The 72,089-nt window shown below is 33.9% G+C and overlaps 2 protein-coding genes across 2 annotated transcripts; one reads left to right on the forward strand and one right to left on the reverse strand.

Annotated features, from left to right (window-relative positions):
• The first annotated feature begins 10,430 nt into the window (after window positions 1–10,430).
• Window positions 10,431–31,647, forward strand: LOC132552999 (uncharacterized). The gene is made up of 8 exons (XM_060217562.1): window positions 10,431–10,511; window positions 12,159–12,267; window positions 20,554–20,667; window positions 22,091–22,167; window positions 23,664–23,869; window positions 27,704–27,767; window positions 29,731–29,766; window positions 31,559–31,647. The coding sequence occupies exons 1-8, from the start codon at window positions 10,502–10,504 to the stop codon at window positions 31,645–31,647; spliced, it is 705 nt and encodes a 234-aa protein (XP_060073545.1). The 5' UTR covers window positions 10,431–10,501.
• A 7,432-nt stretch (window positions 31,648–39,079) lies between these two features.
• LOC132555016 (cytokine receptor-like factor 3) lies at window positions 39,080–46,184 on the reverse strand. Its single transcript, XM_060219705.1, has 8 exons — window positions 46,084–46,184; window positions 45,204–45,334; window positions 44,663–44,870; window positions 43,723–43,810; window positions 43,435–43,612; window positions 42,823–43,069; window positions 42,200–42,442; window positions 39,080–41,364 (listed from the first exon to the last, which is right to left on the reverse strand). The coding sequence occupies exons 2-8, from the start codon at window positions 45,309–45,311 to the stop codon at window positions 41,078–41,080; spliced, it is 1,359 nt and encodes a 452-aa protein (XP_060075688.1). The 5' UTR covers window positions 45,312–45,334; window positions 46,084–46,184; the 3' UTR covers window positions 39,080–41,077.
• Window positions 46,185–72,089: the final 25,905 nt, after the last annotated feature.

Here is a 72,089-nt window from a genome sequence, read left to right on the forward strand (position 1 = left end):
ATTTGACTTGCTGACATGCCAAACTGACTTCTTTTTCACAGAAATTGTTTAATGACCAAAATTGCAATCTGCCTGTTTTTCCCATAAACACCGTGATTTTCCTTACATTTCATTATTCTTTGAAATATCTAGCCTGCTGTCATAAATCATTGTTAATGATCATGTCATATTAACAGTATGGGACACTATGGTGTCATCAGCTGATATGTTTTTATTTGTTTATCCATTATTGTGTAGGCTACATAATAGGACATCATTGCACAGTTGATTACATTGTGTATCTCTGCATCTTCAATAAAATGTGTTCTGAGAATACTTTCATCAAACATTGCTGACAAAAATAGCTGACAGCTATGAGCTGTTCTCCTTTGGTACAACATATTTCATTGGCCGTTATATTATTGGTTATTTTTAATTGCCAATCAGATGTTGTGAAACACAGTGTAGCATTTGGTGAAATGAACTGCAGTTCACTTCATCATTATCCCTGAATGAATTGTTTGGGAATCATGATTACATTATCAGCAAAGAGGATAGCAGCCCCTTGAAATTTTACTGTGCTTGGTTGATAATTTCTATATTTATTTATAAATGATTCACATTATGCATCACCGTGGCGAATTTGTTAGGATTGTTGATGCTACAGAAAACAACAGACTTTACATATGAATTGAAAATGGCCATTTGTATAAAAGGACATATACGTAAAGATGTACACATACAACAAAATTCAATAAGTATACATAAACAAAACTTTCTTGTAAATATTTTTTGAGAAATGCTGATAAACCACAAATTTCCATGATGTTACATACAAAACCTTGTTGTAAATATTATTATACCACAATAGACATTACCAAATTGTGGTACAAATTATCCATTAAGTAAGCATATACCTTGTAAAAGATGGGTTGCAGAGGAGGTGGTAACATACATGTTTGGAGAATAAAAGGTATATGGTACAAACCTTGTTACTGCATTATGTCCTCAGGACACTGACCCCTGGACCGATGTACACTTTCTTATAGAGTGTACTATAAATAGCAACAAATTAATGCATCCATGACCCAATCACCTTCTATTGATAATCAACCTCTGCTCATCTATGTAATATTGACAAATAATAAATCCCATTAAAAAATCTTCCCAATTTATGAAAGAACAACCATTTTAGGTAATTCACTAATTAATATTTGAATTAAAGTAAACAGCAAAATTCAAACCAATAACTACTTCAGGAATGTTCATTAATTATATTAAACAAAGTTTAATATGGGTTTAATCCCTGTTTCATTTTGTGAAACTTTAAGTCCAAATCAGTTATTTTTGTAGCATCTTGAGCTTTGTATCAACATGCCATGTTATAGTGTCACATGGATCATTGCATCAAGAAACAAAACATACACTATTTATCGTAAATGATGGTTCATGTTTGATTATTTTCTCATCAGATCATTAAAAAGATATATTTTTGTTTTGAAATTGATCACTATATGCATACCGAAGACTCATTTTAGGGAAGTTATGGCAGCATTTTTGAAAACTCTGTGACATGTTGCCGACTTTCACATGGCCAAACTATTGTGACAAGTTCCTAGTGACAAAATGTTTAAAATTACTCTTAATGCTTGGATTGTGCTTGCCAGATTAAAAACAAATGCACCAGACTTCCTTGGATATAGCTTGACCTTACATGTCAGTAAGTCAATCTATTGTTCCGAAATGTAACATGTGAAATTAGGGCGGTGATTATGTTTACACAAAGTGTCCAGGTCCTCACTTACCTGTACATGTCAACAAACTGAAGTGAAGTTAAATGTTGCCTGCATGAAAATCACATTATCAGATGTTGGATTACCTAGAATATAGTTGGAGAAAGAAAATGTGATAATAACCAGAAATTGATATCAACCGGAAAGTAATATTAACTGATGTTACAATACAAATTAAATTGTTTACATTTTCTACGAAAATTTTCACTGTAACAGTGCTAATTAGTAGGTTTTAACTTAGCATATTTTCAAATCTTGCCATCATGAAAAAGAGATATCAGTTTAACTTCAACATTTCCATGCTTCATTCATGTAATCTTCATGGATGTCATATATTTTTACTCTATCCCTTTTCTGACCAAAAGGACTGTCTAAAATTTTTCTATTTCTCAAAATAGACCAAAAATTACCTTTTTTTTCCACAAATAAGTAGTTTAACCATTATTACAGATTAACCCATGTATACAAACATTCACTATGACTGTTTAGGTTGCATGCATGGAATAAAAATTTTGATTGCTTTTCTTCTAGTTTATTTGATTGGTGAAATTTGAAGCAAACTCTTAGCTGATGATGTCGTCATGAATGCTGACTGTGTATATTTGAATTTTTCTGGAAGGTCGAGTGAAAGAGGAAGATTTCCTTAAATGGACAGCACAAGACAAATTTAGGAGATTCTTGAATACTCCTACTGGCTATATATTGATTAAATTTGTTGTCATCAGAGTAATGGATGTTGATGGGATTGGCCCATCTCAGTTTCTCGAAGGCAATTTTGTTTACATTTGGTTCATTCATGTACTTAAATACGGAGATTTTTATTTGAGGCGAAAGTCAGCTGTCCTGTAGAAAAAATGACGAAATAAAAAACATAATTATGGTATTTAGAGCTACAAACTTCGATAGAAATGTCATCCTCTTGAATTTATTTCTTATGCCTTATACTAAGATATTTAAAAAGACATGACACTGATCTCTAAATTACTTTCAATCTGTGAATAATGTGCAATTAGAGATATGGATTATGCAAGAAATCAGATAAAGGTTACCAAATGAAAATGGATTCCACCAAGAGTTATTTTCATACAAATAATTGCGAGGGATTTCAAGGCTCTCACACCCCATTTAGGGACTGGGGCTCGGGGCCCTTAGAATTAGGAAAAATAGTGGCGTTTTCCTTAGAATTGGGAAAACTTGGGGTCTAAATTGGGAAAAAAAGATACTATTTTGCATTGGCAGATCAAGAGCCCTGGATTTCAATTAAGGGTTGGCTCTTTCTGTGTATGGCTACAAAAATAAATTGGGCATGAAATATAAGTGATTTACAAACATGTCCCCATAACATATTGTGAAATTTGACCTATAAGAAATTATTCAAATTAATTGCACAGTTTTCCTTTCAATAATTCTAAGCATAACTGAAGTCTTTAGGAAACTTTACTTACAAGTTTCCGATTTTTTTTTATTATTATTTCTTTTCCTTTTTTTTTTTTGTCAAGCATTATTTTAGACAAACTTGAAGAATTTCTTAAAAATCATGTAAGTTTTCAGGAATAATCATGGTCATGGTCTTGTTGAGTATTTGGTGGAGACAAATTAGCCAGAGAAGTAATATCATTTTCATGGTGTCACTTATGCTTAATCCAATGTTCGATCTGACAAAATTTATGTTAAGGTGTAGTTAATTAATTGTAGAATTAGTCTTTTTAAAAAGAGAACATTGTAATGGGGAAAGAAATTCTTTGTGATTATACACAGGCTAAATTGGAATTTAAGAGAAGCTTTGTTGAACAAATATTGTATATGATATTAAAATAAGTATTGTCTACATATATATCATTATATCTAAATTACAAAACACCAAGGTATTTCCACACAATAAAACTCCAATCCCACAAACCAATAAAATACATGGAAAGTCTTCAACCCTGGATGTGAATCATCTCCACAGCTCCTGTCAATACAAGATAATGCTGGCCATTAGACTGATTACAGAAATCATACTTTGTTTACCAATATGGATGTAATTACGTCTTTTTTTTTTTCAATATACAAAATACGATAAAACTCGGTGAACGTTATACAATCCACACATTGATTTGAGCCGTTAACTACGAGGACGTTATTTGCAGACCTGTTTGTCCGTTCTGTGGATATGATGACTATTTTAGTCTGGCCATCTGTATTCTTGTCGATTTGCTGATTTTAACAGATGGATGAGTTTGTTGTACCTCACCTCATACTATTTACAATGTACAAGGTTTATTATGGTATGGCTTGCAGGCCTGGAGGCCAACAAATTGATTTTCACCCATTTATTGACAATAGTTCTGTCTGGTTTTATAAGGAGCCGCTGATGTTAGTTTTACACTGATTTTCATAATTAGAAATTGACACAAACACTCTCATATATATCTATATTTAGAAAAATTGACGTATTAAAAGGGACATTTACTGAAGCTAGACCTTGAGGAGGAAATTATAGTTATTGAGATGAATATATTAGAGTAAGGTACATGTTTTTCTATTTCACCTGTTGAATGTGGAATGAAATTTAAACATTTGCTACCAATCATCAACAATATATACAGGTAAGTTGAATGATGAGTATTATGTTTTGGTGCTAGACATATGTGAACCCCTTCTGTAAGGTTTATTGAGTGCTTTTATATGTCAAAATGTGAAAAGGTCAGTGAAAGACAGCATTAAAATACTTCCATGTAATGTCATTTATATTGCCTATGAATACCAACAGAACACTTTTGTATCTCAATGTTTAAATATTACAGTACCCTGTGCAAGCTTATAGCTCTCTTGAGTGTTAACTCATCTATGAAAACCTAATTTATTCTTAAGTGATCATTACACTTTGTCTTGTAAAATTTATTGCCAGAAAAAGTCGTGCATGTATTGCTTTATGCAAACACATGGAACTGTGAGGGACATGGCTTGTGATATACAGGCAAGTTTTTAACAATCTGTACATCTCAATTTAGCAGTAATCATTGGAGAAATGTGTCACTATTACATATATACTTATTTATTACGTCAGAAACTTATTATGAATCATGTAGAGCATATATGAGCTAAGGTCTCGTTTTCATACAAGACAACGTTAGGTGCACAGAAGCGTTTTAAGTTAATGAAGAAACATAAACATCTATATGAAAATTGAATGAGAAAATAATGATAGAATGTGAACTGTGATGCTGTGAAGTTAATAAATATTGCACAAAATTGATAAAAACATTTACTTGATGAAGCAGTCAATTTTAAAGCACTATAAAACTGAAGCGAGGTTGTTATTTGTGTTGGTTTACGACCTGTTGCCAGTTTCCTGGTTTTATAATGATGTGTTTTTATTTCGGAGCTCATTGTTGATTGTGCTCTGATTTTCAAGGTCATGGTTTCCTTTTAATTTTTATAGCTTTGACCGAGAAAATACTGAATGTAACGGTGAAAAGAATTTGTTTGAAATATTCTAATTTCCTTGCATGTGATGAATCTTGAGGTGTCAGAGAATTGTTTGTTTTAAAATCACCAGTCTTTTTTGGGGCTTTAATACTTAATAATTCTCATTTTGCAAACACAACATACCAGTGAATTTAAGACTTGCTCAATATTTAGAAATTTCTAGTATATATTTGAGCACAATAGGTTTGAATTGCATATTATAGATTCAAACTCGTGTCAATGCACCAATGAATCAGACTTATGACCTGGAGAGTTGTCTTTTGTGTTTGCATGTGTTCTACTAACCTCTGGGGATGATATGGTTATGTATGGCTAGGTTACATAGCTAGACAGCCTATTCTTTGGCCATAAATCCCAGTCTTCTCCTGTTAGCTCTTTGATTTAGAATCAATACAACCTAGAATTTTGATCCAGAAATATTTCCATTTCTTTAGGATTATCAGCAGAAATCATTTTTGATGAGTCAATTTGATCATTTTGTTTTTATCAATATTTGATTGAATTCAAAGTTACATGGAGTTATTCTGGTTTCATTGATTTGTTCTGATAAAGACATCTATTTGTTGTAGTCCATCCCTCTGTTAGTTGATAGCATGTTCATTATCTCATGATTTTCCATTTCTGTAAATCTTATTTTTGTCTGAGATTGTCATGTTTAATTAAATAGTCCTGATAGAAAATCTCATCACAAGCATCACAAACTCTGATTGATCTTAACCAGATGCTTCAGAGATTGTGTTGAAGGTAACTGTTTTATCAGGTAAAAAAAACAGTTCGGGAAGACTTCTCGGCTATTCACACATCAGTACCTACAGCTTGGTCAATGAAAAATGTATGATCTAGCTTAACATACCACACACCTCGTGTTTTTGTTCAGGATACCAACATCATCTTAAAATATTTTTATAAGTATAAGGGAATTTCATTTTTTTTTCTTAATTTGCAAAACACAGTAAACACCATACTAACTCAAATACAAAATGATAGTTGTGAACATGCTTTATTTATTTCACAACTGCATGTGTGTGTTTATGATATATCTATTACACTTTCTGATTTTTTGCTCACCTGGTATGAAGGAACAGTGAGTTTTTACCTACCGCGGCATTTGTCCGTCCATCTGTCCATCAACATTTTCTGCAAATCACTTCTAGTCATTACAACTGATTTGATTTTGACCAAACTTGGTCAGAAGCATCCTTTTAGGAAGAATAAGAAATTTGTGGGTCTCAACACATTGGGGCCAGAGGAGCAGGGACTAATAGGGTTATATAGAGCAAATTCTTTATAATCCTACTCATTCTTAAGTGAAAGGGAATCATTTTTTTCTAAACGATGGGTCCAGATTCACTGGGGCTGGAGAGGCAGGACCCATTATAGGGAAAACAGTACAAATTCTTTAAAATCCTTCTTTCGTAGGAATGGGGGGATTCTATTTCAATTTAGTCTGAAGCATGAACGGTTTTGCTAACCCCTCTTAGGGACAGAGGGTCAGGACACAATAGGGAAAATAGACATGTGATGAGTTGTGTGCTTTGATATTTATAAATCTTTTTCCTTTAGTTCTGATGAAGCAATTTCAGCCAGGTGATTGAGCTATACAGACTCTCTTGTCTATGCTTTGTATAATACTTAACTTAATGTTGTGCTATGATCTCATGAACTTATCCTATATCTACACTGATAAGTTCTGATAAACAGTATAAATTTCTGATAAAGGAAAATATACAACCACATACATTTATTTGTTAAATTTCAAGAATTACAGGAATTTTTTCTGGAATATTCCTTGGAAACCAATGTTCCACAGTAACAATTTAACATGAGTTATAATCTTTCCTATTTAGTCATCACTTAATGAGGTATCCACAGTGCTTACAATCAAAACTGTCTTGTTGATGAAAATCACATTCTCGGATTTACCTGTTCATGGAAGGTGACCTACATTTATTCAATAGTGTTGTTGTATGGCAGATATAGATTTGTTAACTGTAAACATCCGTCTATAATTGCCTTTGTATTCTGTTACACCTTTTTACATGGAACCAAAGACATATCTAACGTATCTGTTTACAGTATACACTTGTGCACTGAGGACACCTAAATACAGTGGATACCTATATACAGTGGACACCTATATACAGTGGACACCAGTGGACACCTATATACAATGGAACACCTAGAACAAATAAGACATGAGTATACAATGGACAAGATATACAATACTAGTATACTATAGATACCTTAATACGGTTTGTACCTGTGTACAGTTGACACCTGTATATTATGGACACCTATAAAGACTCATGCACTGGACTACTGTATAAAATTGAAACCTGTGTATAGTGGACACCAGTGTATATACTACAGGTCTGCAACTTCATAATTACAGAATTATTGCCCTTTGTTAAAATTTTGTGTCCAATAAAGTGGTTTTTAGGGAGCATGCATCAGTTTTACTGATACTCCTTTCTGCTGTAGGTGTCTTCAGTATATTGGACACCTGTATATAATGACTACCTCTAAATAATGCCATGTAGACACCTGGCAATAATTACGCAATGTTCACTATCTATACTTAGATGCTGTGATTATAGTGAAGAATATAAAACTACAATAAGTATTGATTACTTTGTACAGTATGCATTCTTGAATGAAAGTGGAATACTGAATAATTCATAACGACTAACATCCTATCACCAAAGCACTGGTATGTCGTAACAGTTTTATACACTGATTAGTGTTGTATCCATGACGTCTTCCACAAAACTGAAACTTTACTATTTTTTTAGATTTAATCACCTACAAATGTATATTTCCAATTACATTTGAGCTCGATCTAATCATGTATACATTTCGAGAGAAAATACTGTATTTGCATGGTCACACACACTTTATATAAATCCATATATCAGCTGTCACCAGATGCAGTTACTACATGGAGAAAGGTCTCCTAAATAGCTGTTGTTGTTCATGGAACCATGAACACACCAAATAAACACTTTGCTCACTGTGTACACCACCATTTAAATAATATAATCTATGTCCGTAATCTTGCATTAACCTTCAGTTTTATTTCATTAGACAATTAATAATATGAAATATTTCAATTTTCTATTTGCATGGTTTCACATTAATTGGTAATTCATGTCATAAGCCATTTTACACCAAAATATGAAAATTATTTGAGCTTCTATACTGATAATGTTTGAAATCTTTTTTCACAGAAAAAACTTCTACATTAATTGTACAGGTACGTGTATCCGATACAAAATTGATGGGGATCATGTATATGTCCCAAAGGAACAAGATTCATGTTCAGAAATCGATAATAGGCGGACAGAATGTACTTGATGAACTGTTCTTCATCTCGTACAAATTAATTAATTATTGTTTGAGAAATTCCTCTTGCATGAAGACTGGTATCTATACACACATATAATACTGTTTTGTAAAGGAAGCTTGTCTCCAAATGCAACCTTTAGGTGTCTCAATAATTTAAACCTAAATACTCCAGATCCGTGCTTGGTGTCATGCCTGGTTCAAGCCTGATGATATCAATCAGAGGTAATTGCCATTGGCTGAGAAAAATTTAGAATAGGTTGAAAAGTTATCTTTTCATTATAAAAACACTGAAATTTTCAACAACAATCAATTTTCATCAAAAATGACACTCAAACTTTCACTGAAATGAGATTTAAACTCTTAGGAATTTTTTCTTTTGATCCCAAACTTTATACATGTATGTAGATAATCCAAACACAAATTCCATTTTCATTTTATTGGTTGTATTTGACTTAATTTTGTTCACTTCATTTATAATCACACATAGATGCATTAACGTAAACTTTAATTTAACAGCTACTTGTATAGAAAGGCCACTTAGTCTACAGTACATAATTGAACCAATATAAATGACACCTGTCTATAAATAGTTTTGTTACTCCATTGAATGGTCTTCATTGACAGGTTCAATAAATTTTCATGACAGCATCAGTTTCGCAGTCATGTTCAAACAAATTTTAAGGAAACTGATGGTGTCCTCCTTGCTGATCAACTCTGGAAACAATTAGCCACTAAGTTAATTAATCTTACAAGCTTTCTAACAATTCATTACAAAGCCAACCTTGGGAATACTGAAAACTGAAATTTGCAATATCACTGTGTAAGGAATAAACAGCTAAACTTAGAGCTGTTTTATATATGGCATGTAAAAGGACAATGTTGAGCATGGATTCATGCATGTAGTGAATTGATTTTATTTTCATTTTTTTTTAAAATTAGGAATTCATCTGTTAGTGTTCATTACTAAAAGGTTTTACAGGCTTTTTTCCCTTGAAAACCAGCAAACAATTGCTTTATACATCATTAAAAAATTGCTATCTCAAGACAGCCATTGCAGGTACATGCCTACTTTGTATTCATATGCCTGGATTACATTTTAATTAGTTCCTGACCTGTATACCAAAGGGGACAAAGACACATTTAGATTTTCTGTTTTGTTGTATCATTTTGCTTGTGGCTAATATATGTGCTATGTTGTCAGCAATTGTCAGATCTCCTGTATATAATTTCATTTTAGGACTGCCATCCTTTTATCAAGTGTAATGTATTGAAATATCAAACAGACATGTGTAACTTTATACGGAGTCATGGCCCTTTATACATCCGTTGTTCAGAACATAATTATTCTATCATTTATAACTGCTAAATCTAATTACTACTTCATAAGGATTTCTAGGTGCCCAAATGTGCTGCAACATATTTAGTTTTCAGTTTATAGCCCATGATTTCTATTCAGATGGTAATTTTTCCTTTGTGGAGACTGGGGTTTAAGACTGTGATTTTACTATACTATGTGTTTGCCCTATTTCAATCAAACGACTATGTTGTTGTACATAGGTACCTCTCTGAAAATGATAGACTAGATAAGAAATACTATTAAATTGCTGTTCTGAAGAATAACTATTAAGACTTGCTAATTCATTGTCCCTATTCAGCCTCATGACTTTGAGTCAGAGGTATGACATTTAAGCTCCTGAGGCCTGTTACAGAGGGAGCGGGAAAGAATGCATCTGTTAAATATTCTGGAAAAATGTGTTCTTATTAGAAATTAATAATGGCGTTGTTTGTTGCAGGTAGTACAGGTTCGGAGATGACCAGTGATCAGGTTTAGACCTTCAGACCCCTAAAACAAGCCGTGCCCCGCTGGTGTTGGAATTATGGTCTATGTACTGGAAGTCCTATAGTGGAATATGACAACAGGTAACATGGATACTTTTTTTTTTTTTTTTTCGCAGTAAGTTAAATATCCTGGTTAAATAAGCCCACTCTATCTATAATTGCTATTCTGTGGAATTGACAACAAATAATTTGATCTATGAATAAGCCTGCTGTATGGCTTTGAAACAGATATACTGTTGCCCCCATATAAATCTGACTATATTTATGGGTTTATTTCATTTTTTGTATGTGCTATTAAGTGTTAAATACACTGGAGTAAACCACATATTACACTTTGATGTATATACAGAAAATATATTTACATTTTATATTGATATTAAAGGTTAAACAGCTAAAATTTTATTCTAAAACTGGCGTTTTAATTGTCGGAATACACCTGCCACATATATTATTGATGTATTTGACAATGATGGAAAACAGCTGTATTCTAGCATATGCATCAATTTGATTGAATTACCTTATGAATTTACTTAAATATTACATCACATTTAAACATATAAGAATAACTGTTTAAATAGTTGATTCATCATGTTTTGATGAACAAGTTTGATAAAGAAGTTATCAAAAATTGCTATAACATCTGTCGAAGTTTGGAACTATGTTTTCCTGCTCAGCAATTTCTTTGGTGTCCATTATCAGGCAAAATAAGGCGAAATGTCATTGTCAAGTAAACAATGATTTAACTCAAAACTGTTGCAGTTTCCATTGTAATATTTTCAACAGTTCCAAGATAGATAGAATAAGTGATCAGTGTCTTAAACTGTAAGCTGCATGTTTGCTCAGGTAAGAGAGATTATAGAGACTTGTCTTTCTTCACCCTCGGCAAAATACGGCTTATCACTATATTATAAGATACTGACCATGTATTATCATATAGGTATCAACAGATTTGAAGTGCCATTCAGTATACAGTGAAATCTCACCTACCCCACCTATTTTATTTATATAATTTACTTGCATTTCATAAATTTCAACATTTTACATACAGTTTAACAAGCTTTAAGTTAATATTGTTTGCATTACTTAACAACATATAGTCTTCATTTTAAACAGTGTTACAATTTTAATTACAATTACATTGATGATGCAATGAAAAAAAAATAGTTTCAAGAGCAAATGATAGAATTGATGTTTTCATTTATAATGTTCAAACTGATATTTATATATATATCATGAAATAATACATACAGATGTTTTACATATCTCACTGCATTTAAAAGCAGGTTTTTGAAAAATTTAGGGATTTGAACAAACATGTTCAAGTGAGATGAAAAGCTATGTAAACTCTGCAAGCTTAAGCATCGTGTGGAAATACTGATGTATACACACAGTGCAGTTGATTGGTGGCATCTAGAGAGTATGCAACGCAAGTGTCAATACTGCAGATTTAGGAAAATACTACCTGCATCACACCAATGTTTCAAATATGTGATTAAAAAGACACATTTAATAGCAGGATGTCTCACAAATGGTCATTAACATATGATTCAACAATTTCTAATCATTGATTTTTCAAAAGATTTTTACAAGGAAATTTAAGACTTTGAGTGGTTTTATGACATGAATATAAAAATAAATGATGGAAATGTTTAGCAGAAATTTAATGTTTATAATCAAACTCTGGTGTAAAAATGAAATGTTTGACATCACAAATTAATTTCCTTTCAGAATACGAAGGTATTGGCTATCACTTAAAACAGCTGGTGGAGCGTTTGCTTCAGCAGAACATTCCAAACCAAGAAGGGGCCTATGGAAACTTCAACTATAGCCTCACAGGGTAAGATAGCTTCTTCTGCATACTGAAAACTGTATTTCAGAATCATAATTCAGTTATTTATAGCATCAAATAAAGTTGTTGGTTTGATTCTTTTGGTGATCGAACGGCGTTGTGATATATACTAACTGTGCTTATAAAAACCTGCTCTGAAAACAGAGTGATCATTCAACAATACTTAGATATGTAAGATAGAGATTTTGTACCCACCATAATTATAAATGTCATGGTCCTCTAGGGGCTGGTGGTGCTCCTCCTCTGGGTTGTGGGTTCGAGCCTATGTGGAGCGGTCACTAGGTTATGGCCACATTTGAAAGTTATTCTCAGGCAATTTCACCTTTACTCCACCATCCAAAACTGGCACATCCTTAAATGTCCCTGGCTGTTATTTAATTATTAGGAAATTATCAAAAAATCAATAGACAAAACAGTGACAGATCCAGGATTTTTTTTAAAAGGAGGGACCTAAATCATTTTCCCACCAACTCACTGAAATACATTTAATGAGACAGAACAGTTTCTTAAAAAAGGGATATTCTAGGCCTCCTGCCTCCACATGATAGCTATGGTTATCCTGCTGTTGTTTTCTCAAATGTTAATGAATCTCAAAAGCCATCTTATATTGTTCCTAAGAGCAGTTAAAGTACAATGGAAATGCCAAAAGAATATTTCATTTTACCTGAGTAGGAGGAACATTGTATTTTACTCTTTTTCAATTACTCAATCCTGCTGGAGCAAACAATAAACTTTCTTAATGTTAAAGTTCACAGGTGCTTGTTACTTTGATGTGTTGTTGAACTCATTACTATTTGATAGCAGAAGTGAGAGGATGTAATGCTATATCAGGACTTTCACAACAACAAATAGTTCAATTAGGTTATCAGAGAGAATAAAGTGCATCGTTGGAGGTTTGTTGTAATGCTTCATCAGCTACATTCGTCTGGAGGTGTAGTACCTAACCTGCAAAATTTATTCACCAATATGTCTTGCATCGTGACAAGCCCAAGTTTGACTAAGATGCCTGGAGTATTTTCTGTATGTTCTGCCCTGCCCTCCAACATTTGGGATGTTACAATGTATGGCTGTATGTGTTTCTATTCTTGAGAGGGCATGATGTCTCTTGCAAATCACTTTTCAACATTTTCAATTGACCCTGGGCTTTAGATCCATCTTGATCATCTCTGACTGATTTTACTATTTCTACCTGTTTTGCTGTTTTGTTCTAGCATCTAGCAATAACCTCTTTCATTTTTTAACCTGCCGTCATCTTAATTATCAGAGAAGAGAGAAGGGAAAAGACAGGAAAAGATAGAACTTTTTAAAAAAGCAAATAAAGATCAAATGATGATGGGCATCTGATAAGGAGCTCTCACAGACCTCTTATTTTGTTCTTTCTGAATCCTTGCATACTCAAAATTTCAGCGGTTATGATCACTGACAATCTCTGCAGAGTGTGAAGTGATCGTAACCTCAGGATCTTGTTGCACAAACCTTATCTATTTGAATCTAAACTAAATTGTTCTGGTTAATGAAAAAACTCTAACTATCCTTTTAATGCAGTTCTCTTACTTTCTATCATCTCTTTTTAGTCTTGTTATGACGGTAGATTTACAAACTGCTCTACCTGTCCAATCTGTTATTCCTCCATAGCAATTCTTGATGTTGCCTTTGTAGCTGCAGTCAACATTAATCTGCCTATATCCCCAAAAGTTGCAGTGTAAGTCTTTGAATGACCTACAGTGCCTTAGGATCCTATTCACATGCCGACTGGTATCACTCTGGCCTTTCAGTGTGCGATGTATATGACCTTTAATTTGTCTTGCCGTTCTATGTCTTCACCCTGACTGTCCTAATGTCTGCCCCATATAGGGAAATGGATGTAAGGATGCATACTCTTATCAAGCAATGTGGTATGATTAATGCGTTTCAGGGAAGGCTAAATACTAGGGAAGGTGCCAGGTTCTTAATCCATCAAACATATGACACAGTCAGATTTAGCACTGTATACATGGAACTCAATCATGAGGCTACAATATAGAATATCAGAGGTCAGTCATTCAGAATCAATATGTACATGCAAAGAATTCTGATTTTATCGTCTTGCTTGCACTGAAAGATTAATCTTCAACTTTGATAACTTCATAAACCTTGCTGCCATGACATCCAATATCCGCCTTCCTTTTCCTTTATCGTCTGTTATAAGGTCATCTGGTACTTTCTCACTTTGAGGCTCCCCTTTAGGTTTTAACACTTAAGGTTTTATGATGCAGTTTAATAGTAAGAAGACATATATGCTTTTTTTTATACTTTAGACTTATATTTGATATTGCTATTCGTGTGTTTAGTTTTTTTTTTGTATAAACATTTGATATCAATTTAACAGTTTTGACCTTCAAAATCTTGAGTCCTCTGTAATTCCAGTCACATTAGCCTTCACTTGCAAATAACAATCTTCATGTCTGTGACCTGGAACATTCTTTAGAAGTCATGACCTTCACAGTTGAAGGTCATCTAGAACTCCTGTAACTTTGACCTTCACTGGAATGTTCTAGATGACCTTCATGACATAAAAAATTGTCAAACTTTGTCTCCTCTTTCAAGTCATTACCTTTTTCATTGCTGTGATCATCTAGACTGTCTCCTCTCACCTGATTCTAAATCTGTGAAAAAAAAATCCTCTGAACACATCAGAATACATGTATGGACAATTTGTAGGTTTACATTAGGAACATTCTCTGCTAATGGTACAAATGGATAAGTCTGACTCCAAATGTATCGATTAATTCATGACAGATTGTATAATTCATGAAAAACATATCCCCTCTGTCAGCAGAAATTATTTTGGATGAGGTTTCATGGCAGGAGAACTCTGATACAAATACAGAAAAAACACTAATCTCTTACAGAGCTAATTATCTGAGCGTAATCTGCTAGATTTAATAAATGGGGTAGCACTACTCCGGTAATGGTGAGAGGAAACGATGCTGAAACTCCTGCGGAGTACTGACCTTTCTAAGAGAGAGAGAAATCATGTGTTTCCGTGCAAAGGCTGCCCCTTACGGCGCTTGATGGTTTCCATTCCTTCGCTCTGTGTTTAAAAAAGAAGTATTGAGGTTCAATGCAGATCAATGACTGAAGGTTTGCATTTATTTCAATTGACACTTGACTTACTCCACCAAGATGGTGGGCGTGTGATGTATATAACAATGAAAGGCAGTAACACTTCTTGTGATAATTTTTTTTGTTAAACTTGACGAAAATTGAAAACCGGTATCAGTTCCTTGTAATACAAAATCTATCTCTGAAGAATGACCATGACTTAATACATAAAGTTTTTATTGAAAAATCGTAAATTTTGTTGCTGATGCAAAAAGATCTAAGATCTGTATTAAATTAACAATATAAGCAATATCTGTTGGCTTAAATGTGGTAAAAAAAAGGTGTATTGTTCCTGTCGTAGAAGGATTCATATGTATCCATCAAATCAAATGTCCACGTAGTAAGGTTTTCTTTAAAACTCAGAGAAATTGAGCCCAAAGAAAATGTATGATGTTTTTTTTATTTTGCTTTGTAAGCAAACAAATGGACTTTGCTATCAACAACAGAAAAGAAACATCCTCTTGTTATAACAAAGCTAAATGTAAGCTGGCTTTGAGACGGTTTTAATTACTGGCATAACTTGTTTTTATTTGCCGTTCCTTATAAACCGTGATAGAAATTTGTATAGACCGTTAGTTTAACATCTTCGTCCTGTTATCCTGTCCCAAGGTCTTTGTCGTAACAAGATAATATGTTTTTCATGAGAATCTCTTTCTGGTTTTTACCACATTATAGAGGTACTACAATTCTATCCCGCCACTTTTGAAAATTTAATTGGCGACAAAAGGATAGAATTCATTTCAATTCTGTTGTTTTATTTCCCAAAAGCATTTTAATGGATTCTTGTTCCATAAAATTAGATAAAATGTTTGTATGAGCCCTTGCGGCATTGGCGACATGTTTATGAGCCCAGACACTAAAATACTCTTAACAGTCAAGCGTTGTTTATATTTAAAATTCTATTTAAAACTAAAAAGACAGAATTTCCATGTAGCATATTGAAAAACTATTCAGTAGAAGTTTGTCAGAATGTTTTTTATATAAGACTCTAAGCCAATTTGGAATAAGACATATTTTTAAAAGCAAGTTTAATATTGTTACATTCTAAATGGCTGTGGGAGATATAGTTTTATTATGACCTTGAGCCAAAATTTGTGATGTCGTATGATGTAAATGAGATACGAAAACAAATTTATATGACTTTTTATCACAAATGTTGTAGGGAAATATTTTCAGATGGGACTGGGGAAAGGATATTTAGGGGATGACGGGGGGGTTGGGGGTTGGGGGTTGGGGAGGGGGGGGGGGGGGATGGAGGACTGGGGATCTGGTATAATGCATTAATTGAACTTCATATATCAGTTTTTAAGTATAAGAATATATCTTAGATGAGTTTGTGTTTAAAGTATTGGAATAAATTTTATGATGAAAAAACTCTAAAGTTGTTGGTTCTGATATTGCTTAAATAAGGCAGTCAGTGCACAAGATGATAATATGGTATTATACGTATCATTGGGAAGTACAAACTGATGTCTCTAAGTGAAACGTCTTTGTCAAAAATACTTCATGTAAGTGTTGTTACTCATTTGTGCAGCTGCATCATGGGGGAAGTAGGACCATTTATCAGAGAACCTTGCATCCTTGAAATAGTGTATCATGCGTTTTTATCACCTTTTTCATACTGCTGTCTGTGTTCAAAAAGTCAACATTTTAACATGCTTCATTGACTTAGGAATCAAAGGTTAATGTTACATTTTGTAGGAATTCAACCTAATCTACATGTGCTCACATAATTAGCAATTAAGTTTCTTAACACCTTTTGACTAGATATTACTATTTGAATAACTATCTGGAATAACAATACTTGGAATTCTATTATGATCTAAAGGTCAATGAATGCTCCAACGTTGTTTTTATCTTATCAAATGAATTTGTCATTATGACATAACACGTTTAAAATACTTGGAACCAGTGCACTGATGTCTTAAAGACATTCTTTATATTTGATTCAAATGAATCCTTTCTTTTCATACCCAGTCAAAATTTCGTTGAAAAGTTAAAGGAAATAAGTTTTCACTCAAGAATTAAGGATATAATCACCTGACCTGATAAACAACACTCTCAGGATTCCTATATCAATCTTTGGTCTAGAAATAACATTAACAGAGAGGTCGAAGTCCATCATTAATCATTGTTTATTAGGTTAGTAGTGGTAGCTGATACATGAGGATGGAGGTCCTTTGATAGGTTTTATCTCTATAAGGTTGACAAGTTGATCCACTGATCTCAAGCTATCATTACATTAGAGACCTATTTATGGTAGTGGACCAGACCAGTGTATTAAAGTGTTGATATCATTCTCCTCCAGGCATCTATCTTGATTTTTTTTTCTTTTAAGCAGTATAAGCTTGATAAAACATCTTACATCTTTTTTTTCAATCTAATCTGATTATATATGTAATTTGTTGAATATATCAATACTAAGAGGCTTGATAGAGTAAACAATAAATAAATAAAAAGGTGAATAAATAAATAGATAAAATGAAAAAAAATTAACTTGTACTTTTAAAATTCATATTTTTTCAGTGTATCATCATAATTTTGATGTTATTATCTTTCATCACCAAAAAAATTGAATTATAACTTTGATAAAGTTAACTATGCGTCTGGATGAACCTATGTAAAGGTAAAGAGCCTACCCCACCTAGTGGGAACAACATATATTATAGACATGCCATAGAGGCATCAGTCATCCCTTAGGTCCCTCTGGTCAGTTGATCACAGAGAAAATCATGTACGTTGGCGTGGGTGCGGTATATATGGGAATAATTTTAAGATTTCATGAAGCATCATGACTTTAATTGAGACTTAATTCTTGGTCTTTGATCATATTTCACCAGCCGGTTATTGTATAGATTTTATTACTGATATGATTCTGTCTAGAAAGCTGTCTGATACGGGACATGCTATAAACATATCATTAATTACGTTCTGCACTTTTAGAGTCTGCAGTTATGTCAGTGAAATTGTCTACCTCCAGTGTAAAGGTTTGATCTTACACTGAGTTGATTACGATTTGTGAGGTTGCAATAAGACACAAAAATGATTGAGTTTAATAAATACCATGGTTTTCGTGCAAGAGGTCATCAACTGACAAACTCATACCACTGGGTTTCAAAAGATGCAGGTTGATGAACATTATTGAATAATTTTAAAGTCATCATAATATTCTATTTCCTACTTTTTGTGATATGAAGCTGGACATGTTTGATGCTTGTTGGTTTGCCTGTTGGTTCTGTTGTTGCATACATTGTTCTATTCTGAGAATGTGACATCACTTACTTGGAATGACCAAAGTTTTACATGGTGGATGCTGTCAATGAAGCAGAAGACGCTAATTACTTTTTTTGTATTTTTTAGAAGTCTCTGTGTAAATCTTTCTTTGGTTCATGTTTTCCCCTTATTTATTGAATTTAAAGTTTGGATTATGTCGACGTGTTCTTGTTGATTTTAATTGAGAAGATTTGAGGTTTTTTGGTTAATTACAAAGAGAAATCATATTTTGAGTAATTAAATCTTTTTTATCCAAATGTTCAAAAGAAGGATATTTCAATCCATTTTCTTCTCTAAATGGAAAAAACTATTGTTTATTCATTTTGACATATATACTTCAAGGAACCAGATTTGTGATACAAAACATCAATAGGTTAATTTTCAGTTACAGTTTGGGCTCAGAATCGCTGAAATGCTTTTTATGTGCCTGTCAAAAATTTAGATGTGACGCATTACGGTATGGCGTTGTCCATCCATTTGTCCTTGGTTGGTTGGTCGATTGGTTACAGGTTTTTTATCTTCTGGACTTGTCCTATTTCTAGTAGATGTCTCGCTGACAAATGTCAGTGTTCCGACAACCTTCATTCATCTGTCTGGCTGTCGTAAACATTTCTTTGTGCGTAGATCTCCCAGCTCCCAAAGTTTTCAACAGGTCTTTTTTAAGCTTGACAGACTTAATCACTATGACTTGAAGTTTTCTAAATCAAACCAGTAATTTGATTTGACTTTATTTGGGAGAATTACTGCCTCTTGTTGTTTCCATAATGTTAATCTTGTCCAGAGCTCTATAGTCCTTTTTCAGTTTTCTACCAATCTTTGACAAACTTTGTAGGCTTAATCACTATGACATGAAGTTTTTCTCCTTAACAGCAGTGTGATTGAATTGTATTTGGAAAAGTTATAGCTCTTTGTTGTTTTCATAATGTTTTTTATTATGCAGTGATCACTCATCATTTTTAAACTTGGTGGGCTGAATCAACATAACATGGAGTTGTGTTTTCCTCATTTTGAGGAGCATTTTGGTTTTACCATATTTGGAATAGTTACTACTCATTGTTGTGTTCACAATATTGAGTCCAGAGATTTCCTCATGCAGTCTCAGTTTTCAACTGATTTCTTTCAAACTTGGTGGGATCTGTTGCAACAATGACATGAAATTCTTTTCCTAACCGGAAGTTAAATTCAACAATTTTTGGTTTGATTTTTTAACATTTTAATTTTGTGCAAAGATCTCTGTCAGATTTTACACAAATGTTTCTGAAACTTTGTAGATTTTATTAAAACCATTTACTATACATTGCATTGATATTCTAACAATATTGGGAAGTGCAATAGCCATTTCTTTTGTTTTGTTTTATCTTGTACAGATATCTCTTTTCTCAGGTTTTAACCAATTTCTTTGATACTTGTTTTCTTGCTTAATGCTTTGACTTATTATTACCATTTACATATCTTTATTCTTTTTTATGCAATAAATAATGAATATTTCTTCAGCATAAGACAATAACATCTGGTTTCCTCCCTGCAGTACTCAAGCCTATTTGAAATACAGATACATGTACCATATATAATTGAACAATGTAAACCCATGTCTAGAAAAAACTGACTCATTTATATTGCAAGCCAGTAAACAGACAACCTGCTGTATGTTTGTGTTTAGAGTATGTCACCCCAGCGGTCCTTATATCAAGATAAATACTGGAAATTGATTAACAGTTTCCCTGTCAGGAGAAAACATTTTAAGACAATGTGGAGCTGATTTCTTTATTGCTTTATTTTTATTTTAGCACTTAGCGCTGTCCAAGTAAAAGGCCATTAAATTCAGTGATCCTAATTGGATTTCTGTTTCCTTTATAGGATGCGTCTGACCAGTGCCAAGCTGCCACGAGCATCCCTCTACCCAGAGGCATTGTTCACGCAGAGAGGGGCGCTGACTATTATAGGAAAATATGTCTTCCAGTATAATTCCTTGTAAGTGTATTGGATTATCAGCTATACAGGATTAACACATCATTTTGACAGCTAAACTTTGAGCTCCAGGATGCCATCAGTGGACGTCACATAGTATATTGGCAATAATATTTGATATAAAGCAAGCATTGTAACCACAAGGGTCATTATCGGATTTATAGAGATGATGGCTGTGTTTCCTAGCGCTGAAAGCATTTTCTTGTAGTAATATAAATGTATTAATGTATGTACTTTACGCCAATAGAGAAACTGATGTATTAAGTGGGATTGTCAATGCTTGTATTTGGAAACAAATCAATGCTAATAGATCAACTTGATATCTGATTGGTTCCTTCATTGTACATATATCAAATGCACACTGGCTTGGAAATCTTTATGCATTTTATATACCTGGTATATTAACCCATAGCAATACTATCATTTGTCATTTAAGAAGGATGGAAACATGCTACATTTATACATTGTACTTGATAACTTAAATTACCTTATGTTTCAAAGTGCCCACTTTACTACATATATGTATATATATACCAAATACAGTATTGGGAATTTTTGAATTTACCATAAATGTGTGTCTGTAATTTGTAGGCTCAAGATAAATAATTTGTTTCTTATTTTATTAAGTTGTCAACTTACTTGTGGTAAATCTATGTATTTTAATCAATTCATTGAATTACATATTTTACTGCAGATATTGGCTACATGTAGAGAGAAAGTAACATGGCTTGTTTAGATTCAGGAAAACAATCATAGGCATTGTAATAAATCCAGAAGTAATTTGAAATCCAAATCTTAGCTGGTGCAGCTGTTAAATATGATAAACCATCATTGTTTTGTCTCCCTATCTTATCATACTAGAAATGTGTTACTGTATAAACTCTATGATTTGTTAAAAGGATATACTAACAAACTTAAAGTGCCTGCACATGATAAAAGTTAACATTTATCTAAATAAATTACATTTTTTAAGATTCGATAAAAGTTGCTTTTTTCTATAGGGTTCTTTTTTCACCATCTTCAGAGATAGAATAAAACTGCCAAGCATAGATGCGTTGATTATATGAATAACTGGTAAAGAAAAAAAAAGTATTGTCAATTTCATAATTTCTACGAAAAATGAAAATTTGAACCATTCAGCATTGAGGAAAACCACATTTACATAAGTGCTTCATTCATAAAGTATTGAAATCGAATTTACTGTTAAAGTACATCTTTTAACAGTAATCTTATTTTAGTCATTTCTGAGCTGAAAATATTGAGCGAAAATAAGATTGTGCTAATTGGAATATGTACATGTTAAAAATCTAGCAATCATATTGAATGTGCTAATTTATCAAGGCACGAATTTCCCAGAAAGTGAAATTTGATGGTGTTTACACAAGAAAAGTCCTATTATTGATAATATTTTCATGTTTTATTCCAGCATGACACATTTTGCTGAAGGAGACTTTGAAGTACATATGACAGAGCTGTCAATTATTTTTAGACAAATTCCATCCCGTAAGTATTAATCCCAAGAAAGTTCATAAACTACAATGTTTTATGAGAAATACTTGTCAGGGCTGTAAATGTCATGCCCTTTTGTGATATTTTACCAATGCCTTTACTGTTTATCCATCAATACACCCAGGAGTTCCAATTAGCCAAACATAAACTCACTGTCTTTCTAGGTATATGATAACTCATGGTGAGTGATGGATACTGTTTTGCCCACATCATCACACAAAGGACCACATCCATCTGTCATATGTCCTTAAACAATTCTTGTGATGAGTATTTCTTAAGAAGTACTGGATGGACTTTCTTGGTCCTAAGTTGTCGCAATTTTTTTTTTTTTTTTGAGACTGATTCGAGAATGTAATGACTAACAAACGTTCATCTTAATGGATTTTGGAGTTTGTTTTCATTTTATATAATTTTGGTTCCAATTTGTCCATAATGTATGCAATTGATCTTGAGACTGGGCTGAAAAATGAAATGGTCGACTGATGGCAATTTTGATTTTGAAAGTGAATGATTGTGAATATAGAGAAATTGTAATAACTGTGTAATCGTTCTCAAATTGGGGCAGATTGAAACGAAGTCAGGTAGCCATCTTGGATCTGACAGTTACATGATTATTGCTATTTCTTAAGAGAATTGTCATAAAATTTCATATAATTATGAGAAAGTAATAGGAAAGAGAAAGAAAAGAAGAAAAAATACCTAACTTTTAATTAAAAGATCAAATAAGGTCATACTAATTTGTATGGTTGATGCTATAATCCATTCAGGTCTTGTTTGTAGGTTATAATGAATTGGTATTTGTTGGTTATTTCTACTTGGTTACATATATAGATACATAGATAGTTGGCTTTACCACAAAATGTGCACACAGATGTGCGATGGTTGATCTTGTCAAGTTTTCCTATGTTGTGCACATCGTGCATACATGGTGTGCACAACTGTAAATTTTGAACATTCTGCAGCACAAAACAACACTAATCTCTATAAATGTATAATTTGAAATATTAAAGAAAAATGCAAATCTTGAAAATTTAAGACAAGGAACATTTGTAAAAGTTGTATAGTTACCTATAAGGTCCTATGCCTAGTAATAATCTTACGCTACCTATGTCTATATCAAATGTCCAGTAGAAATTAAAACCTTCTATTTCATTGCCCTGCAGTAACCCAACAGTCTTCTTAATTAAGTCCAACTTGATGTGCTGCATGACCTATGGGCTTATTACAAATTTAAACTTAAGTCATAAATAACTAAATTCTCTTTTCTCAGTTGTAAATGCTCTAGATTTATTTTTTCAGGATATTTGCTGTCAGAAACACCTAGGTGGGAATCTGTTGATGATAGAACATAATGAAGAAATGACATTTTTCCAAAGAAATAATCAATATTGACATTTCCAATTTTCTGAAGTTTTCTTGTGTAATCCAAATGTTATACCTTTGACTTTTACAGAGCAGCATTTAAACTTGATTATCATTTTATTTGTCAGGAAATTACAATTCAGTGTCGCAGCAGCAAGCCGCCATAAATCCAGGAGATGTGGATCAAGATGTGATTGTGGCCTTTATACGACAAGGGCGTATAGAGTGTAAAATAGGCAAAATTAAAGCAAAGTTTCATGGCGGATCTGCTGGACTTTGTCATTTTGTATCCAAATTTTTACTGCGTGCCATGAGAACACAGATAGAAAACCAGGTAGATTTCAGCTTCATCTTAATCTTTATTTTCTAACATGTCTTATGTTTTCTAGTTTCTGTTAAGGAAATGTTGTTTTATGTCTCCGTTCACTGTATACCATGAGGACAATGACAGAATACTATATTTTGACTTTTAGTGTTACATGTATGTTCTAGTACTTCTTCCATCTTCTCTGTTATCTGTTGTAAGTGTTATTGTTGTGCTGAACCTCAAAAATCTCTTCCTTCATGATATTTCCCTGTCTATGTTATACAAGGGTGTTACTCCTATAAACATTTGCCTAGCTGTAGATGAGCGATTTTAGGCCATAATTGTTGCTGAAGGTGTACCAGATTTGTTCTGATGAGTAACCTTGACCCACTATAAAGAGGTAAAATGTGTCAAAATCTTCAAATGACCACTTCTCTTTTTTCAAATGAGTTTTGTTATTTCATCTGCCTTTATTTTGTAAATTTGTTTGAGGGGAAAAGGATATGGCTATAGTAATAATGTTGTGGACACCATCATCACTGGAATTGATCTTGCCTCTCAGAAGTATAATTTCCTCAGCCTAAAATAATCAATGTTTTCTACTCCATATAACCGTTTCCTTTACACCAATTAATATATTGATAATGTGAAGCCAAAAGGACAGGAAATAACCTTATTGACACCTGTTCTTTTATACCAGTACGTTTCCTTTAATCTGTATAATATTTCATACTGATACAAATATTAAATATAGCAAGTAAAATGCAAACTTTACTAAGATAAGGTGACAATACTGTAAAAACTGGGAAAGAAAAAAAGATTTTTTTCTGTCACATTATTTCATTCACCCTCAGTAGGATGACCCCATTCCTGTAGATATCCCATTCCTTCTTGTCACTTGCTGTACGATCAATCCTCTTTTTACTACCAGTATCGCAGTGTGCCATGGCAGTTAGTGTTCCAGGCCTAGCTAATTAAGCTCAATACATGTTGTGCGTGATTTACTGTGCTGGAGTTCCAACATTGATGACTCACATTGGCATTGTAGCATTGGCTTTATATGAAGTGTCAGGTTCAAGTGTTTTTGTATGAAGTTTCAGAATCAAGCGATCTATTGTATGAAATATTAAATAATGTTAAAGAGTCTTAAACAAAGCTGTCATCTAAAAGGTCCTATACAAACAGTGGGTGTCAGGTGACGTTGTAATTAAGATGTCAAGTGGTGTTAAGTGGAGTGTTATTATATAAATTCAAGTGGCTTTGTATGGAGTGTTGCTATCAAATGCATGGTAGGAAGTGTTGCTGTTAAATACATTGTATGTGGTCTTGCTTTCATGTTTATGGTATGAAGTGTTGCTTTCAAATTCCTGGTTTGAGGTATTGCTTGGTTTGAAGTGTTGCATTCTAGTCCCATGGTATGAAGTGTTGATTTTAAGTCTATGGTATGAAGTGTTGCTTTTAAGTCTATGGTATGAAGTGTTGCTTTCAAACTCTTGGTTTGAAGTGTTGCTTGGTTTGAAGTGTTGCATTCTAGTCCCATGGTATGAAGTGTTGATTTTAAGTCTATGGTATGAAGTGTTGCTTTTAAGTCTATGGTATGAAGTGTTGCTTTCAAATTCCTGGTTTGAAGTGTTGCTTGGTTTGAAGTGTTGCATTCTAGTCCCATGGTATGAAGTGTTGATTTTAAGTCTATGGTATGAAGTGTTGCTTTTAAGTCTATGGTATGAAGTGTTGCTTTCAAATTTCTGGTTTGAAGTGTTGCTTGGTTTGAAGTGTTGCATTCTAGTCCCATGGTATGAAGTGTTGATTTTAAGTCTATGGTATGAAGTGTTGCTTTTAAGTCTATGGTATGAAGTGTTGCTTTTAAGTCTATGGTATGAAGTGTTGCTTTCAAGTGTTTCTGTAATGGAAGGAAATATGCCTAATAGAACTATGCTGTGTAGTGTATACTCTGTCAAAATATTCTTTGATTTGCAGTGGTTGAGAGATTACATATCTTTGAAGAAAAAAATACTCTTTTTCCTACAAAAAAGGAAACAAGATTTTCAGAGTCTTTCTATGTTCAAGTGTTGAACAATTCATGAGGTCGGGATTGTGTTTGTTTCTTCTGGTATGTGCTGTCAATGTGCATACACTTTCCATTCAAATGAATTCTTCTCAATAACCGAAAAGCTCAGGTTCTTATATTTGGCATGTAGCAAACTGGGATAAACGGTTATCAATCTGAATGACCTTGACATACTGTCAATGTCACAGTGGTCAAATATGTTAAAATCTTTAAACAACTCTTGTCAATAACCAAAAAGTCCTATGGTGCTGATATTGGGCCTATAGCAAACTGGGATAAAGGGCTATTAAGTTTGTTCCTATTATTGATCTGGACCCACTTTCAAGGTCACAGGTGTCAAATATATCAAGATCTTTAAACAGCTTCTCCTCAATAACTTAAAGTCTCAGTGTGCTGATTTTGGACCTGTAACATGCTAGAATGAACACCTATCAAAATTGTTAAAATAAATGATGTAAGGTCACACAGGTCTAATATGTTAAAACCTTTTAACAACTTCTTCTCAAAAAATTAAAGGCCCAGGGTTCATATATTTGGCACCTTGCATACTGGGATGAAGGGCTACCAATTTTGTTGAAAGAAATTACCTTGACCCACTTTAAAGGTCACATGGGTCAAATATGTAATAAAAAAACTTGGGTTACTTTTTCTCACTAACCAAAAGGTCTAGGGTGTTGATATTATGCCTGAAGCATGCTGGGATGAAGAGCTACCAATTGTGTTGAAATAAATGACCTTGACCCACTTTCTAGGTCACAAGGTCGTATATGTTCAAATGTTTTAACAACTTAATTTCAATAACCAAAAGATCCAGAATGCCTGATATTAGGCCTGTACATGCTAGGATAAAAGGGCTGTTTAGTTAAAGTGACTGACCTTTAGCAACTTTCAAGATCATGCGATCAGATATGTTGAAATTTTAAAACAACTTCTTTTCTATTACCAAAAGGGCTTCTTTTTAAGCTGTAGAGTAGTTGGCAATTTAGGCCTATTTAGCCACTTTCATATATAGGTCTTTATAGCCAGATGAATGTTAAGGCCCAAGTGTCATATATAGGTCTTTATAGCCAAATGACCGGTAAGGCCCATAGGCCACTTGATGAGATTTACATTGTGTAATACCTACTCATTTGAAGTACAGTTTTGGCAAACATATGGGTTGGTCTGATAACTATATTTATCAAATATTGCCTTTTTTATAATGATACTGCAAGCCAGGTTGCTGATCTACATTCTTAACCATTCCAATCACACCTGTAAAATACAAATTTCTATCTATAGGAGTTTGCCACAAATCACTGTTCTCAGTAAAAACTCTGTGACAAATCTTGCTTGTGAGAAGCTGATCTTTTCTTAGTCCATACCATAATTCATTGCAACACTATGAAATACTATGCCCCTGGTTGCAACAAAATTCTGAAATGGGTCATTAAAACTGCATGCACAATTTTTTGAATGGAGGTACTACTAGAAAGGTCTTGTCAAAAGAAACACACATGCCAAATATGAAAGCCCTACCTCTTATGGTGAAAAATTTATGGGCAAGGTTAAAGTTGACAACAGACAAACAAACAGACAACATAAAAACAATATTCCCCTGTACTGTTCTTCCAATCCAAAGGCATAAAAACAATGACCCCAATTCTCCTTTAAAGGAAAAACTTGAACATATTTAAAGTTTAAACTTTTCTTTATTTAGAATAAAGAAATAATACAAATCTCATCTATAGTTTAATTTATATGACTTAAGTTTTGTTGACATATTTAATGTTTTATTTTCATTTTTATTTCAGGTTGCAGGTTTTATCAAAAATCTGATAAAAGATGATGAAGACAAAGCAATCATAGCTATATTAGGTGAGACAATCATTGGCAGTTTTTCCATTATTGATAACTTGTAGTAAATAGCTAATCACATCTCTTACTCTTCCCATGGGGCATTTTATAGCACGGCTGATGATTCAATCAGCATGCTTGCTCATTCATCCATTAACATCGCAATAAACAATGATGGGGAAAAAATTGTAGTATGATTAGGGCAATCAGAATGTAAGATTATTTATCATATAAAGGAAATTAAGCTAGTTTGTTATAAACATCATATTTGTGGTGGAAATAACAGGACATATGTATGTATAGGAGATTCCAAATTTTAGAGTGATGGGATCCTCAAAACTATATAAGCACTTGCTTGTTGATTGCTTAACACTGATTTATTTAACACTATAATGGGTCTCATAATCTCTGGCCATTATTCATAAAGACTTAGATTGTATATTTAAGAGGACAGATGATTATCGTGTCTGGGGATTTAGTATTAGCACAAATATATGATGACCTCATAAATTTAGCACCAAAATGATTGAATTACCTCAAGTTATGAATGTTTCAGCAAATGATATTATCCTGTAACAGGCATTGCTTTTGCAAACAACTTTATTGAAGTCTGTTAGGATATTTTACACTAGTTTATGTAATATATAAAGCATTGTGTATAACAGGACCACAAGACCATTTGTTTAAACATAATGTTTATGTTTTAACATCATAATTGTGCTTTCAATTATTGAGATTTTTCATTATGCCGAGTCATTTTATAAAAAGGGCATGTAGAAACCTGTTCCATCATATCTCATTTCAAATTTATGCGATATCTTGAGAACCAGAGACTCAACATGTACTCACATGCGTTGGAGTGTGGGGCATCATGTCTAGTAAACAAGACATTTAGTTCTTCAAAGATCTATTTGTGACACATTCAAATCGGCATATAAATCAGTGTATTACAATGAGATTCAGATGAAATACACTGTAATAAAGGTCACTTGACCTAGTGTTACATATATATGAATTTTTCCATGACATATTTACATTCTTTTTACATAAATATAAAATCGTAATGCATCGAGGCAGAGCAAATGCATACATAATTCATATTCAAGGTTACTTCTCCTGAAAGCATGTAAGGAGTTTGAACCAGATTGATCATGAAGCATTCTGGTGCAAGGAAATTTTTCATGATAATATTATGTAAATATACAGCCTACTTTTTGGCATATATATTTTATTGTAATTTTATGATGGTGCAATAATTATTTACTTGAGTTCATATTTCAGAATCAAATGTTTAGATCATATTTGGTCCCCAGTCGTGAAAGTTTAATTTAGAGATTGATTAGAAAAAAAGTCAACTGCCTCGCACTCAGGTAGCCATTGTGGATTTAGACAGTAATTTATTGTCACTCATTCTCAAATTTCAATTTCAAATTTCCCTTGGTAGATTGGTTTGCATATTTTTGTTTTGAAATTGTTTACACAAACAACATGACTTATAAGACATGTAAAATGTATTTTTTTAAAAATAATACAACTTGATAATTCTTATTTTTGATAATACTGTTAATAAATCAGATAAACTGACATGAAATGATCCTAAAATCCAGTGACCATCATCAGAGAGCGGTAACAAAGGGGTCGCTTATATGAGGTTGATGGGTAAAAGTCCTGGATTACCGTATACATCCATCGATAAGACCAGGATATTAATATACAAGTCATCTGACTGAAAATATGAAGCTGGGCTTTTTACAGGACAAGGAAATAAACTTGTGTCCTTTAACTGGATGAACAAACACCAGTTTATGTGAATTTGCTTATTAACCAGGCATGGACTTACTGTCTGACTGATTTGGTATGTTGGAACTTGCAGTCCCAGACTGGAATTTATAGAACTTTTTTGCAATCATATTGGTATATTGGTTGATTCCATAGTTTACAGGTGTTTCAATGTATTCATATTACATTTTTTCCCTATTAACAGGTCTGTTCGCACTCAACAGTGAATCTCCTGAGGCAGGTAAGAAAATGAGTCCTTTCTTTCTTGACTAAACTTGTGTGGGGTGAGGTGTCTCTTTGATACTACTGTACTGTTAACTTATGTTGGGTGAGGTGTCTCCTTGATACTACTATACAATAAACTTGTGTGGGGAACTTACTAAGGAGGAGGGGTTGGGGTAAAATCAGATATTGAACCTGTTGAAGGTTCCGGTATACCATTATCAATATGAGTAGAGTGAGGTGTCTCCTTGATACTACTTTATAATAATTTTTTGTGGGGTGAGGTATCTCCTTGATATTACTGTACAATGAACTTGTGTTGGGTGAGGTGTCTCCTTGATACTACTGTACAATAAACTTGTGTGGGGTGAGGTGTCTCCTTGATACTACTATACAATGAACTTGTGTGGGGTGAGGTGTCTCCTTGATACTACTGTACAATAAACTTGTGTGGGGTGAGGTGTCTCCTTGATACTACTATACAATGAACTTGTGTGGGGTGAGGTGTCTCCTTGATACTACTGTACAATGAACTTGTGTGGGGTGAGGTGTCTCCTTGATACTACTGTACAATGAACTTGTGTGGGGTGAGGTGTCTCCTTGATACTACTGTACTATGAACTTGTGTGGGGTGAGGTGTCTCCTTGATACTACTGTACAATAAACTTGTGTGGGGTGAGGTGTCTCCTTGATACTACTATACAATGAACTTGTGTGGGGAGAGATGTCTCTTTAGTACCACTGTTCTAATTTTGGTGAGGTGTCTCCAATTTGTGTACACTAGTTTGAGGTTAGGTGTTGCCACTTCATGTTAGACTAGTTTGGGGTGAGCATCGCCTCAGCACCTTACTGTATATAAGACTAGCGTCAGATGTGCCTGCTTTCAAATCTCTGGTGTCCAGGATCATTGATCTGTGTAGTGCCAGAGTGTGCACAAGGTTATCAGCACAGCACCAAACAAAACTACACATAGCTGTTAGGTCTACTGCTCTGGCACCCCCAATCTGTTAATCTGGTAATTGTGGCTGGGCCTACAGTAAATGGTCCCGATACTGTTTCTGAATGGCTAGGCTTGACGGCTAGATGTGGTTGTAGTTACATCATTGATTTGTAAATTACCACATTTATCCACAGATAAGTTCATGTCTGGTAATAAGCCCACCCATATTTCTCACATTTTTATCAGATGTGCTCAATACAATATTAATTGCTTTCAACCCCAAACTTACTCATGTATTAAATGTAAGTCTCAGCTCTAAAGTTTTAACACAAAGATAATAATATTATATGGGTATGTATCCCAGTTGACAAAATGCATAATGCACTTTAGAATTAACACACAATAAAAGTTGTTTACAGATATGACTTAAAATAGCCAGTACCATTTTCGAAAAAGCAATTATCTTTTTGCTTGATTTTCTGAAATGAATACCCAACAGATTTTAACTCTATGATATCCTTCAACCTTTCCCTGTCTCAGCAAGTGGTCAAATATCATATGCATTATATAGTAGTAAATTATAGTTTGTTGTGGCCATATCCTGTGAGAATTTTTCACCAGCTGATATTGATCTTACATAGCTTTATCATTTGTTACATAGCAATACAGTCGAGCTATCAGAGATCATTGATATATACTTATGTAATCTTGTAAGAGCCAGGCCCACCAGTATAATCAGAGGGAGCTATATTGCTCCATCAATCAATCCATCCATCACCCACGGAGATGCTTTAACAAATTATATAGAAAAAAACATACTAACCTATGTGTTGAGAAAAACATCTGTCTGTATCCTATCTTGTTTTTTCAGCACAGCCTGACGAAGGTCGTGGCTTCAGGTCTTCCATACGAAGGCTCTTTGGGAGGATGCGAGGCAGTCAGCCTCAGGCGGTACACTAACACCGATAGAACCCGTGACAAGTTATTGTCACGAGTTGCTCTTCCATGACCACAACAAGATGCAAGAGAATATATATATACTTTGACCTCAAAAGATCAATTAGCAGTTGCACATGACACAGAATGGACATAAAGAAGCAAATTTTGCTCTGACAAGGTCATGAAGCAGTCAACTTTCACCTTGCAATGTCGTAATAAGGGCAGTGATCATTGTCCCCAAACAGCACACACTGGCCATTCATACAGAACAGCCATTCCACAGGGTTTGACCTGAAAAACAATGTACCTGACTTGACACTTCATCGACACTGGTTAATAAGTGTCTTTTCTTTTACTTTGAAAACTTGATAGGAAGAAAGTTCGTATTATAGTTCAAGTAATATAACATTACATCTTGTACATGGAAAATCTGAGAATCTAAAACCATGCTTCAATAATGTTTAATAAGAGTTTATACAAGTTTGAGTTTGAAATGTATAATTTTTCACTTTCAACATATTCTCTGATAAAATATTGTTTTGTTGTTCAAGAAACAAAAGATATGTGACAATATGTCTTTGATAAAACAGTGGCTCTGATTATTAAATGTAATATGTTACAAACTGGATTGTACCATTTACTACAAAGTTGGGTTAAGGTTGTTCATAACAACAGTCAAAGCCTTGAAAAACCCTGCTGTCTTCAAGTAGTCAGTGTGATATGTGTTACATATTCACTTAGTGATATATGTATGTCAGGTCAAAGTTGGTATGTTTTCTCATGGTTAAGACAGATATGGAGACTAATACTGAAATTTACTTCTGATGGCTGGATGTAAACTCAGGATTGCAATTCATTTACTTAAATTACAAGCTCCATCAATATTTATGTGTTAACACATGGACAGGCGACCTGTGTATAGATAAAATTTCTACTACACAATTATGGTATTCAAAATATTTTGGATGAATCTGAAGGCCATATATGCACATCTAGAGCTGAAAGCTCCTCAGATTTTGTCATGTCAGCCTGACACTATAATCGCATGATAACCTACTCAAGTTGTGAGAAATATTAGATTCACACCATATTTTTGTTACAGTTGATCAGAATTCAAAATTTCAAAAGCAATTTTAAGAAGATGAAACATTGAAAATAAAGTTAAAATGTAAGCATTTAATGACCACAATGAAATTAATTATACAAGTTCATATAAATTGATTTTTTAATTGATAATTCGTTAAAATACTCCTTCACCTCTGATGTGGAAGGATTGACAGTTGGCAACTGATTGTATTTGACAAATACATACAGCTAATAATGGTTAACATATAAAGTCTCGTGACTGCCAAAAAATTAACGAGGCTAATGTATGCATGTGCTTTATACAAGAGAAAAATTATTAATAAATTAATGTGTTGTACATATATATAGATGTATGCATACAATATATTTGCATATGTTGCATATAGAACATATGGCAAAGTCTGTTTGTGTATAACAAGTCTTTGTCTCAGAGCTTTAAGTGTCAGGAGTGCTTTTATATTCTTATGTTAAAATCTGTGTAAAAATGACGTCAAAGTATAAAGATCTTGACTATGAATGCATCTTGTTTTTTTTCAAAGTTTAGAAATTTTGACAGAAAACAGTCCTTCTTTTGAATAATTGAAATCTTGAACTATCAAAATTTTGAAAACTTTTGTGAAAGAATTCACTGGTACAGAAGCTGTTTGAGAATTTCTCATTGAAAAGTTTGTTTTTACTAACATAGGCTTAGGTCATGAAAGTTCCATTTTTATCATTATAGATCATCATTATGTGGTTTGTTTTTTTTAATGAAAATGTTCTGAAATATGAAATTGTTCAAGTGGATGAAATACAAAGTAGAATTTTATTTTGCAAAAACGTAAAAAAAAAATTCAGATTGTTGCTTACAATTTTTAAATTCTTTGATGTTGCTGCACAAGATAGGCCTGTTGGTCTTGCATCAAAATTTTTTCAGTTCCAAATCAGAGCAATGTCATGACTCTAAAACATTTTCAATTGTATTATCACTCCAGTAAAATGAAAAAATTTCCTGAATGACAACAAAATTTCATTTTATAATAACAATAGCTAAACATGTACTCTTATTGTGTGTGTGATTATTTTTCCTGTATCAAATAACTTTAAAACATCCCAAAGAGTCAAGATTTTTTATAAATACCAAGTAAAAATTCTAATCTTTAACTAGATATATTCACCAACCATTTAATCATTTGATTCATTAAAAATGAATGAAGGTATCATCACTGCACACATCGCCATATATGTTACAGGAAAGTACGTAATTGTTTTAATCATCATGCAGGTTAATTTATGGGGCCATATAAACATGTTGCATCGTTCATTATGGTAGGGTTCTGTAGAGCACCAGAAATAGTCCAAGATCACTTAGATACCATATATTATTTTTTCATTTAGCTTTTATTGTGAAAGTAGTGAGAGTTCCATCTGATCATGTAAGAATTCTGATACTGAGGAGACTTCAATTTTTATGAAAATTGTGATTATAGTGATATATATACTGAACTCTACATTCCTTGATTTGTTTATAGAGATTTGGGCCTTATTTCGCTTATATTTTTTTTTCATCTCAGGTTTGTTAAAAGAGGGTAGGGAAGAGAACAATTTCTTGGAAAAAAAGCGCAGCAGGGTTCCTCCTTGGATCTGCCATTATCAATTTAAATTTAGAAAGCAGTAAAGCTGAAGTGGTCATTAAATATTGTATGAGCCAGTAGAATTTTCGTTAACTCACATCCACAGTTCAGAATGTGTTGATTGTTTTCAAAATGATTTCTTCCAACATACTACCATATCCAGGTATGACTGCTTTAAACTATAATCAATTTTGGTTATAATTTGCCTTTGAGAAAAGCTATCGGGTCAGTACATGCTATTGATTGACTCTACTCAAGGTTACATTGGGTCAATGACTTATTTACTCAAGGTTGCACTAGTGGAAGCTTCAATTGATAACGTATGTTGAGGATAACAGGAATGTTTTGGCTGTGGAATGCAAAATTGAAACCATTAAGGTCTATCTACTTAGGGCAAGTTTATTGACTTTCGACTCGCATTTCTGCAAACTTCTGTTTAAGTTTTCTGTTGAGCAGAAATATACTTCTTCATATCTCAAAACAATTTCAGTATTTTGGTGAAGAAGAAATATATGTAGTTATAGTGTAGAAAATAAATTTACATTTGAAGTAGAATTTAAATTATTATGATATTTAAAATTCAATATATATTCTGAACAATGAAAATATTCCTTTCTATGTAGGATTTATTTGTGAGAGATTTTTTTTTCATTTGGAATTTGGAGTTGAAACTGTATGAGGTACAAGATGTAGCAACACAAAATCATGTTAATCCCACAATTCCAGGGGCGAATATATTTTCTTTGTCTTGAAAGTCAAGCAGATAGTGGGCTTATTACAGGACAGGGAAATAGCATTGCTTATTCTACTGATCAATGAAGTAATATAAAGGGCTGGGTTGTACCAGAAGAAGGGCTTAAAATCCTGAACAAGTAGTAAATCGATGTAGTACATTCAAGATTTACAACCAAAATCAAGATTGATAGGCAATCATTATCATGAACATTTTAGTTATGAAATGTATTCATTATTTCATTGAATGCATGCATCGCCATCCTGAAACCTGTGCTATTTATAGAGATTATGACATCAGGTCCTCATCACTAGCGAGTCTTCACAACATGTAATCATAGCAATTATTGATTTCACTCCATTGCAACACATTGTCAGAAAACATACTCTTAAAGCTCTCACTCCAGAAATGATAGACCAGCCCAACTTCAGTCATTTGGATTTTAAATGCATCTTAATCAATTCAAGTTTATGTGATTTAGTCTGTTGCCTTTAATGGGATAACGAATACAAGATACATGTATGGGTGTCACCTATCATATACTGAATTCATTCAGTGGCAGTTTTGTGAGAAATGTCAAGACATAGCTTTCATTATTTTCCTGTGATAAGCCTATTTCAGTACTTTGTTTTAGAGTATATTTAATGGTATTATAGTTCTTACTAAGAAATTTATCCACTGTTTGTACTTAATTGATTACAGCACAAGTTAAAAAGCTGTCAAGATTAGGAAAAGATACTGAACAAAGTTAGTTTTCATGGGGAAAATAGTAATGCAATAATCCAGATTTGAAAATGTTTGTGTGTTGGTTGTTAAAATCATAGGTAAAATATATCTTTTCACAGAGTATCTACAATGTAATTGATTAACATGTCTTCAAAAGTAGATATCCCAGAAATTTCATGAAGTACAACTACAAGATAATTTTTTTTTTATGTCATTTATTTACTGTGATATAATCGTGAAGGGCATTTTATTTTGTAAAAAATGAACATTCATGAATCATCTTAAAATTCATGATACATTGATGGAGAAGGGCAAGATGTATACTATAGATTTCAGTTTTCATTAGTACCATGTAGGAACTGTCATTACTGCAATTTCAGTGTCTACGGTTTCAGTTATATATTAAAGGATCCTATGACATGTAGTACCTACCTACATCTATGTATTGACAGGTTTAGTCTTCTTTTCATTGTGTTGCAATTTAAGGTTCTTGCAGTAAAATTTAATTTTGATAAGATTAAAATTGAAGTTGTAAAATGAAACCTACATAGGGAATAAATGTATCTTAAATTTCATCTTTCCATCTTTTTACACATTTAGCTTTTATCAATAGAAAATTAGATAGAGATTTATAAATTTGTAAATTTTGTGACTTATTTTGGTACTTGCAGGCATGCTTTCATACCATCCAACAAATGTTCTAGTATTTTTATGCACTTTGAACATTTTTAGGGTGGAAAAGATTTGTACGATTTATTTCAGTGGGATACAATTCAGATTCAAGAACTAAAATAATCTTTTTAAAAAAACATGACACATTGCTGTACACTCAACTTTATTCTGTTAGTATATATCTACTTGGCGTTTACATTTTGTACTCAAAACTTAGATGACCAGCAGAGTTATGTCCCTTCAACACAATATATTACCTACACCTAGTGGACACAAATACAGAATATGACATTATCAACTGCCTCAGTGTATCAACCATCACCAGTTAGTGTATGTTTTAGAATATTTGTGTGCTATTTTGACTATTTTTAGCATATTTTTGTATACAGGATTTTGTTGAATTGGAAATATGTTATTACCAGATGGAAGTAAATGTTGGTATAAAAATAGCCTTGTTTTGTCTTTTCAATTCCATCCAAGTCTTGTACTCTCAAATTACGTATGATTTTCTCAGTTAAAATCTGACACACCCTTTGATATACAAAATGTGTGTTTCAATATTTAAAAAAAAAAAAAAAAAACACCGAACACATAAACAGCAGAACATTCCATATATTTTATTTCATTTTCTAGAACATTGGTTCCAACAGTGAGATAAAACGGCACTTTGATGTGATGTTATATAATGTGTTATGACTAAAGTATCTGTTATCAAGGATTTTCAAGATATGATTCAAACTTTGTTCCTACCATTCATACTACACATTTACCAACTGCAGTTAATATCAACTTATACATTCATCATATAAAAAGGAAAAAATCCAATTATTAGAAGATGAAAACAATGTTGAGTATGAAATGACGGCCATACCTTCCATTGATTCTTTACCTTTAAAATGATTCAGTACCTCAGATCTAGTGTTAAATCTCAAAACCACATGCAAACCAAACACTTTAATAATGAAAAGATATATACACACACACAATTCGCATAAATATTTGGAAGAAATCGTCAACAATTTTAAAGTTAATTAAAAGTTTACAATCCACAAATATTTGAAAATAATCAACAAATTTAATGTTAATGTAATGCACCGCATAGCTAAACAATTCTTCTTGATGTATGCCATGATGAAATGATAATGCTAGCAAGTTGGACACACCCAAACTTCTAATCCTCCCTGTGCTAGTAAATTTGCAATGCCTATGAGTAGCAATGCAGATGTTCTACAACAGACTCGTTTCACATAATATTTCACAGTCGACACATTTTATACACATGCCTAAAGCTGTAATACAACAGATAAACCCACTGCTTCACACATACTCATGTCTGAAGGGAAGGGTTTTAGTCTCCAAAAGTAGTTTATAGGAAATGTAATATGATTTTGGTCCATATAATTCAAACAAGATTTCGTGATATAATTTGTATACAGGTAATAATACTTAAACAAAGTTCGGTTGCTAATCTAAAGGAGTGCTATGAATATCTTACAAATGTAAACAATACACAAATAAAATGGTTAAACGTGACTGTTATGATCATATTAAAGAGAGACACAAAAATACAGTAATCACATTAGGCAAGCATGATGTTTGGGGGGGGGGGGGGTGAAGTAAAGTCAAACCTCCCTATTTTGAACTTGGCAGGACAACAGAAAAACTTCAGACAACCAAGAATTAAATTTTTAAAGAATTTGAATGCTTTGTGTGAAGTTAGGCGGGGACCAACAAAATGCTTCAAGTTAGACCAAAGTATTTGAGTTTAATGAGTTTGAGATAAAGAGGTTTGACTGTATATACAGTAGCTTCTCCACTCTTTAAGTTGTCCATAAAAATCACTATACAGTCAGACAATACTGAATATATGTCAACGACCAGGAAATTTCTTTCTTGAAACTTTACTTCTAAAACATCTGGGCTCAGCATATGTGGACTAGTGAGATTTCATTAATATATAAATATTAAAATCAAAGTTTGAATATGCATCACACAATGAACGAGAACAACAGTCTCCTGTTCCTGTGAGTCTATTTTAATATGTCAAAATCTTGGTATGTTGTACCATACACAATGGATTTGCAATTTAATACATCAATGTAAATACTGTTGGTTTAGCTGTACCAGTAACAGACTATACAAGTTAAAGTTCATGTATTTGTTACAAAAACAAATTACCATTAAGACATTCGTATAATATTAACTTAATTATACAAATTAAATGCACATATCATAATGTTTGAAAAATATCACTTTTAATTGTGGAAGACAAATGCAGAGTGAGCAATATAATACAAGCTTACAGCAGAAGACAAAGACAGAGTCACTATATTAGCCCTGGCTTAACAACAAGTCCACCATTGTGCAGCATTTTTTTTTCCATTTGTGGAAATCAAAATTAAGAAACTCATATCCTATATTTTTTTACAAATTCATATTTGTTTAGTTAATATCGCCTGGACTATGAAATCATCGTATAAAATAAGCATGCATTTCATTTAAATATAGTAAAATATTTCATGATCAATTCATTGCACATTGGAAAATATCAGTAATGCCATTGAATAAAATCAATTTTATTATATACCAAGGTACATTCTGATATTTAAGATGAAAACTGTTCTGGAATATAACTGAATTCATATAAATTAAAAAAAAATACAACAAAAATTAGAATTGGTTGTCTGAATATTCCATTTTCCAATCTCAAAAATTAAAAAACTTTAAAATTATTGAGAAAATATTTTCTTAAATATTGGAACTGGCTACTTATGGTCAAAAAAAATTTTTTTTTTGACTGATCTCAAAAATAATTTCTGAAACAAACCCAAACATTCATAGTACTAGTAGCTCTCCTACAGATAAATACATATCTAACTTGTCAACAATTCATTTATTTTATCAAGATATACTGGACGACAAATCTATGTTTAATCATTATGGCAGGAAAAGATCACCCTTTCAGGTTTCGTATAAAATTACAATTAGACTTTGTTTAACAATGCATAAAATCCCTTATGAACTATCTTATTTTTTGTGAAATAACACGCTTTCTTCTGTATATATATTTTCTTATATGCCAACAAAGAACATTTCAATATACAACAGACTGGCTGGATTCTGACTCGATACAATATAAACAAATTCGCTATCAATATTTAATATACTGTCATTTGTTATAAACTAGTGTTTTTAAAGGAATAACCTTAATAACATGTTATATATACTTCAAATATCAAACATGAATTTTTAAAAAAAATGGTGATATGAGACTATTTATTAACTTGTTAAAGCACATTAGGAAACATCATCATCACATTTAGTACATTGTAATAATACAAGCATGATGCAAGTCAGCAGCGATAAACATGATGATATGAAAATGTAAGCCCTGCCGTGATGGGAGGTGCTAGAATTTACCAATGATATCAACACATTCTAGGCCAGTACTGCTTAGCAAGACCAAAAGGGTACGAACTTTTAGATTATTTCATGAACAACACACGTAGAAGCCTGTGCCTAATTTCAAACTACAAGCCCAAGCCTTGTCTCATATGTCTTTCCTACATGCCTGTTAAATTTTTTTCTGTATAAATAAATTGACGTGCCAAATATTATGACTCAATTTCATTTAATTTTCAATCAATCATGAGCTAATTCTCATCAACTTATATCATTCAATTTTTTTGGCCTGGGTTGAAACACAAAGTCAGGTGAATGACCAAATTTCTTTTTCATATTTGACTAAGGAACCAAACCTGTACCATAGGTGTTAAGGTTAAAGTTGATATGTACAAAATGTAGAATTATTTCATTCATTTTCAATAACTTCACCCCAATAAATCGTAAATTTTTTCAACAACGATGAAATTTTTTTTATCAATTCATATTAATAATTGTTCTTTAACAAGATGGAACCACACTGTATTAGGTATAGGTCCTAATGAGGCATGGACTTATTGCAATAATAAAAATGACTTTATTAGGATACATTGTAATGAACATCTCCTACAGCAATCTACGAAGCAAAGGCCACAGCAGGAATGTCTTAGTTAAGAAGTCTAGGATCTTCTGTCTCTATATTAATACATTGGCTACATTTTTCTTCCATGGTAAATTAACAATATATTTTTAAAAACATTTTAAATCATTCACTGAATGAATGCCACTTCTGATGTTAATATGATCTAACAAATACAAAGTTAGCAGTATTTTTATAGCCCATTCATTCCTCAATACTGCTTTCTGTTCCTGTTATCAAATTACTCTCCATAATCAATGATGTACAAGACTCCAACAGGAAAATTTTCAACACAGTATGTTATACATCAATAAAATTCACATCCTGTGTGTTTGTTTCTCATAATGATTTAATCTATAAACTTCTGACATAGTCATTTGATTTTACAATCCAAAATGTTTTAAAGGAAAATATTGTAATTACTCAAAACCTTGCAACGAATGTATTAAATATCACGCGTATGAGGCAATATTGGTAGAGGTTAAAATTCTTAATATCAGCCAATATGTATGAAATGTTTTCTGAAAAAAAGGCTTCACTCTTTCCAACTTTAAATGTGAGATTTTTACAAAATTGACGTCAGAAAGATCAAGTTTGATTCTATTCAACTAAAATTTTCCAATCTTCATGACTAAATTTCATTCCAAAGTAAAACTTGCGTTTACTCTCTCCTAGTAGGCCTCCTCCGAGTCCGCAGCCACCAGGAAGTCCAACGAGTCCTGGTGGTTGTGGCACTTTCCAATCAAACGTAACAACTTTTTCCTCCAGTTCCACACTGACTCGCACCTTACCATTGGACAGTTCTTCAAGGTCAAAGGTTAACAAAGATCCTTTTTTCATTTCCGGTAGCTTGATCTTCATTTCTTGGCCATCAACGAAGACACATCCTGTTTAGATATTCAAGTTCAGAATAAACATTATTGGTCAAAGGCTGCAAACTTGATGCAAAACCTGTTCAGTAATTTTCTTCTTTTTTTTTTTCTTTGAGCACTATGCTTTTAAGATCTTGATGAATTCATTTGATATACTTTAGAATCATGTGATACTTTTGTTAGTGTCTTGAATCAATCAGCATTACCTCTCCCTACTAATATAACATAACCATTTAACAGCTAGGCCATGAGAAAACTACATCAGATGTTAATAACCACAGTCAATATTACATTAAGGACAAATCACTATGTAATGTCCATTTAAATCAATTGCAGTGAAATAAGCCCAGAGGATTAACAGATACCTTATTTTTTCTAAAATTAGCCTAGAGGGCCAAAACATCACTTCTCAAACAAAGTCAGATATGGGGCCTATTACAGGACAGTGAAATAGTATTATAGTTGATAATCTTACTAAAACAGAAATACATTGTCTATATAGGTGGGCTTATTACCAGGCATGGGCTTATGACCTGGCAATGGATTATTATTGCTGCATCCATATAAGAATCTCTATCTAACTTCACATTTTCACAGAGCTGTAATAGGTATGGGTGGACTTATTACCAAGCATGGGCTTATCACATTCTAAGTATTTTAAAACTATAAACTTGATTTATTTTACAACAATTGTGAAATAAGATATTTCAACTTATACTAATCACTCTTGTTGGCCCGGATGTAAGCATGGCAGGGGTCTTATTGTGGGAGGAAACCGGAGTACACGGGGAAAACCCACATGTTTGAAGTATTCTAATACCATATTTCACACTATACGCAATCTAGTTACCTGTTTTTGTGACAAATATGGCATCATCCCGTTGTAACGTGTCAGTGTTGCTGTTGTCCAGACTGAGGCCAACACTGTCAAATGGTGATGTCTCTCCGACGGAAATTACCTTGAAGGTAATTGGGTGTCCAGGTACACAGGAGCTAGCGTTGGAGTAGAGAACCATGGTGTCACCAGAATCATTCCTAGTGGCGATCTTGTTTTCATAAGTCACTGTGTAGCTGGGACATTCAGAGGACCACTCTAGAACAAAGACAAGAGGAAAACAGTGATTGAAATAGTCCTAGAAAAGAAGAAATAAGAAAATAACTTTATCTCTTATGTACGTTCTTTAAATGTATAATCCTGTTCATTAAAATCAATATTTCTGCATCGATTCCTTTTGCATTTTTCAGGAAATCCAGTTACCAAGAGAAAGTGACGATCCTAAACTTTCTGAAGAGACTTACAAGACAATTTGATTCCAGGGCTCAAATATCTATATCCTAAACATCAGGTGGCCTTATTAAGTAGACTTGGCATTTGTTACTATAAATGCAGGTGGTTTTGACATGTTTGTGATAATATATTTTGTAAGTGCATTCATTATGTGTATCAGGAAGATCATTTTCATTCCAGCTTACCATAGTGTGGTATTGTTGTTTGTGCTATACATGGCACACTTGATACACTCCATGGCCAACTGCTGTTGTTATTGCTGCTACGACAACTGACACAGAATGAGTATGGGGTGTTGGTCCCAAGGTTTTTAACGGTGTAAGAAGTATTTGGGCCAGTATATGCTGTGTGGAATGTTGGACTAGAGGCAGTTTTGGCATTACCATAACAATACTGTAGACAAAACTCTGACACTTCCAATTCCTCATCAACCTGCAATAGATGGGATAGCCAAACGTTCAACTAGTTTTTGCCTTTGTAAAGATCATAGAACAGCAACTCAAAATTTTAGCTCGTACAATGCCATTTTTTCACAGTGTAGTACAGAAAAGAATATTTTCTTTTTTTTTTCTTTTTATTCTGCTTTGACAATTAAAATCTTGAGTTAGCATTCCTCTTCAAATTAAGACATAAAATTGTATCAATAGACAGTTAGTACTCAAACATTACATTCCACATGTATATACACGTTGCATATCAAAATACTTAAGTTATAAGTTTGCTCTAAAAGGAAATTTTTCCTTAACAAATGTTAGGCTAAAATTCCATGTCATCAATGATAGTTCTTTATTTCTGACCTCTATCCACTTGACCAGAATGCCCCCAGGACGTTCTATAGTGTCAGTGATCTGTATGGGACTACGCTCTAGGACCTTTCCCTCCAGAGCGATAAGTTGGGACAGTCTGTCCTGGAAATCTCGATCTAACTCCACACTGATGCAAGGCACGTCACTCAAGTGAGGCACAGCTGGAACACTGCAAAGATATCCCATTTCCAGTATTTCTCAAAATGCTTTGTGCTATGCAAATCTTGTATCTGTCACAAAACCACAAACAAACATTAATACATTCAATGCAAATAATACCTGTTCAGTGCTCTTGTGTCAGGATTATCTTTCAACCGGACCATTTGCTCAACCTTCTGTGCTGGGTTATCAGACAAAATGGAACCACCTAAAATATGAATTAAAATAAAACTAAACTAAAACAAAAAAAAGCAAATAAAATTCAATGTACAGCTACTAAAACTTATCATATAATTCAACGCTTTGAAATAATTAGAATATGTATACTTGAATTACATTTTTCTTGATGATTTGATCACAAGCTGAAGTCAAGTGTTCAGCAAGTGCTCAGTAGTTATGTCCCTTTATACAGGTCAAGCTTTCGTGCAAGGAGCTCTTAAAACCCCTTGTAAAGTCATTACATGTGATTCTTATTCATTTTAATTCAGAGTAATTTTCCATCCTGCACTCTGATTGAATCCTGATTTATTTATGATTTTCTCAAAATCCTGTATGAAATATCTTTTTCTTCTCTTGCAGCATTCAGTAGAGTTATCCAGTAGTCACATTCCATGTCATGTCGCTAATAAGCACAAAATCATTTCATCAACTGTCAGCCTTGGAATTCCGATATCTCTTCTACATCTTTCAAGGTGTCATTATCAGTTGATAGTTTTGTTAAGAACAAAAAGACCCCGCCAAACTAAATATGGATAGTTTTAATATATTTATCTAGCTCACATTTAATAACTTTCAAATAAATCAAACCATATTTAACCTTATGTTACCCAGTGATTTTTGGGACTCAGATATTTGAGTCTGTGACTGATGCTTTTCATGTGGGATTCATCAAAATTTTGGAATCCCACTAAATCTCTTAGTAATGGGCAACTTGAAACAATATTTCTTGTGTAAATAGTGCTTGTGACATGTACAATAACTTTGATCATAAGTGAAACAATAAACATGATATACAAACACATCAAGGACTTTGTAAAAATTTTCTATTTCTGTAACTGACCTTCGTCCATCACTCTGGTGGCAGCGTCCATTCCTTGGTTGATCATATCTTTACACTGACTGAGGGGAACCGAGGCAGACTTCTCTATCTTGTCCACTTCCTTTATGAGAGTGGTCAGCCGGTCATCCAGCGCTAGGTCAATGGCTTTCTTCAGTGTCTGGAAATGTGCTTTCAACTCAGATCTGGACTTGTCAGCACTCTGATTGACCTGAAAACAAAAAGTATCCCTTCAGTAAACTTTCTTGATGGATTGAAATTTATTTAAAATTGTAGTGTAATGATCACATTACTGCCCTGTAGGTCACAGCATAAGAACAACACCTGCTCTCTCCACTTAGCATAACCATAAAAATAGTCCGGTAAACATTTCATTTTTCCTTTATCTCCCTCTACAGATGTTTTTTTTCTATCTAATGCCTATCTTTATACTACTGTGCTTTTGGCCTCAGTGTTGGCCATCTAACCAAGAAAGTTATCAGTTAACTTTGAGCTGGAAATAATAAAGTTGAGTTCACTAAATGATAAACTTGAAAAGCTGTACCTGATCCTGTGCCTCATCCAAGGAGTGGAGCAGTTCTGACAACTGCATTTTCTGTGTGTGGGCACTCTCCATAATATCCACAACATTTTTTATCAGTTCTTCAGCCATATTGTCTTCAGATCATGAAGTAACTGAAAAATAAGCATTATAAAGAAACTATTATAATCTATATGTAAATCTATGGCTTCTTTCTTAAGTTGGAAATGGAAAATATTTAGTCTTCAGGCACATCCCTCTAATATACAGCATCTGATTTACTCACCAGAGAATTGTGTATTTTAAACACAACTTGTATTTATTACTTTGTTTCATTTTTTATGCAAGGTAATAGTGATTTATGGTGTGAATTACATACAAAATCTACAGAGCTTTTATCTGAAATATTTGTTATTTTCAATACAGAAAACAAAACCGTGTTTATTCAAAAGTAGTGTTTCTGAAATAGTTTGAGGCAGTTAATCAAGTCCTATTTGCGGGATGTTGCAAACTCATGCAGCATTTGAGTCCGACAAATACGCACGAACGCATTCGCCCTCACGCCCATCCTCCATCACCTACCCATGAAATCGCCCTTAAACAATTCAAATGTTGGTATTATTTTTTTACTTCACACAGCTGTCAAATGTATGTCATGTCTCTAAATAACTGATACAAAATCGTGTCTTTAATGTGTCCTTTATCTTGTTGAGCACACTATCAAAAATCACTTTAAAACAGGAACAACGAAAAATCACAGAATCCCGGTGCTCCTAGGCTTGAAGTCAGTGATGCGTGCAAAATCGCATCAGCAGTCGACAAAGACCTTCGCCAGCTATAAAGGACGATGCCATCAAACAGTCAGGGTTAGTAATTCGAAATAAGCATTCAATTCAGAACTTACCTTTAGTCTCAATACCAAAATACGTCCTCATTAAAAGTCAACCAGTTCATATCCTGTTATCCGCATCCTTTGCTGCAGTTGTGTGTGGCAAGATTTTCCCGCAGGAAGCTGCCATTTGATCTCGCGAAATCCCGTTTCAAGTGGGGTATGCCTAATGTCAGGAACGCAACAGTCAGTGGCGCGATTTAGTGCGGATGTTTAAGTGAAATATTAACGTATATTAAATAAATAAAGCATACAGCTATTGTCCATAAGTATTTGGCGTGTAATGAATTTTGTTTTGTAATTAAACCTCTTTCTCTCAGAATATATATTCCGTAATCTCTGTGGTAGAGTGTTTGTACTGATTTTGTATGCGACAGAGCAGCAAGCTGGTCCATGTTTTGATACACGGAACACTGGAACCAAACTATCAGTTTTACAAAATTGTATAGGTAACCAAACGTGTGTTTTAGTTTATTTTTATTATTACTTTATTTTTGTCAATGATAACTCCATTTATCGGTGAATAGTCGCCATGCCATAGAGACAACCATCGAGACGAAGTTATCCTTGCCCGTCTTCGGATGGGCCATACATACCTTACGCATTCATATATGTTGAAAGGCGAAGATAACCCTCGATGCAAAGGATGTGATGAGCTATTCACCGTTAAACATTTTTATTGGACTGCATTGACCTCTACCCGAGATTTTTTTATCCTTACAATACAATTCTAAATCCCTTTTTGAAACTGTGGAGATTAATAAAATTATACATTATCTGAAAAACGTGGTCTGTATTATAGACTATGACTAAAAATTTTCATCATTTGCGATTATACAACCTTTGAATTTTTACAGCATTTACCTTTTATCTTTTAGTTTGTTTGATGTTATTTCCTTTTTGGATCTCTGTGTGTTTACCGGTGGATGGCTCTAATGACCTTTTATGTGTTGACGGGCCGTTAAGAATGTAACTGCAAATAACTATTTGTACATAAATATGTATATACATTCCAACATGTGATATATACAAGACAATAAATATAAGTCATATCAAACTGGAAAAGGATTCGGAGACAAGTCATTGACTTATATAAATCCGTTTCCTGGAGTCCGTAGTTAATTAAATGAAGTCATGACGGTAAGCATTCGTAAATATTATAGAATGCACACGGGACATATCACTACGGTATGAAATAATAGGAGAACAGGGAGATAGTGGGAGGGAGGAGGGTGATGTTGCCCCGTTCCAACTTAAATGAAGACGATATATATATCTGACAGTTCACGCACTCAAACTTGAAGAAAAAAGAGAAAAAAGTTTTGTACTTTGCTAAGTTAGTCAAACATTTTAAAACTGATGATGAAATTTTGTACACAAGATTTTTTAAACATGTTCATTAACAGCAAACTCTTCGTTCCCGAGCAAATGTATGTCATCTGTGAGTGGATGATCAATTCCACTGAATATTTGTATAAGCAGTTGAGAAAAGAGTCGACAATGTAATAATAGGTAATGTTAATTGGTTTCATTTGCTTCCATACACATGAGTAGAGAGGACTATCAATGAGATGACTTCTGAGCAAATAAAATTTTTGGAAACTACACTCCATACATAGTCTAGCGTGATGTATATGTCCAATTCTGGTACCACTGTACAAGGGTTTTTTCTGGGTAGTCATCCGCACATGTTTTTAAGTTTATGAATAGAAGGGTCGTTCTTGACAAGATTTGGTATAGAATTCCATCTAGAAATGACAGATTGTAAGAAGGACTCGGTAAAAAAATGTGTATGAATAATCAGAGGACGAAAATGATTTCCAATACGAATATTGTGATTATGATAATTTCGGGGCTAGACCGTGCATCATTTTGTGAAAAAGTATAAGCTTATGATGTTGTGATGCGTAGGTGATGTATATATATCATATCAGTTGATGACGTCAATTGGAAAGGAACGCGTCAAATTTCTACTTGCGTGACTGTATGCATTGGTGGGTGTGTAATACAACAGTAAACCTGGGTTATTGCCCCGAACAAACAGTATTACAAGGGTAGAAATGAGAGAAGTATTGTGTTACATGTCGGAATGTAAAAAGACACGTTATTATGCAAAATTATCCTTCACCAAAAGTAATTTCCCCTTAAACTGCGGAAATTGCAGATACCTCGCTGAACAACAAACGAGAAGCCCGCCGCGCGTTATCACGTGGAATACAGTCCCAGACAGAAGAGGATGGTCTGTAATCTCGACTTGATACCTTCAGGACAGACAAAAAATACCCATAGCAGGGACAAAACCATACACATCGGATCTTTTAATTAAAACTACAATGCCGGAAGCTCTACTATCAGTTTTCAATATTGTTTTTTTCCTTATATTCACATTTTCCATAACATTTGGGAAACGTTGGCTCTGAGATACTGTGTTGGTGAATTAACTTTCTCTCATTTGTCGATATACTAAGCAAATACTTTTGTTTGAGAGAGTCGGACCTTCATTTCCAGACATCCTCCACTTTCTTTAAAAACAGTGGCGTTTTCCTAGTATTTCACGGTGAGTACGGCCGCGTCTTCTCCCGACATTTTTGTTCCCCTTTATCACAGATTAATACACTTGCATGGTGTCCCAGGGGCTCGTGGGTAGCTCTAATAGCTCCCCAATATTGCAGAAATATTGTATTTACCTCAAGCCTTTGTAGGCTTAGGAATTGAGACGTACAGTGTACTTAAAGAATCTACAAGTATTATCCTTCTTCTGCGGAATACCTCGGTTTTGGAGTTAGTGATAAGTGTACATGTTCACCCAAGTGAGAGGATCGCCGGATCTATTACCTCAATAATGTCAGTTTTGCAGGATGAAGTGTCACACTAACGTGTCCAAGCTATGGTATTTAATCACGGTTACGTGTTTTACTAAGTTTATCATTTACGCTTATAACTAATGTTCTAAAGACGTAAATATGCTACTGTTTTTTTTTTTTTTTTTTTTTACGAAAGAGTTAAGATTTCTCTTTAATTGTCGTATAGATGTGAATAATAGAATCATTAATCTTCCATCATTTCAATATTGTCTTGGTTTCTTTTTTTCAATTTTGCTTCGGAATATTTGGGATATAGGCCTATCCCTGGATGGGCACCTTGACTTGTGGTTGGGAATTCCGGTATGATGTCTCAGTGTCGTAATACTATCTGCTGTTAGAGTTATATTTAGTGATAAAATGTACACGGTGTGGTGTCATGTAAACGAAAAACGCCTCACCCAACCATACAAACCAACCAACCCAACCCAATCCAACCCAAACAATTGTCTAGACATTTTTCAACACTGTCTGAACTATGACAGCCAAATTCGAATTACACATAAACTATCTATGCTTCATTCTTTCGTTATCGGTTCCTGGAATTAAATTGTAATTATTTCGTCTGATCTGAATAAATTGATTTTTTTTTAGCACTCATGACTGACGTTATTTAAACGAAATATCAGCAGAATTCAAGTTTATATTTCGTTTAAATAACGTCAGTCATGAGTGCTAAAACAAAAATTAATGTTTAAAAATTAATATCCTGGCCTCGAGTGCCTGTGTCGCCAATATGTAAATTCTACTTTGTGTGAAATCGGTAGATCGATTTGGGCCCCAATTAAACAATCGATAAACTAGACTTAATTTTTAGCCTGTAACCTTAACACTTCATGTACGTTTATCCCATGGAAGTGAAAGGGTTCATTTCAAAGGAATTTAACATGAATTCGATTCTACGAACCCTACGGCCTTTTCGTACATGGTGACATTACAATAAAGAACAAGAGCCCGTACCTGCTGACATTCATCGTCACCCGGATATTTTACCTCAAGACATTTCTTTTCACAAATTTATCGTTCATAAACGAAGTAAAGTAAAAAAAATGCTTTGGACAAAGTTTGAACGAAATTCTGTCATTCCTACAGACAAATAAGGACTTTCAAGAATTTGTTTAATCTCTACATTGGAGTCCCGCCCTACTTTATACAAAGTTGGTTCAACTTCACTCAAGGATGCTTCAAAATACCCTCAGCCCAACAGAAGGAGGATTTGATATCCGCCCCTCTATTTCGGTATTGGACTTTTTCTCTCTGCTTCCATGGGAATCTGATTCACCGTATATACTTAACTATGTGCTTTGCATCCAGAAATGCCCCAGGCCAAAATTGGACAAAATGCAATTAGTCCTACAGAAGAAGAAGAATTTTAAAGAATTTGCTATATACATCGTTTCAGGAGCCCCATCATTTATAAACTTAAATCTCTTTCTCTCAAGATGATTCCTACCAAAACTGAATCCACAGACTCTGATCTGTCGTTTACGACTAGTAGCAGTCTAAAGGAAATAAATAAACAGACGACGTGCGCCGGTTAATCGCAGTAAGCTCATCGATTATTCGGACCAGGAAAGCTAAAAACGTGATTCAAAACTATCATTGTTGTGAGAAATCAAATATACTGTTTCTAAATAATCTATGAAAATCTTGTAAAGGAAGTTATGTATTGAAAGAGCAGTGATTTGATGGTATCAAATTCAAACTCTTTGGTGTATGTTTTGATGTCAGTATAACCTACCATTACTGAAATAGAGAGATAGGGGAAACCTATAATTATGCGAAGGCTTCTGTAAGAAAAGAAAATAAGAGACTGGAAAATTCGTCACAAAATTGAGGAAATCGTAATTTTCTTTTAAATCCCTATATTTGCAAGCATTGAAACCTGGTCGGACAAGTGACAACAATACCTGTTAACGGCCCGATCGGTGAATCGAACCCCGGCCGTCTTTGTGAGAGACGGACACGTTGAAATACTTTGTATAGTTTTAGTTAGTGAAATGAGGGTTGGGTCAAACATTTCCTGTATATAAAAAGTATATAGGTACAAGGACGGTTACAGTGCAGTTTTTAAAAGTTATGTTTGAGCACTTATGAGATCGAAAAAAATATTATGCATGGTTGAATTTGGGGCGTGAATTTCTTTTTATAAAAAGTAGATTGAGTTGTTTTTCATGAAATGTATCGCGATAGTTTTTTTTATATATAGATTACAATGCTTTCTCGTTACGCTCAGTTGACCATAATGAAAGTTTATAGCACAATTGAGTTGTACAAAATACCACTATATATATATATATAGAAGCTGTCGTTATGTTCAAACATGATAGTGATGTATGTAAGCAATAATGAAAATATTTAAATTGTTATTAAAAGAAATATAATGTCATTTGATATTAAAAAAAAGGAATATTTTTAAATATGATATATTTTGAATACATTTCTTTCTTTCTCTCTTTCTTAATTAATTTATTCATATTGATTTATTGCAACTGGCGCTGCCATTGTCGAAATACACCTGATTTACTTAAATATTACACGTTCAAAGATGTTAAAAATTGTTTAGATAAACAACTTTTATCAACGAATATTCCTAAAACTTCTATCATATCCGCACGAAGCAAACATTCAGGCGGCAAACGTCATTCAGCCTAACCGGCGTAACGTCAACGTAGGGTAAATAGTTGCTGTTTTAATGGTCTGATTTTTTTTCAGTCAGATAGAGGCTCGCTACCTTTGTATCATGTTTGTCCTTGTCAGTATACATCTGATCCAGAGAAATTAATTGGTTTACATATGGATGTTTAAGTCTGGTCGTTATAATGTTCTGGAAAGGTAAAGGCATATCCCCCGGGCACAGAAACGATCGGTTGTTGAGGCAAAGTTGTCGAACGAGACATGTTCTAGATATTTACATAACATAATACAATATCGCTATTGTTATATAGGATAGTGACTTCAATAATTAACTATTGGAGTGAATTTCTGAGCTGTAAAGCTCTCTTGGTGATAACATTCCTATTATGCAACTGTTGTAAAAGAAATAGTTTACCTTTGATGTTTATCTGGAATGTACAAATTGTTGACAGATAAACATTGTTGTTTTCGTCTTTGATGTTATCACAGACATAGCAGTCACAAAGAAATGTCACCATTTTCCGAAATCGACGGAATGAACAAACAGACTGGTCTCACCCTGTAAAGAGAGGCAACCGGCTCTCAACTGAGTGAAAATGATTAAAGTTTGAAATTTCGGAAAGTTTTACATTTATTTTGATGGCCAAAGATATGCAACCACTTAGTATGTCAACATTCTTTCATTCAATATTTTCTTTATGACACATTCGATGTTGTAATCAGTGTTTCTAGAACACATATTTGCATTAATCACAGATATACCATCAGTACTTACGTGTATGTATGGGTGATGATCTAGTATTTCGATAAATAAATAAATAAGATTATTTTATGCATAAATAAATACGATTATTTCATTTACATATAAAATTATTTTTCAAAAATAAAAATTAAATGGTATTACGATATTTTAAAACATTCTTATATCTCAGTTTAATCACGGACTCAGAAAAGAATCTATTCTCAGTCCGTGGCATTCAATATGCGATATTCATTTGGGAACAGAGTTGAAAGTATTAAGGAATTGTGTTCTCTAGGAAAGTTTATTTATGAGACAACTAATTTAAGTTAAGAAATAATACATAATTAAATATTAAGTAATAATAACAGAAAATATTAAGTATGAAATACAGGGATATTATATGTCATTCTCTATATATGTATGTTACGCCATGCTGTAACACGTCATTTGTTTATATTGTTGTGTAACTGGTAGGCAGGAAGGCCTAAGGTTAATAAAAGAATTGAAACAACACATTGCTCAGGTATGTGTACACCTTTATTAATTAGATATTTAACGTGACATTTATCACTTAGTAGAACTGGAGACAGTGACGTAACAATTTAAGTCCTTTGAACTATACAGATCACGGTGTGATATACCCGGAAACACCTGTTTACCTTGTCGCGTGACAAAGCTGCTAATAGTAATTGACAGTGTTATGGCAAAAGTTAAGTAGACAACCATTACTCCAACCAACTACTTACCGGGAACAGGTTCTATAGAAAATTAGATTCAATTTAATTCTTGGGCGTATCTATGTGTGCCAACAATGGTCACCCTCCCCCCTTTACGGGGCCGTTTGTTTTTATAGTGATTTGGTTTTCCCCTTTAAAGTGGTATTAGTATATTACCTGTAAAACTTCACTTGTTGGCACTTAGCAACTGGTATTACTTGCATTCTTAAAAAAGTTTTCTTTTTTCATTATAAATATTTAAGGATGTGTTTAAACAATACTCACATTTTAATAAATTTCATTCTCTATATTAAGGTTGAAGAAACCTATTTCATATATCCTGTGAAATGTTTAAATGTCTTAATTTTTATTTTATTTGAATGTAATATTTATAATTTAGTAAAAATTAAATAACAAATATTTGATTTTGTTACATTTTCAGATTATTGTCTATATTCAAATTTTTTCAAGATTTTTTTTTATTACTCTCTGACACACATACGCATGTAACAAGAGGTCATACAATATTTAAATCAGACATAACAGGGAGAGTAGATAGTACACATTAAAGTTCAACATAATCTCATATATTCAGTATCATTTCATGGGCAAATTTAGTAGTATTTTATGGACAGATTAAGTATTATTTCATGGACAAATTCAGCAATAAAATTTAAACAGATTCAGTATTATCAAGGACAGATTGAGCAATATTTCATAGAAAGATTCAATAGTATTTCATGGACAGATTCTGTGTTATCATGGACACAATCAGAATTATCATGGACACAGTCATTATTTACATGAGTAAATTTAACATTAACTATAATGAAATCAAAAAGTTACAAACACCAATTATATAACAGATTATAATTTACACATCATCGTCATCATGAACATCAATCATCATCATCATCATCATCATCATCATCATCATCATCATCATCACATATGACATCATCATCATCAACAACACCAACAACATCATCATCATCACATACATTGTACTTCGTGTTTGGGTACACCTGTTGTACTGACTGCCCCTTAGGACAAAACTTGATAAAACTATATGAAACTGAAATTGCTCTTAATCACTTCCCATCGATAAATTAGTAGATTTGATACGAATGTCCACGAATTAAAATCGATCGGGAGGAGAAACAGCTAAATGAGGCGGTGATTATCCAAGCACATGTTCAGTAATATAAGATAATGTTATGTCACATCATTCATATTTTTTCTGTCTTTACCGATTGCATTTTAATTATACAAAAAAAAAAAAACCACTAATTTTTTCTTTTCTTCTCGATCAGGGCTAATGCTCAGATTAACCTCAAGTTTGCTGAAAACAGACCGGGTGGTCAGAAAGTAGTACATGAGGACAACATATGAGGGCCACCAATCCCCCGCCCGGCTCCGAAAGCTGTTGTGAGCCTTGTATTAAATAAGATATGCTATTTAAGGCTGTGTACACCAAGTCTGGTGTGATTTGGTCGGTTGATGTCTAAGATGTAGCACTCTAAAATAAACCAGGCAACTAAGTGACTTTTGCAAAATGGACAAAATTGCTGAAAGAGCATTGATTCAATATTTGGATAAGAAAGGTCTAGCACTTAAGGATTTCCATACTGATATGGTAGCAACACTAGGGAATGATGTTCCTTCGTATGCAGCAGTGAAAATGGGAGGGGGGGGGGGGGCAGAATTTAAGTGTGGCAGGCAGAGCCTTGGGGATGACGCCCATCCTAAAATGGCTGTCACAGTTGCAACCCCTTCAAATGGTCAATAAAGTTCATGATATTGTTGTGGCTGACAGGCGAGATATATAGCCAGTAAAGTTAGGACTCGCTCCATTAGACCAGTGACGTAGTTATCTACATCCATGATCAGACCTTCTTCTATTTCAAAAATTGAAAAAGGCCATTTCCAGTATCGCTTTCTGTCATATGATGGCGTCATACATGCATTGGCGGAATTTCTGAACGGTTAAGAAAATGACTTCTTTAAAAGTGGCATTGAGGCACGTAAAAATCGCTGACAAAAGTGTACAGATACTGAAGGGGATCGTGTTGAAAAATTTTGCAATATGAGGCTCACAACTTATCGATCGGCCCTCGTCTATCAGATCCCTGTGTCAGGAACGGAGGAGCTCAAATTCCCTAAGTCGTTAAATATTTTTTAGAAAGTTTGGCAGTGTAAAGATATAATTTCCTGAATTTTGCCGTTTGAAATATCAGTGGGTTATAATGACGTACTAATCCCAAATATGGTCAAATGACAATGAACTGGACAATCCTGTTTAATAATCATTAAAGTAAATATTTTAAAATGGCTTTATAAGTATTTCATTCAACAAATCATACGATTATCAAATAACATAACAACCTATAAATTTCTTATAGTAGGTTATGACAATATCCGCTACAAAACCAAATCCTAGTGATGCATGTGTTTAGGAGGCGTGTTCAAGAGGTATAAATACGTACAACATCACGATTGGCTGTATGCCAGCTTCCTGGTGCAATGTTGGGAAATAGACGAGACGGAAGAAACAGGCAAAAGGAAGCGATAAAAACGGATAAAGAAGAGAAACAAATACATACATACGCATGTATAGGAATGCACATAACAAATACTTGCTTGTACACAAGGAGAGTCAGTCATGTGTGACCAATGAACAACACACCAGGAGACTCTTGCATTTTGATTATAAGGCCACCGGCTATAAGCGAAGTAACTACCTCGGATGGGACAAGTCCGGCTTATGGTGTGGACAATCCTTCTGTAATATCACGCCCTAGTCAGCACTGGATGTAACTAGTAAATTATTCATATGCTATTCCAAAATGTCGGATTTACTTGTTGTGTGAGCAGACCACATCACGAACGAACAATAACGGGTACAGAAGGTAGGTAAGATTAGTATTACTAGAGCTCATCTGTGTAACCTATATGTATATTTACCTGTCGCCGTGTGCTGTCACCGAGACGCTCAATTTGTCCTCATTTTTGCCTCAAAGGTGTAATGTGAAAACATGTGCAATTGAATTTATCGTCGTCTGGAGCCGTGTGGGTCACCAAGCTGGTTAAAAAACATATTTTTCCTATTGTACTAAGGAAAAAATTGAAATTCGTATATCCATGGGCTGGTATTAGATATTGAATTTCGTGGTTTATCTATAAAATTGTTTTTAATATATATTTTTCTGAATGAAAACAAATAACTGATAGTTTCATTACACGATAAATGATATAAAAATCCGCTTTTTTAACATTCTCTTTACGGATCAAACTTTCTACTCATTCCAATATTGGACGGAGACACCAATATCCTATGTTTTCTGAGGCATTCACTATCGATAGATGTGCTTATACTGTGCTTCCTGACAATTCCCTACCCCCTCCCCCAACCACGCAAAAAAACCCCTAACACAAACACAAAAAACAAACAACCCGAAACAGGTGGAAATATTTTATCGTGCGAACTTAGGTATTTTATAATGTTTGAAACTGATTTTTGAACATAACTATCGTGTTTTACAATCTGAATTTGAATAGTTTATAGATTAGCATTCCGAAATGTCAGCACATTTCATTCAATAACTGATAAATAGTTTTAGTCTGAGTGCCTCGGAAAAAGAAATCTTTAAGTTACATTCTGATGTCAATACCGGTTTTTGTATTATTGGAAATAAGGAGCTTTTCATACCATTATTAATAAAATCCATATTCTTTCAATATGTATCATTAATGACCTCCATGAGGTAGATCTGAAATCAACCACACAAAGAACCTGGTAAACTCCAGAAATGGAATTAATCAAATATCACTTATTTAAATTTTTGGTTAGTTTTAAATATCACTTACGCATGTTTTACCAAATTATACTATTGATCATATGTACCTCCAGCTGATACCTACATAATACAGTAGGTATACACTTGAGCCGGATCTCCCATTGGCTAGTTTAATAGTAAACACCTTTGGATCTGCTTCACCTTTTCCAGGAATGAAATTATCATGTCAGTTTCGGTAAACAGTAGCCACATGTACATATATACCTTTATTCTCTCGTTTTGACCCGAGAAATAGCGGTCTGTCCGGGACGATACATCTAGGTTTGTGGTTCTCTTATTACACACCTACCCATGGAATACAGTCACATTCCGATATGACGTCATCTCCTGATACGATGTAACGTTATACATACACGTGTACAAACAGTTATTTGCAGAGACTGTCTAGATTTAGTTTTAGCTTATTTTTTTAGGACAAACTTTGTATGACAAATCTAGGTACGCAGAATTGATATTCTATGTCAACTGGTCTGGTAACTGCATAATAAAAACAATGTGATTTTCGTGTAATACGGCGTTATTGGTAGTGCATTATCAACATCTGAAAGTGATATTTTTTTGCAATATTTTAGAATGAGCAACTAGCGAAAAAAACTTTTTTTTTCTATGTCACGGGGATTGGATCTTTACGCCTTGAGGTTACAAAATATGGTAAAAGCCATGTTGTGACCTCTCAAGTAGAATTGCGTGACACGCGAAAGAGTCTTGTAGTACGGATTTGGCTGCTCTGTCACACAGGGATCTGTCCCTATAAGAAAATAAATTGTGATAAGTACCTGTGATATGATCTATATCATCACTTTTAAAAAACTTGTTGTCCTTGATCTCATTAAAAGTATAAATTTTACAACTATTCCCCAAACCGAAATTAAATATAAACTTAATTAATCCGTGTTTCATCTGACCTCTACACCAGACGCTAAGCGTTTCGACACAAGGGCTTAAACACATAGATGTTCTTCTACAATTGTAAGATACATGAAAATTACGAAATCTACTGAATTGTGGGGCTAGAGCACCTTCTAAATTAGATTTTGACATTTATTTCAATAACTTAAGATTTTCCTCTGTCGCTATTAGGTCTCAAACTTAGCAACACCGACGAGTCCTAGCCTAAAGGCAAGACAGCTGTATGACGCAGTTTAATTCATTGTTTGGCTCTTTCGTACCTTACTTAAATTTGTATTAAATGGTGTTATTCACTTATGTGTCTTTCGTACAATCTTTTATTTTAATTCCAGTCCATATTCTTTTGAATGTTTCAAATGAGACATATCTAAACTTTTTGACGTATGTACGCTGTTTGTAATCTCGTGTCGGCGTCAGAAGAAACTCAGAACATGATGAAAGCCCAGGGGTAATTTTTTCACCCTACGTAAAGTAATTTTACAGGAATTTAGGTGTTTGTATATGTGGGCGTTGAATGGCGATCATACGACTGTGTTATCTAGACCATTGATTTTAGAGGTGGACCAATAACAGCCTGCGACCTCACAGATAAATTGTGGGAAATTCTATACATAGAACATGTAAAGAAATACTGGTACATGTATTCATTTGAGCCCGGAGGATAAATTCCACTATTCATGATAAAAAATAATGGGTTATGGTCTCAGAAAGGGAGTTATAGTCTCAAAGCCCAAATAGAATTTTGAGGATTTTAAATCTAGATAAGAAATTCGGCAGTGAACATTATCTTAGCTAAGTAAGATTGTCATAATTAAGTCAGGGCAATAAATGGTTAAATCTCCGAAAAGAGATAATTCAAGATGGCCACCATAGCGTTAAAAACTGGTTGAGACGGTAAGTTATTTCTCAAATCCTTTTTGGTATACTCTATTTTTTATACTATAGTTTTTATCACACAGCAGATATTTTTTATGAGATTTTAAGATGGTTGTTATTGTGCGCTGTCTTTGTACAGGTGTGTTGATGCGTTCATTGGAAATACGTATACGGAGTTCCCTTCAATTTTTCATTAAAGATCGAAGATTTATTTGTTAATGTTCAGATGCAATTAAAAAGTAACTAAAATTAGGCTTTCACATATTGAATTTTTTTTTCTATACCATTTGTGTGCCTAATGATAGGTGTCGAGTCAATTTCTCTCTCGTGAAAACAAGTACCCGGCACACATTAAATTTTCCAAAGATCCAGAAGTTATGTCATTTCTTAAAGCTACTTTTTAATTACTCAGAAATGCATACAAAACGTTACGTGTTATACAGATTATAAAATAAACGACAAATTAAGCACGAACCCTTTTTGGTTGTATTTACTGCATATGAATTGGATCCTTAGGCTAGAAAAAAATCCATTCATTTGAATTCAACACTAAGGTGCTTAATGTACATATATGTGCAACCGCAAACGCTGGCTACATCTTTTATCCTGGTATGATGTAATGAATATCACCCTTCAGGTGTGGTATACAATTTTCTTTTTGTGAATGTCTCATTTCTTCATAGTATTATATCCGTTTTTATGAAGTGTAAATATATTTACAATTGCATTTATGAAGATATTTTAAACTCTTCAACTAAATAAAATGCTACTTATAATAAAATTTTCACACCTTTAAGATAATATATGCCAATTTCATACAAACTTGACCACGTTACGTAAACAAAATGTTTACTGTCGTGTACACCATGAACGACATTAAAGGTTCACAAAGGTTTATAAATCTATCAACATCATCTTGGCGTTTACCGAAAAATGAACGCAATGCGACCATGACATAGTTCAAATCTGGTTCAAGTGACAAATTGAAGCCAGCCACGTCAATTGTGTATTGATAAAAAATACATTCATTTTAAAAGTCACGAAAGAATTTTGTGTATTATTCTTTAAAACTGCGTCACTTGAAAATAATCTATTATAAAGTGATGTTTATATATGGTTCATTAAATACAGATATGGACTCCGATAAAACTCAAATCTATTTTTTAATTACAAGAGAAAATTGTTTAAGCCTAAGACACATTTGACAGGTGTATATATTCTGACACAGTTTACACTAAAATATCATGTTTTTTTTATTTATAGATCGGACACTTTCTCATGTATCTATAAATCACACCGATATTGAGATCTTTAGATCTAGTACGTGATAGCTAGAGCAATTCCTTGTGATCTTATGTTGAAATGTTCATCATATATTGTTATCAAGGATGTAACTTGATTTATAGCGCCTGCTAATCAGTAAAATCTGGTACCCGTATATGCTGGGAAGAAAATGCAAAATGGACTGACGAATCCTACAGTAATTTTGAAGAGATATGAATTCTATTGTAAATAAATTCAGACAAAGCACTACCATGAAATCTCTTAAACTTATTATACCATATCATTACAGACAAGAGATTCTTTAATCCGAACCATCACTGGCGTGCTTAGTTGTTATCAGTTGTAATTGTAATTAGCAATCAACCCGCCCCCCCCCCACCCAAAAAAAAAAAAAAAAAAAAACCCAAAACAAACAAACAAACAAAACAAAAAGAAAAAAAATCTGTCAATCTGTTCAGTCTAATGAAACCCTACAACATCTTGTTCTTGATCCCACGGGAGTTGTCAACTTTTCGTATGAATTCAAAAGACAGAAAGGAACAGTTTCAGTGAACCGACGAGTGGAGAAGTTTAACCAGGTCATCGTGTTATACTCTGTTTAATATGAACCCGTAAGATTAGATTCAAATGTGTAAAGGATTTCAGTTTAAAACGGAGATACAATCACATGTACTGTCCGTTTAGATTCTATACAATTATCAGGGACTGCGATATATCAGTCGATAGGACAGAAGTGTTGTTAGATCTAATTTGTGTTTCTCAGGACTATGATTACTGTTCGACATTCCAATATATTTATTTCAACTTTTCAACTTTCAACTTTATTTGCATAATTCTCTTTACAAAGGTTATGTACAGAGAATACATATATACAGCATTCAACGAATTGTATAGGAGGACAAATCATAAGACTTTCTTAAACAAACTTTTTATAAACTTACACAGGTTTAGTAAGATTTTGTTGTTTGTAGTATTCATAAGACATCAAACCTAATGATATTTGGACGGGTATAATAATATTTTCTTAAAAAATGATTTTCTTTCATTAGTCAAGTCAACTTTCTAAAACATGCGTCGGGCTTTTCGCTTGGTGTTCAGTGAGGTAGCCACATGTACTATATGTTCAAATAGACATCGCTTCAAAATCACACACGCTGTTCACTGGGCACCTGGTTGACCCACCCAACAAACAAATAAAAAAAAATGAACAACATTGGAGGAAAATCTAAAGTCACATAAAACATTTCTTCTACGAAAAAGTGCAATAGAATTACACGACAAAGGATGGAGGTTCAATATAATTTCCTTGGTTGATTACACGCTTTCAACAGTAATGGGACAAATTATTTACAACATCATGGTTGACCGATTTCAGTTGTGGAAATATTTACGTCATGGTCAAATGGACTGCTACTATTTCGGAAACATTAATAATACAGGTTAAGGTTGAAGGCCGAAACAAAGTACATGACTTAAAGGTGTCACTTCCATCTTGGTTGTAATTTTACTTTTAAGGTGGAGAATTTTAACACTAAATCTAACATCGTTAATCGAAAACGATAATTTCCATTACTGTACAACTGTTCACGCAAATTACATTTTGTCAGTCTATTACAGAAAGCATTACAGTTTCCTATCATTATGCTTGGAAAGGCGGATAATGTTGGATTAATTCTCTTTCTTCGTCTACGTAAAGTTATTACGAACAAAACTCGATATTTTCTCCCCTTTCCAACAATTTTGACAGTTTTAGTCCATGTCTTTCTTTCCTACACAATCTACCCTCTATAATTTCAACCGTTTGGTCAGATGTAATCAGGTTGAAATTATTTTTTTTTCTTTTTTTATGCGTTGCCAAAAGCTACTGTGGCGTGATGGTCTTAGATTTGTACGTGCTATCGCGTGTTACCTTTACGTGTCATTTAGGCGACATAGGTACCGGCAGACACACGTAAAACTTATTCATTTTTTTTATTTGTTTTCTAAATTGTGTGGATATGTTGTTGAAATAAATCAGTCTCAATGCCTCTGTCTCACAGTGCCTCTGTGGCAATGCCACTGTCGCACAGTGCCTCTGTCGCATAATGCCTCTGTCGCAATGTCTCTGTCGCACAATGCCTCCGTCGCATAATGCCTCTGTCGCAGTGCCTCTGTCGCACAATTCCTGTGTCGCACAATGCCTCCTTCGCAGCGCCTTTGTCGCAATGACTCTGTCGCACAGTGCCTCTGTCGCAGTGAAATACATTTTTGGATTTGTTGTTGTTTATCCTATCAGATAATTGAATAGAGATCTTTGATATCATTGTCTTGTGACAATTTTTGTCCGAGGACGTACAAATGAAGAAGCCTTCAAGAAGGAAATATCGTTTCTTAAAATAGAAATACCAGGAATGGTTATTTTTGGTTGTCATGTCCTGGACCAGAATCAGATAGAACTTCGTTCGATATTTCCATAATTTCTTGGCAGACATTTAAAGTATCACGTGTTTCTTTACACGTGTATATGTCTATATTGACACTAGATTTCCTGGTCGATAAACTTATGCCGACTTCTCCTAGGTGTATTACTTATGTAGAAATTATGTAAGGGAAAAAGGTGACTGGTACTAGTACACACAGCCATTTAACAGTCGGTAATAAACAAATATGTAAAACAAACAAACAAATACAATTTCACTCTTTGTACTGAATCTGAAATTCAAGTTATGTTAAAAGTACATTTATATCTTTAACAAATGCAGTCATATTCCTGAAAAAATCCAGTTTCAATATGTAATGAGTTGTATCAAGATTGAGGTTGGGGGCCATTTTTAGGTTAAACGTACTCTGTACGTATATAGCCTATTGCGACGGCCTTTCAGACAAAATTTACCGATCCTGGTTAACCCTGGTATCAATCTCTCCACTCAACTCAAGTCTCGATGCATCACAGGGGAATGTTATTCTGAATACTGTCCTTTAAAAATAGTTCATAAAACGCCTTAAATGTTCTTTACAGCTTCGGGGAAATTAAAAATTCTTGGGCCCTTGGGATACAAAAATTGAACGAACTCTTATCAGTCTGTTTCCGGAATTTCATCGCCATACATGTAAATTCTTACATCTCTGATCAAAATAACAAGGACAGTCGTTAGTTGGTTTTTATGTACAGTGAGGATACTGGACACGCTTCAATGATTTCATTTTGTGTAGAAGTGGGAGTACAGTAAAATAAACTTAGGCGTGGAACATTCCATACCCAGGTGGTCTGTACCAGTTACAGGGTATTTCTGTGCGGGAAGGATTGGATACTATTCATACATTATCTCCAGTGTAAATTAAAGTAATTGATTCACTTTTAGATTCACTCAGGATTTGTATATTTTCTTCAATAATTGATGGATAAGATTAAGTTAGACACACAAACGAAAACGTATCGCTTTTGATTAATCAAATTTACCCGAAGTGAAGTGGGAACCACGCATGCAGAGAGAACATTGGTGGTGAAGGGGGCGGTGGTAGGTCGAAAACTCTGCTGACTGGCCTGGTATAATGTGATTGTATTAACCACTGCGCCATTTAACCACCCAACCGCTTCATTTAGATGTCAATGTGTCCATTGTCTTTTAATTGTAAATAACTGTCTTTTAGATGAACTAATAACTAGTTGGAATGGTTATACAGTATATGTGTGTTTTTCATTCATGAAATAAAGAACTGAAATGAAATAAAACAATACCTTGAAAAATAATATTGGCAAAACAAAAAAAAAAGAACAAATAACATTTCGTGAAGTCGCAATTTTCCTCATTTCCTTACATTACAATTCTGACGCTCAGAATAGTATATGTCAAAAATACCAGCATGCAACACGCGTCTTCCTGAAGGAGGGCGGACCCTGTATGAAGAAATGCGATTAAATCCCCCGTACTTCATTCTTTTTTTTAATTCAGTACAAGTGTACTTGTTATAACAAGATCTATAGACCAATGCTGACAGCCTACATTTAAACCTGTCTTTATACACAGAGGTTCAATATATCAGTTCGTTTTAGTGAAGAATACCAGTGCACACGAGTTCACAGGATCTATAACGAGTTTAGTGAGTATATGTATCATCGTCGTTATCTTGCATAATCCGTATGTGGAATTACAAATACAAGCCCACTGCACCACCCATCTCGGCAACTGTTGGTCTCGTGTCCATTCCAATCTGTACTGAAACTAAATACGCCCAGCTATTGATATGGTTTACTAAATTGATAACCCGGATGCGAATTTTGGCCCCGCCCGCATTCTTTTTATTTTACGTTGTCTACTTCCTTGTTAGATATTGATTCTGAGTACAGTTGGTGGATAAAATCATCATGTATCACGATTTGAAATCATTCAATGATAGAATCTAGAAATTGATTGGGTACGTTATGTAAATTTATATGCACCTCTCCATTTAATTATTGACATTTACAGCGTATCAAATCTTATCCGGTAACATTAGTAATTTTTTCCAACTTAAATTACTTGTTGGCTTGGATGGAAGCACGCGAGGGGTCTTAGTGTGGGAGGAAACCGGATTACCCGGGGAAAACCCACGTGGTCGGGCAGGTGACCCCGTACCTTTTTACATCCATTCCGGGAATCGAACCCCAGACGGCTAGGTGAAAGGCGAGAGCGATCATGAATCGGTTCGTAGAATTAGAGATAAATTTATCCGACGTTACTATACTACTTATCCTAGTATTACAACAATGCCTGGACTTTTTTCTGTATGTAATGTTAAAGTTTTTATCAAATCTCAGTAAATTTCTTGAAAAGCTTGATAATCTATTGAATGTACGTAGCTAAAATAATATTATGTATGTAATTGTTTACCGCCATGCCAAGAATGTTTTTTTTTTTTTTTTTTTGTAATCTGACCTCTTGTAACATACTTTGTATGTCTTGAGTACCAATAAAATCTGAAATCTGCACCACCCGACCACCCTAATGACCTTTTATGTGTTGACGGCCGTTAAGAATGTAATAACAATAATAATAATGGAATTAATATAAGCCGTAAGGCTCCCGGAATAGAGAAATTGGAATTGAAAACTCTTCTTGGTTTCTTCCTCAGTCGCCTCCTTAGTTTAAGAATTTTAGGTAATCGTCATTACTTTAAGGTTTCAAGGTTTCTTTATTCACTCAGACACATGTATGTGTAACAAGAGGTTATTACAATTCGATTTTACAAAATTTAAGGAGTGATGATAGACATGATATATTGTATACAGTTCATTGGGTTAATGGACAATTGTTCCAAATCGATACAAAAAACTATTGCAATCAATATTGGCTAATATACGAAGTATGCTTAATATCACTTAATTTTTACAGAACGAAATCATAGCAGGTTTGATAATTTTCGTACAAATAGGCTTACATTAATTAACAACTTTTTGTTAAATATTGTAAACATTCCATTCATTTTATAATAGTTTGGATTCGTATAGAAGTAGGACGGGATGAATTTACGTCTTAACTGTAGTACATTATCATTATTACAAATAAACGAGTCCTGAAATGACGAAACAACTGTATGATGCACTTGATAGTTGGCTCTGTATTGAAAGGTGCAATGCACATGTGTGTCTTTTGTACAATCTTTGAATGGTGATTGGCGGGTTTTTGTAAATATCGTGTTTATTTTCCGCGCCACGTGATAAGAAAAGTGCTTTCTGACTGATCTGATCTATTTCTTTCAATCTATATTTTATTCTGTAAATGTTTTCTGCTTGGAAATAATTGTCTTTATGCTCGTTGATGTAGCCGCCTACCTTTACCAGGTTGACTTTCGGCCTCACGTGATGACAGCAATGCCCTCTGGGAAATATTTTAGATCGATATGATGTGATCTGTAAATTGTGGTACAGAACTATTTCTTCTTATCAACATGCTATATCAGGTATGAAAAAAGTATATTTCGTCGTGAGTTACCTGCCCGATCTCTTTGGTTGATCCCGAGTGGGGTCGCCATAGCGCCTTGGTCTACGTAACCTCATAGCAGATCCGAAGCGCGTGGTTGGTTTAAACAATATTTTATTTTCAGATTTTCATTTACAACATACACATACACAAATTATAAAATTGAAAATGGATCTGGCAACAAGATTATAAATCTTATATTAAGCCATCTCCATGGCGCGTGGTTCGATGATTTCACCCGGTTTCGCTTTTCAGGGTGCCGAGAAACGGACCTGTCTCTGCAATCATGGTTGTGTCCTGTGGCAAAACACGTTACCCTTTTCTCTGGATTGCATGCGATGTGCCATCCGTATATTGTTCAGTCAAGTAGCCATCGGATACTACTTGTGCAAGGAGATTTATCTCAATATGACTCTGGCTATTTGTAACGCGATAAATAGACAAAACAATTGATTCACAGAAGTTGACATAACTTTCCCGGGTCGTCTCGAGGTGGTTGTGAAAAAATAAAGTTTAGATCAGATATGGTACGAAACGACGTCATATTGCATAAATACATCATGCAATCCCAGATATATACCAGATAATGTTTGTGGCATCCCGTGACAGCCCGCGATAGATAATAAAGATATCTACATTTGTGATATACATCGTACATCGTCACTTTAGAAATTCTTACGTTACAACTGAAGACTTCTGACCCCGCGGTAAATGCATACTCTGCGTAAAAGGGTATCGACTATAGTCTATGTTACAGTGACATATCCAGGGCAAGTTAAGGTATCACAATTTGATATCACTGGTTCAATGGTACAGTAGACCGACAAGGGAATAGTGGGTTTTTTTTGTTTTATTTTTTTTTGTCCACCAAAGTTTAAAATTAAAAGAACGACACATAAAATATAAAAAAAAAAAAAACATTGGAATTTTAATTCCAGAACTACCATATATAAAAAATCTTTACTCTCAGTGTTTCCTTGTTTATATATGCTTGTTGTCCAGTTTTTTATTTTCCGGACCCAATTTCTTATCGACCGTCTGAGTGACTGTTTTTCACTCATGATTTCCTGTTAAATGTTTCCTGGAGTTTTTTTTACCAGTACCCGAGTTTCACAACATGTAGGCTTTTTGTGACCAATCTATCAATTTAACGCCGATCGACACACCTTTGTCAAACACATTTTTTAGAGAGGCGAGGCATATATTGGAATGCAAGTTATAGCTCAATGTTCATACATAATCAGCGAAAATATTTCCACAATGAATTGTCGTCATGGCTACGGATATGACCCGGATGTATCATTGTATCTCGATGTATAGTGCGTGATGAAAAAAGCTTCAAATTGAGACATAAAATTCAAATAGTTTTAAATTAATGATGAAAAGGTTGACCTAAATCAGCACCATAAAAATAAATGCTGTTTTTTTTTTTATATCTAGATCCTGTCTTGTTTCGCAACAGTGGGTATAGTGTATTTGTAGGGGATTTTAGATAGAAGTCCCGCTTTTTTGTCGTACACAATTGGGGAAACGAGTTAGTGACATTCATAACTCACACAAAAGTAGACATTCTTCTTGAATCGATGTTAACTTGAATACACATCTTAATCTTGATTTTATGAAAACATATAAAAAAATTATCATACATCTACAACACGCTGGCGGCAATGTCGAGCAAGCTCGGGTTCAGTCGAGCTACTGACGAATAATTCGATGCAAAGTATCATTGAAGTTAATTGTCAGTTATTTGTATCAAAATATTGCAATTGTTAAGAAATGATAAGGATTGACTTTACATTATTAGGGCTTTTCACCCAAAGGTAAAAAGACCTATTGTTTTTGTTAAGTTTCTTTTTCTTCTTTCATTCTTCGGTATTTTGTGGAGTCTCTATCTTTAGATGAGTGAAAGAAAGGTTGATGGTTTTGTTAGTATGTTTTTAATGAAGGTCTGAAGGTGCTACATGAACATTTTCAAATAGGTCAAACATCCAATATGGCCGCCATGACGTCATAAACTAAAACATTAAAACTGCTGTAACTTAAAAAACATTCATTGTGAAGAGTTTGTGCAGTTATAATTTTTATGTTATTGATCATAAAAATATGTATTCTTGTCACAGACCGCTTCAATAACATAAAAAACTCAACTTGATAATAAGTTTTACCAAGGGAGATAATTCTACCGCTAAAAGGTAGTAAAATCATAAGGCATCATACATCCTTAAGGATACCGATCAACTTGGTATACAACGTGTATTTCCACGCGTGTAACATAATAACGTGCATGTTTTTTATAATCCTGCTTGTCATGTAGTTAACATGTATCAATGGCTATGTCTCGTCCACAATTTATAACCCTGTAATGACTGGCCACTGACGACGGAATTGTTTGACAGCTATTACTGACCAGGGGTCAAGAGATTGAATCACAAATACGTTGTACGTGCTCATGTGTGACATGATCAGTCTATATAGACATGAAGGATGGCTGGATATTTTAGTCCAACCCAATGCAACTTTGATTGATGAATGTTCCCCATTACAATAAGGCTGTTATTTTTCAAGAAAATAAACATTTTTAAATGTACTGAAACGTAATTGCTTAGATTTTGCTGGTGTAGTATGTAGTGTCTTCCTCATTGCACAACACACCGAAGGAGGCCCACTATCTGCTATTCAAAGCAATTTTAGTAAAGTGTCTCACCCAAAAACACAACAACCACTCCAAATACAGGACGGTCAAGGACACAGCCACTACAAACACAGGGCGGTCAAGGACACAGACACTACAAACACAGGACGGTCAAGGACACAGCCAGGACGGTCAAGGACACAGCCACTACAAACACAGGACGGTCAAGGACACAGCCACTTCAAACACAGGACGGTCAAGGACAGCCACTCCAAACACTGGACTGTCAAGGACACAGCCACTACAAACACAGGACGGTCAAGGACACAGCCACTACAAACACAGGACGGTCAAGGACACAGCCACTACAAACACAGGACGGTCAAGGACACAGCCACTCCAAACACAGGACGGTCAAGAACACAGCCATTCCAAATACAGGACGGTCAAGGACACAGCCACTACAAACACAGGACGGTCAAGGACACAGCCACTACAAACACAGGACGGTAAAGAATACAGCCACTCCAAACACAGGACGGTCAAGGACACATCCACTACAAACACAGGACGGTCAAGGACACAGCCACTCCAAACACAGGACGGTCAAGGACACAGCCACTCCAAATACAGGACGGTCAAGGACGTTTGATGTTTGTGTGGATCTGTATCAATGAATTATTTATTCAGACATGCTACCCTATTCTCAGGTGCTCCTGGAATCATAAGCTTAAGTTTGACATTTCGTTCCATAATACGCCATCAGCCGTGAAATCCGTAAAATGGGCTAACGGAAGGAACAGGTTGAACTCCGAAATAAGTATTATCCTGGTTGCAAATGCCATTCAAATCACCGATATCTTCATGCAAAGATCCAACTTCTGATACTAGTTCATTACGACATAACGTTATTCTATCTTTCATTAGTGAGCAGTCAACGTTCAGAGATAATCTTCTGTGTCATTGCATGTTAGTGAGGGGTTAGTGGTTAATGTTTCGGTACTGTAACCAAACATTACATTTTATATGTTTTCATCACAGACGATTCCTATAAGATTGAAAGGGCAGTATAGTACAGTGTAATAGCATTCTGTTAACCGATATATAAATATTAAGTATTATTACACATACAGGCTATATGATAGAGAACTGATAATGTATAAAAACAATCAGACAGTAGATTGAAATGTATGACGTTTACTGTCAGGATTCTAATTAAATGCAGACGCGAACTCTCCTCACTTATATGTATTGATATGAAGCTGTTTGCGTCAAATTCTTTCTCCCTAAACAGGAACAAACGTTTGTAGATCACGTTTTCACGAAATCGAATACACGTGCAAATTTAGAAGATCAAACAGACGCATTGTAGTTGAAGTGTCTCACTCCGTCTCGAAGTCTCGGACACGAGTATCTCATGTGTGAACCCAGTTTTATTAATGCTTTCGGTTACAACCCCCTCCCCCAAACGCCAACCCCAACCCCGCAACCTCTCCTTCCCTGTCGCCCAAATTTCCTTGCACACATGCAATTTGTGATCCATAACCAATATCAAAATCGGTGTGGTTGAATTTTTCTATTTCCCAACTTCTCATGGAAATGTAACATATCTGACATCTAGATAAAATGTATTTTCTGATAAGTTCCCATGCACATTTGTATATTGACATAATTCAGTGGCGCTTAAAATTTAAAAAAGATCGTATCTTTTTAAAAAAATTTAATTCATTTTTTTCTTCAAATTTAAGCTTATTCCTACGCTCAAACGTAATAATATTTTATGTGAACATTAAATGCAGTCACACGATGGAATAAATATGACATTAAGTCGTTTACCTACAAATTATGTGTTCCGAAAATAATCTTAATGGGGAGTTATTGTGATATTTACTTGCGCGTTTAGTTCTGGATGAAAAGCAAATATTGACAAAACATGTGATACACAATATTATCGGAAAGCATTTTAATCTCAGAAGCATAAAAATTGTACACTTTATCCCGATATCCAGTATCTATTGTTCATTAGAAAAAAATGTAGTTTATTGTCAATATTCCTTACTTGGTAATTTATATCTTATGAATAGAGATAACGATAAAAGACCTGTACATAGATTGACGTCACATCGGTATTAACTTTGTACAAATATCTCACCGAAGCAATTACAGTTGGTTTTTTTTCCGAGTTAACAGGTGGACGAGATGAAATTAACAAGAATGTCTTTTTTCTGAATTAGATGTGACGTCAGGAGTTTTATATTTAGACAAATAAGAACAGTGTGTGATTTACGAGGCATGGTTTAACAGCTTCGGTGAATAGATATATCTAAAAATAGTCACATATCCCGAATATAATTGTTTAGAAAATAAAAAAAATGCATTGATTTAAAAAATATGTGTCTTGTAAATATCCGTACAGTTATTTTGTGGGTCAAGAAATCATTCTTTTTCAGTTTTAAGCGATATCTTGTGTAGTACATTTGTATGTAATTTGATCTCATTTGGTCATGATAAAGGTTGTACCAAATGACATCGATCACCTCGATTGGCCCCGGTAGAAGTAAATAGTTAGATCAGGGACGTGTAGCCGTTAGAATGTCATTATCAAATTGTACCAAATTAATATAAAAAAAAAAAAAAATTGGAATCTCTCAGCGAATCCTTGGACGAATAAATTTACTTATTACAACTAATATCATCATAATTATCGATCAAAATGCTTGTACTTTATTTCTTAATCAACTCGCTACAGAGCACAATCATTATCAAGATGTGAAAACGTTATTCAGCCAATATGATATGGAACGGAAAAAACTGTGGGTCATAGATTAGAATTGCTGCAGTATAATGTCTTCTGGTGGTTAGGCGGGCTATTGGTAGCGTTTTATGACCGGGTTATATTCGTGTTACCAGTAATTTACGGTTACCTGTCAACAGGTGATATCTTTATTGGGTGACCACACCCCATTTGTAAGAGTGACGGAATCACATTATTTTTGTCTGTTCTTCCCAATTTCTTTCTATTGTCATTTCATATAAATTACAAGATCTAGCTCATGTTCCTCAAAGCTGAACGGTTAGTGTTAACTTAGAGGTTAGTGAGGAAAAATTGGCGCCCTTGGAAAAAAGAAAAAGAACTATATGTTTATGAAACACTGTCTCCCCGGTTTCAACACGATGAAATTCACATGGTCACCAGAAAAGACTTGTCACAAGGAGCAAACATGTCACATATGAAAGTTCTACCTCTTACAGTGCGTTATTTGTGACAATGTTAAAGTTGACAACAGGCGAACAAACAGACAGCACAAAAACAATATGCCCGCAATCTTCCGATCCGGGAGCATTAAAAAAGGGATAGTTGAAAAAAAAGGAAGAAAATTTCTTAATTGTTCAAAATTATATAAAATTAAGTAAGCGTTTTGAGTAACATAATCTTACACTTTTTAAAGTGAGTATTTGTTTGTGCGGAATCTACAGCCATTTTTTTTATACACGATACTCGATACCATTGCATAATGTTATATGAACTTATATCACACGTATCAATTACGTCATCATATACTTTGTA

This window comes from Ylistrum balloti, unplaced genomic scaffold, assembly GCF_031769215.1.
Source record: "Ylistrum balloti isolate Yb309-2 unplaced genomic scaffold, AGI_CSIRO_Ybal_v1 Utg369558, whole genome shotgun sequence".
Classification (NCBI taxonomy): domain Eukaryota; kingdom Metazoa; phylum Mollusca; class Bivalvia; order Pectinida; family Pectinidae; genus Ylistrum; species Ylistrum balloti.

What these genes read in the sequence shown, in the direction of transcription:
- LOC132552999 (XM_060217562.1), top strand. An exon ending in TTCAACTATAGCCTCACAGG is followed by an intron (nt 12,268 to 20,553) that starts GTAAGATAGCTT and finishes TTTCCTTTATAG; the next exon opens with GATGCGTCTGACCAGTGCCA. An exon ending in GAACACAGATAGAAAACCAG is followed by an intron (nt 23,870 to 27,703) that starts GTAGATTTCAGC and finishes TTTTTATTTCAG; the next exon opens with GTTGCAGGTTTTATCAAAAA.
- LOC132555016 (XM_060219705.1), bottom strand. Translation starts at nt 45,311, where the DNA reads ATGGCTGAAGAACTGATAAAAAATGTTGTGGATATTATGGAGAGTGCC. An exon ending in CACCAGAGTGATGGACGAAG is followed by an intron (nt 43,811 to 44,662) that starts GTCAGTTACAGA and finishes TTCATATTTTAG; the next exon opens with GTGGTTCCATTTTGTCTGAT. An exon ending in TTCTGGTCAAGTGGATAGAG is followed by an intron (nt 43,070 to 43,434) that starts GTCAGAAATAAA and finishes CATCTATTGCAG; the next exon opens with GTTGATGAGGAATTGGAAGT.